Raw genomic sequence first — 72089 nt, forward strand, 5'->3', positions numbered from 1 at the left:
GACACCGGGTCGGTGCAGCTCGCAGTAAGCAGTGTGACCTCCGAGTGACCTCTCTGTGTAGATCAGCCACCGTGTCGTCATGCGGCTTCGCCATGAAACTGCCGGCGAGTGGGCAGATGAGCTTCACGGCATTCCTTTCGTGAAGGAATCCGCTGCTCAGACCTCAGAGGGACGCCGCCGCTCTGACCAGCCGACTCGGAGAACGGCCAGAAGCTGCTCTGCGGCCCACCGGAGTCGGGGGTCTGGTCCAGCGGCTCAGCTGGTTTTTTGGCTCTGCCACCTAGAAAACTATCCGTCCGTCTGTTATCCATCCCACTGTCGGTCCGTCTGTCCATCCGTCTGTCATCCGCACTCCTATATCCCTCTTATATAGCACCAGGGGCGCGGGAACTGCTCTCAGACTGGGGGGGGGGGGTCACACCATAATGGAGAACAAAACTTAGGGTACCACCAAATCTGGTTTTCTCAGTTATTTTTCATCCCTTGGCTTTTTCAACAAAAAAGAGAACATTTGTAAAAAAAGTGCGATATTCCGTCTAAAAGTTGTGGGGGCACCGCCCCCACGGCCCCAGAGTTGGGCCCCGGTTCCCGCGCCTATGAACCTTACTACCGTCAACATCGAGCGTCAATGCATCGCTCATACTCACCCTCACATTCAATCTCACACCAACCGCCGAATGTCGATGCTTGGCCGATGCTCACCCATCTCGGCTCACCGCGGTTGATCACTTCTTCTCGCTCTCTATCTCGACGTTGAGCTAAGCGGTACCTCCAGGTAGAAATATTACAGACCAGTGAGTCCCGTTTTTCTGTCCTAAAGACAAACGTTGACTTTATGTCACAACCAGACAGATAAATGATGACCAAGGAGTCCGGCTCAGTAGCTGAAATGGAGTCACTCATGGTCGAGTCTGATGGTAACGGGTAACCCTCATGCTGCTCCAACGTATGGCTCTTGCTCTAGTGGCTACCATATCTGTGATAATTGATCCGTGGGCGGCGAATTTCGTTCGGTCGTTGACCCTTATGTCTGGCACTGTCGCTGCGATCATGGCTCCTGATGCTGCGTAGGCCGAGACCTTATCGTGCATCATGCCGTGCGGAGGTGTGCGCCAGTTAAAGCGTCCCGTAGCGCCTCTCCTCCGCAGGTGTCCGGCGGGCGTGCAGTGAGGCGCCGCGCATGGACCGTCCAACTGTTCTGCCGTGGGTGAGCTGAGTCCAAATCCAACTCTTTCGGTTGGTGAGGATAATTTGGAAGAACTGAGGCTGTCTCGACTTCGTATTAATCACAGTGTAGTGTGTAAGGAAGCAGGCTGTCTGGATTCTTGGCCTGTAAACTGTACCAATCAAGAATGACGACGGCCTTCTAGTCATATGAAGTTATGATGCCAAGCGTGGCTCTATGAGTCCTGTATCAGCAGTATCGGCCCTTCTCGCTCGTCAGTAGCTGACAGGCTAAATGTGGATTCCGCCCGCGGCACAGCACCTATCATTTGATCGGCCGCGGCTGTGCAGCGACCCGGCTCGGAGGGCGCACCACCGCTACCATACGAGGACCGGTAGATAACCGTGCAGGGCAGTGCGGTGCCGTCCCTTGACCCTCCGAGCTGGGCCTTCATGAAGGACATACCTGCGTTAGACTAGAGATTGAACATGCCGAATACACGCCCGTCAGAAATGGACTGTAGAAAACTATTCAGGACATTCCAATCAGCCATAAAAGGAGCGTGGTATTTCAATGACAAATTCAACCGTAGTCTGGTCATTTTAAGCCATGGCTGGTCGTTCGGTATATTGAGATGCCACAATTACATGTCTAGCATTGCTGTTGAAAAATGTCATTAGCGTATAATCGCAATCGTCTAGAATGATTGAATGCTTATGCTGCCCCATTAGATACAGCATGCAGCCTATCAAATTAATAGATTCCGTAACGTGTATTCCAGGCAATTGGTGCAAAACAATCGGCATTTACCCAACCATTTGGTGCAGTACCACCAGCCGTCAGGCCTGCATTTCTTTTCAGTCAATGTGTGCATCACGCTCAAGCTCAGAAGTACCTACCACGGCAGTGGCATTCGCTCCATCAGATAGCTGAAGACGCCGGCGCTGCAGCCGGCACTCAGTCCAGTACCATCGGAGGTGAGTCGTTCAGACTCAATGGCTCTGCTCGAGTGGGATGATTAATGACTCGCAGCTGCGGCCACAATGCACCGATCGGCCGAGCCTAACAAACACCAGTGACGGCCGCTGCCGCCGCGAGAAGTGCACGTCACTCTGCCGGCTCCCGTGCAAGCTGCTACAATTGCTTGATTAATTTTCCCGGGGAGTCACGGTGGTTTGGTCATTTAATTTTAATTCACGCCACCCGACCGCCCCATCCGTGGCAGCCTTTGATCTTGGTGTCACGTGAATCATCCATTTATCACGGGGTGTGAAGTTGTTCGGGAGACCGGTGAGCACACAGACGCCAACACTGTGCTGTCCCGGGCACTCGGGTTTCGCTCGACGGAAGCGCAGCTGATGATGCCATGAGGTTGCAATCCGTCTCTATCAATCTTACCTGAAGAGTCGGGGAACATCATATAACCGGATGGTCGGCTGCGGTTTGACAAACTGCCAGACATGTTCCGCTGGGCTGAGAGACATGTTTGGCATGAAGCACGCGCTGCTGGTGCATCTCGAAATATGTCGGTGTTGACCTGGTGGGGGACTTCGGAAGTCTTCAAACAAACCACGAACTCTGGCGGGACGTCGCCCTCACCACTTTCTGCTGTTTCCGAGAACGCAGCTCAGCTCCGTAGAATACCTTTTTGTCAAGCTTTTAGAACAGACAGTGGATATCATCCGTTAACCTGCGATTGACTGAGGGGGGTTGGGTTGAAAACGGAGCTCTTGGGAGGGAGCGATTGCTGTGGTTTAATGTTTGGCGTCGAAATCGGCCGAACATGACGTCACTCTGACGTCATTTCTGGCGGACCTATTGTAGCTACGAAGTTCATAGTTTGACACAAGGTGGCAAATTGATGCAGTCGAAGGTACTGAAAGTTTGGCGTCGATATGTTTTAAGCGATTTAGAAGTTATTGCAGAAAAACGGGAGGGGGGCTATTAATAGCCCTCCCCCAGTTGGGCGCGGGCCTATCCCCTGCGGACTTTTCGCGATAATTCAAGAACTAATCATGCGATCGCCTTGAGGCCTGAAATTTACTTTAGTGTTTCTGCATTGATCTTAAATCGGCTGTTGAAATTCTCTTTGAATTTGCCGATTTCTTTTTAGTTACGACCGATTCAGTGGCGTCACCACACACCATTTTCGATGAAAAAGTGGCATAACTTATCAACTCTCTACAAGGCGTATTTTGTGAGATTTGCAAATAAAACTGGCAATGGTGTTTATCGTAACGCTTTACAAAATGCCACAGATAACATGAATCATGTGCTCTATGAAAATGGCTATCTTAGATTTATATAAAAACTAAAATTATTGCCTCAAAAAGTTTGCAAAAATAATAACCATTCACTTTCTTGCCGTTTACAAAATCTTTATACCATGCTGTACCTACCTCAATGACTTCACAGCGTTTGCTTCCTTTTATTTATCAGCTCCAAACTTGGCTTAAATATTTGTCATGCAAAACCTACATGGAAAGCTATAAAAACCGATTGTTAGGCCTAAATGGCAATTCAGCAATCAGCTGTATCTACTAGGGCTGATAATCCCGGGACTTTTTGGCAATCCCGGGATCCCGGGATTTTAGAAATGCAATCCCGGGATATCCCGGGATCCCGGGATTGAGCAGTTTTTATTTTAAACTGTCTACAAAGCAGAATTTTCTTGCAATATCGTATGTATATGGCGCATCCTTACCATCATAAACACAATACCAGGCATACACCTTCACCCCGAACAAATATAAGAGCATGAATGACATTGATCATTGTATTTCTTGTTTATATTTCGAGTCAGGATACAGTAGACGTGCCTACGGATTGTGGTCGTCTGACCAGCAGCATGTCCTGGTCACATTCACTTGTTACGGTAGTAGCACTTGAGGAAGCAAAGTGCATCAACGACTTCGTCGCCGAGACTCGACCGCACTTTTGTGACGATATTCCCGACAGTAGAAAACACTCGTTCCGATTCAACGCTCGTAGGAACTATGCCCTTCAGCCAGTTGTAGGACAGCGCTACCATGCCTGTCCTTCCTGAGATAGGTAAATTTTCCAATTCTTTCATTATGGCCTTCGTCATCATCAGAGAAGATTGCGAAAAGTTAATCCCAGACGGGCATGAACTGGTGCCTTGCTCTGGAGCTCTAACCTCATCTAGAGCTTGTTGAAGCATCGACTGAAGAGACGGCGCTGATTCAGGATCATCAGCGTCCATCACTTCTGTATCTACACCTACTTCGGTATCATGCATCTGTTCTCCCAATCTTTCCATCATGTGGACAACTAAGTCCTGTGCTTCCTTGCGAGAGGCACTAGGAAAAATATCTTTCCAGTCTCTGTCTGCCGACATTTTGTTATGGAGCGATTGTAGGACTTTAGCCGCACGTGACCGTCTGTCGGATGCGCTGTTTCAACGCATCAGACAGTTTACATGCAATCCTTCGCCGGACACGTTTTGCGGCGTCTCTCCGGATCGGGATGGTCCAGCAACACTCATACCACCATGCTTGCTCCTGAGGTGGACGTGAAGTCCTTTGGTGGAACCTCCAGATATTTTCAGTACCTTTTTACAAAGACGACACTTTGCTGTGTGGCCATGTTGACTTCTTAGATAATGTTCCCACACCGCACTGCCTTTAAATTCAGCAAAATCCGACATTTTGGCAAAGTTAGCTATAGCTTATCACAAAGGCACGTAATTAATAATTATTCACTAACGGTAACCATGCCCAGGGCGCCCGGCCAGCCTCATGGATCGTCCAGCCACGGGGCACTGACAGTAACTGAGCCACCAGACGTGCTCCCACAGTCACACAGAGAAGACGGCCGACCTCCTCCCACTCGATGGACTCGAATTCGATAGTCGGCATAGTATGTCATCGTGCAAAATGATCTGTTAAACCGAGTACGCGAGGGACGTCGCGGGGAGCGAGAGATGAGCCGAGAGAGAGCTCGTCTCTCGCCACATTGTGAAGGCTGAGACGGTGTGAAACAATGTCAATTAGGTATATATGTAACCAATACTTGTGCATAACGACTTTGCACGGCGTAAGTAAGATCTTTGGACATAAAACTGCACTGTAATGCGTTGTTACCCACTTACCTTTTTTACATACCTACTATCAGCTACACTTTATGAACGATGTTTCTGTACGGAAAATATCGGGATCCCGAAATCCCGATGCTTCTAATCCCGGGATTCGGGATTAATACAATCCCGGGATCCCGGGATCCCGATCCCGGGATTATCAGCCCTAGTATCTACCATTGCATTGCATTGGGTGCCTTCGCATGGTATCTTCGTCCTTTTGTTTATTGAGCTTACAGAATGCCTACATTTTACATACAACTAGGGGAAGTTGGGGGAACGCCGAATACTTTTTTTGTGACGCCCGTAGCACGCAAGGTAGACAACATAAGCTATTCTTGTTGGCGTCATTCGAGAGGCCAGTCTTTTGCCTTTCAAACATACCAGGCGCATTTGATGAATTCGCATACCGTTAAGCGCACAAACTAAAAATATCAAAGAAGTGACTTTTTCGGCGTTGCCCCGGACTGCGGGGAAAGCCGAAAATGGGAGAAATGATCTACGGGGAATGCCGACATTGATGTTTTGCCACTTTATCTCAAACTTTATCCAGAATTTATCAAAGCTGACACGCGTTTTAAGAGCTTGAGGACGCTTGGTGCACACTGGAAGTTATAATTGTGTGATATAATAAGAAAATGCCTGGTAAATAATTCCTTGTAGGTAACAGGCCGTTGTGTCGGTTGAAAGTGTAATTTGTGTGACTAAAAATTCGCGTTGCTATTCTACAGCAGTAAAGTCCACGTATCGTGCTTTAACGTGCGTAATTGCACGTTTTCGGCATTACCCCAGCCAGCCATACTTTTATTTATGGCTGCCGGTATTACGGTTGCCGGTCCCGTAGCTCAGTCGGTAGAGCGTTGGACTCCGCGTGGTGAGAGCACGCGTTCCCGGTTACAACAGTCCGGGTTCGAAGCGCGACAGGCGCTTGACGTTTATGGGCCTCCTGACAGGTATGGTTGCGGTTGGTGGCAGGCCGTAGCCAGGCGAAGTCAGTGAGGGGACCGGCCGTGCGCGGCCATGTGCGCACGTTAAACTTTGGACTCTAAATTCTGCCATAGAACCGGAATTGCGCGATCGGAGGGTAGAGGGCAGGGTCACCGCAACAAGCTTCGCTTAGCGGGGGCTCTGTCCTTGTGAATCCTTCCAATCAAAAGGTTCGGACTAAATTTATAAAAAAAAATTGCAGGCCCATAACTTTTCAACGTGCCGTATAAATTTCAAATAGGCAGCACACTTATGCGAAGACATGCTGAAGATTACTTGACCGAATTGGCCAGACAAACGGTAGCATAATGAGTAAGAAATGCAGCTTCAAAGGCACATGTAGTACAAGGAACGCGTACCTTGAAAACGCTCTTGGCGCCCTCACAGCCGAAGTATTCCGAATGACGACTCGTAGCAAACATGCGATAATTGTAGTCACTTAAGCTTCAGAGCATCACTGACAGGTGGCATCCATGTCTTACGGTTTTCGAAATATCTCGAATTTCGGCTTTGCCCCAACTCCGGCATTGCCCCAACTTCCCCTATGTAGCAAAGATTTTGCGCATATTTTGCTACCTTAGTATGCCATTTATGTAGTGAACACCGCAGACACAAGATTCCGCGGTCCTAACTGCCCCCCCCCTCCCCTCCTCCTTTACTGCAGCGTGGCTCGCGCGGACGCTGAAGCAGCTTAGTCAGTGGGGTCCGAAGGCACCGGACAGGCGCCATTCCTGTGCAATTAGCTAATCCTACTCGCCGAGAACGGTCGGCTCGCGACGCTGTTGTGCAACATCGACTGTACGGCGACCACCGCGACGGCCGCTGGGGGGGGGGGGGGGGCGTGGGCAGAGGCACCGATTTTGGTGACGTCAGCGTCGGAGTCGTGATACAGGCTGTATGCTACTGGGTGGTCGTAAATTGTCGGTGCTGGTCCTTGAGGAGTGCTGAGAGTGGGAGGTGGGGGAGATGTTCTAGTTACGGCCACCATCACTTGACGCTATACGAACGGAATGCTCACGTATCGTATTACTTTACTTCAATTCAACCCTTCTGAGTACGTCATTTTACTTTTTCTTTTGAGCCTTGACATTGCCTTTTTAAGTACCGGTTAGTTTAGATAGTGCCGACAACATTCATGACTAAATAATGTTAGCATTTCTGCGAAACATTGAACATGATTGATGTGGCTGTTTTTGCATTCTTGTAACGCCGATTAGCGTGTCACAAGGTTCACCCAAATTCCCTATGGTAGCACTGCCCATCAAAAGTATTCCCAATTGTTTGTATTCAATGTCTTTAAATCATAAGCTGCTTGTTGAGTCCGCCCGTGATGACAAAAACAGTGCGCACTTTCCAGGTGCCAATACACAGTCATTGACCGGAAACTCACGCTGCATGACCAGGTGGTGGTGTGCCAATGTCACCACTGAGGTCAGTCTGCGGAGTCCGGTCACTGGGGTAGGTCACTCTGTTGTCTCTGGTAACCGTGCCAGATAAGTGCTGATTTCAGTGACCGCAACAGTGCTGCTTCTGATCACTACATCGGGGCCGTCAATCTGCTGATTTCGGTCGCCAGGGTAAGGACAGTTTATTGGAGCTGGTGGCTGAGGCAGATCATGTCACCGCTATCGCTTGCGTACCTACTGGGCTGTGCTACTCTAACGACAGCCACTGTGTTCAGACGTCAGAACAGTTCGGAGCCAGTCAAAGGGACAGAGCTCTCCCAGTCCCGGCTGACGACTCAGTCCAACGTGCACTGCGGCGCAGCCTGCCAGCGTGCTGGCACCTCCTGCCAGGCGTTCCGCTTCTCCAATTCCTCCTGCACTCTGCTGTCTGAACCCTCCTCCGGCTACGAGGGCACCTTTGAACGCCTGCCGTCACCTCCACCGACCGGCTACACAGCCTGTGGGACCACCGCCTACCGTGTTCTCCCTCCTATGCTGCGGGTGTTGGCTGTAGCTGCGTGCGACGAGGACGGTGGTCGGATGGCCGTACCACTAGCGCTTCAACAGCGCCAGTGCATCCAGGATCTCCTACTGGCAGCCAGCATGGAGCCAGGGCTCGACCCCGCCACACTCACCCTCACCGACACAGCGTATGTGGGGATGACGGTCACCGGTTCTGGAGCTGACAGCGAGGTGACGGACCTGACCGGGGCGCCACTGGAGGTGCCCGCGGCCGCCTGGGCGCCGGGAGAGCCGGATGGAGCTCTGCTGTCGTCGCTTCCCATGTCGGTGGTGCTTTCCGACACCCTGTTCCGCGACTGGGCCATCGACTCGGACCTGCTGATGAACGTCTGTGAAGTCAGTCTGCTGGAGGAGCCCTGAACAAACCATCGACCAATATGGAGGCTGCACAATGCACATAGGTACCTATACCCATGGAGGTGGGGAGAACACATGTAATATCATTATCAAACGTTTTCAATTATTGCTATTTGGAGGTATTTTTAAGCGCACCTCTAACTATTTTACGCGAAGTAGCTTGTATTCGTCTGAGTAGTCATGCGGTCGAGTTTGTTTGTTTGTTTGTTTATTCAGTATATTGCCAACGGGATAAGGTCTCCCACTAATAGGCAAAGTCATCCGTATAAAACAATAAATACAAGTCGTAAACAGGATATAACACCACACGCATGATCACACTTTTCATCACCACGGACCTACTGTCATGAAAAAGGTCAACATGGGGACATCGAGCTATAAAATCATTGGCAAGTCGGGGCAGTCGGCAAAACATCCCGTTCTTGACCGAATTTACCCTGGCGACAGGTTCGAAGAAGCTGGCCCGGTAGCGAGTAGTTCTTGATGGCACACGAATGGAAAAACAACTTAAAAGGTACATGGAGTCACATCTACTTCTAATAATACTATACAGGGTGATCCAAAAAATTTGGAACCCCTAACTTAAAATGTCTATAAGTCCGAAAGTATTCACTTTATTGGCAAATTGCGATCTCCATTAGAAAGAGCATTAAATTCTCTATTAAATCACGTCAAATTAGTGCATGTTTGTTGTAAAGCATTGGCACACTATTAGTTTTTGGAATGAGCGTCAGAAAACTCAGTGAAACGAAATCGCCAAATTTAACAAGGCGCTGAAATCCGTTAGCACTCTATCTGTTGTCTTTTTGCGAATAACACCACTTCCAAATTCAATTTTATTTCATAAAAGTTAACACAGAAGAACACAGTAGAACAGATACACGCGTCCTAACTTCCGCTGTTCATCACAGCATGTGCTCAACGCGAGCTCCGGGGGCCGTCACGCAGGCCTGCAGTTGCTTGGGGACAGCTCCGACTGCGCGGGCCAGCAGTCTCTGGGACAACTGGTTTCAGCAGGCCGTCAGCCTTTCCTTTCCTTACAATAGCACGTGAATGACCTATTTTTATTGATGAACCTCCAACAAGCGACATGGTCAGAACAGCAAACCGTCAATCACTGATTTGCGCATAATGTTCAAAACCGTTTCACTGAGTTTCGTGACACAAATTTTATAGGCATATGTCTAGGCAACATTTATAATAATAAGTTAGTACAATCAGCTTGGTTTTATAGAGAATTGAACGCTCTTTCTAATGGTGTTTGCAATTTATCAATCAAGTGAAAATTTCCTGACTTACAGACATTTTAAGTTAGGGGTTCCAATTTTTTTGGATCACCCTGTATAACAGAGTAATGTCATGCTGTAGCCTGCGAGATGTGAGTGATGGCAGCTTAAACAGCGCTAGCAGTCCGTCATATGAGAGGTCAGACGACATCCTCCTGTTCGCAGTGCGGTGAACAAGCCATAACAGGAACTTATGTTGTACACGCTCTATCCTGTCCAGATGTGTTTTTGCCGCGCCTGACCAGATCTGGGATCCAAATTCTAAGACAGAACGGACGTTAGCAAAGTATGCGGCCATGACGGCCCCTTCGTTCAACTGCCCATTCTTTCCATGACAAAACTGAAACGATCGCATGAGCACACCCAAAGCACGGCGAGCCTTAGAAACGATGAAATCGACGTGTGCGTTGAAGGTCAGTTTGCTGTCTAAAAGCACACCAAGGTCGCGCATGAAACGTCACAAGTTAACCAATATTGTGTGTTTCTCTCGTCAAAACGCATTTATTGTTAAAAGATTATACGTTTCAAGTGCAGTAAAAATGTTGATTTTCATTTGTCCAGGTCATAAAGTGGCTGGAAGGGGCTAGGTTGTGCAAAAAATTCGATGCACATTATTGAGACAAACTCATATAGCAGCCTTTCATTGCCTCAGCACGCTTGCTACAGCAATCGCAACCAAAGTTAATGTGCAACAATCATGTATGCCATTTGTTGGGAGAGGGGATAGTTTATAGGATATCACTGCTACGTATAAAATGTAATATCAGGTTACTGCGGGCTACGTCATTTCCCGAATATTGTTATGCTCCGATTTGCTACGAAAGTGAGTGTAACAGGTTTTTTTTTTTTGAATGGATAAAATAAACGGCAACTGTAGCTTTTGGCTTTTTTAGGCCATTTTGAGGGTCGTGAGATAAGAGAATAAAGGGAGGCATTTGCCTGATTCGAATATCGGGCTGCATCGTCCTGTGGGACGAGCGTGTCCCGGGCCCGGTGGGACAGGCCTCCTACAGTCGCTCAAACGGTCACCACGGCTGGACAAAGTGGACATGCTCCTAATCATGAGGCGAGATGCTCCGGTCGCCTGATTGCGATGATGGTCCGTCCAGGACAGAGACCGTGCGATCAAATGTGAGAGTGGGCTCGAACTAAAGGTTTAAAGCTATACATGACTGCATTTCAAATCAATTTTCTTCTTAGTACTTACTCCTGGATTAGACTCAAAAGCTTCCAAGCGTCTGCTGTAATATATTTTGCTTGTTTTCACTTTGTGCCTGTGTTTGTGTGCTTGCTTATGGCTTGATGAACCCAGGGTGCAGACGCCACCAGTACCAGCCGAGAACTGTATTCAGTGAGCGGGGCGGCGGTGGCCCGGGCGGCCACAGCCCAGACTGCATACGATACCGGCGCCGGCTCAGCGGCGGCTCCAGGCTATAGAGCGGGGTGGGACCACAGCAGCCACCACGATACATCTCCCCCTCTTACACGTATGCTAATAAGATCTACTAGAGAATGCTAAGCTGTACTCAAAGCACAAAGCTGGTTTTCTTAAACCCCAAAAATCCGACCGCTGCGAGTTTTACGAGGGCTAACGTGTACAGGGTCGTCAGCGGGCTGCACTGATGGCGGAGCGGGTGCCAGCGGAGACGTCGCCGGCTCAGGCGACGGCGCAGCTGGCGGAAGCTGCTGTGGTGGTGGTGGCGTCACCACCGGGCGTGGTACTGCCACGGATGTCGGCGGCACCACCGGAGGTGGCACTGGTGCTGCCCGTTGCCCGGTTCCGTGCTGTGCCGGGACCTGTAACGGAACAGGAGGGATCAGCAGCAGGTGCCGTCGGTTGCGGCGATATTGGCAGCCGCCCAGCTCCACCAGATAGCTGCGTCTGGAGAGCCTTTGCGTGACGATGGCGGGCTCCGACCAGCTGCCCTTTTCTGTCTTGATCCGGACTCTGGCGCCGGGCTGCAGCGGAGGCAGGTTGCGGGCGCCTCGCCTCTGATTGGCGGTTGACTCCTGTTTCTTCTTTCTCCGCCCATCGCGAAGTTTGGCGTGCCGCCATGCCTTCTTGGCGGGCTGCTGAGCGACGGGGAGACGGGACTGAAGCTCACGTCCCATCAGGAGGCGGGCTGGGGAGTATCCTGTGGCTTCCACAGCCGTTGTTCGGTAGTTCAGGAGAGCGAGGTGAGGATCTTTTTGGCGAAGTATCCACTTTGCGGTCCTCACGGCCCGTTCAGCTGCTCCGTTGGATGATGGCGTGTGCGGGTCAGTGACGCGATGTGTGAAGCCGTAAGAAGCTGCGAAGTCGGCGAATGAGCTGGAGGTGAACTGCGTTCCTCCGTCTGTTGTCATCAGATCCGGTATCCCCAGTCTGGAGAACAGGCGCTTCAGCCGCTCGATGACTGCGGTGCTTGTGAGGCTGGGCAAGCGTTGAATTTCCAGATACCTGCTGAAGAGGTCCACAGTCACGAGCCAGTTGCTGTTGTTGAAGTGGAAAATATCTGCTGCGATGTGAGTCCACGGTCTTGACGGCGTTGGAGTCGTTACCAGTGGCTCAGCGTGCTGAGAGGGCGCGTGCACTTGGCAGAACGCGCAGTGCTCGATGTGGCGCTTCAAGTCGATGCTGATCTTGGGCCACCAGACGGATTCTGCTGCTCGCTGGCGGCACTTGTTGAGCCCGAAGTGACCGTCGTCGTGTAGACGGTTGAGCATCTCTTCACGCAGACTAGGCGGTATGATGATGCGGCGGCCGTACATCAGCAGTGTGCCGCTTGTCAGGTAGAGAACGCTGATTTCTCCACGCGCGGCGAAGTAGTCCAGCATGTCGGAGTGCTTTGCTCCCTCCTTCCAGCCAGAGAGAGTCTGCTGAACCACGCGCTGGAGGAGTTCATCTGCCTGTTGTGCCCTGCTGATCTCCACCAGACGCTGCGGTGTGGCGGGCAGGTCATCGAAGACCCTCTTGCAGAAGTTGTGGACGTCTTCCTGTAGCACAGCGCCGATCGCATCGTGCTTCTGGAGTGGATGACGCGAGAGGAAGTCAGGTACCAGGTGCTGCTTCCCTGGAATGAACACCGCTGTTGCGTTGTAACGCATCAGTCGCATGAGCATGCGCTGACACCTGATTGGCGCATCTACGAGATTTTTCGTGTTGATGAGCGGGATCAGTGGCTTGTGATCCAGTTGTAGGTCGAACGACGGCAGTCCAGACAGGAACATGTGCATCTTCTCGCACGTCCAAGTTGCAGCGAGTAGTTCCTTTTCAATCTGGGCCCACCTCGTCTCTGTGTCCGTCAGACTTCTGCTGCAGAATGCGACGGGCTTGAAGCTGGAACCATGCTTCTGAAGGATGCATCCTCCGATTCCGTAGCTGCTTGCGTCTGCGCTGACCACTGTCTCACGCGCTGGGTCGTAGAACGCCAGGACTGGAGCGGACGTGACGGCTGCTTTCACATCATCCAGTGCTTGCTGCTGCTGAGGCGTCCAGTTCCACGCAGCGTCCTTTTTCAGCAGATCGTTGAGGGGCCTTAGGCGCTCCTGGATGTGCGGGACGAACCTGCAGAGGTAGTTGACCACCCCTAGCAGAGACCGGAGCTCTGTGACGTTCTTTGGCTGCTGGAGCTGCTGTATCGCTTCAAGTTTCTCGTCGTCCACGCCGATGCCATTCTTGCTTATCTTCATGCCAAGAAACTTGACCTCGTCCCTTCGGAACTCACATTTCGTCTTGTTCAGCTTGAGGCCAGATTCGTGGATTCTTCTGATGACGGCTTCGAGACGTGCGTCATGGTTGCTTGCATCTCCAAAAACCAGCGTGTCGTCCATGTAGACGATGACTCCAGGCAGTCCATCCAGCATCTCTTGCATCTTTCGCTGGAAGCACTCCGGAGCCAGTGAGATTCCCATCGGCAGGCGCAGGAACCTCTTCCTGCCGAACGGTGTGATGAACGTAGTCATTTTGGAGCTTGCTTCGTCCAACGGGATCTGGTAGAAGCCAGAAGAAGCGTCCAGCTTGGAGAACAGTGTCGCACCGCCCAGCTTGGACGTCAGGTGCTCCAGGGTCGGGATCGGGAAGATCTCACGCTTTACGGCTTGGTTCAGCTTTTTGTAGTCAACTGTGATCCGGACACCACTGTTCTTCGGGACAGGGACGAGCGCGGATACCCAGTCTGTGGGTTCAGTCTCTGGTACGATGATGCCCTGCTCTTCCATTCTCTTCAGCTCCTCCTCCACTGGCTTCATCAGCGGCAGGGGGACGTGTCTTGCTGTGGAGAGAGCGACCGGGACGGCATCCTCGCGTAGCCGGATGCTGATCGGTGCCGTCTTCATGAGACCTGCTTCTCCGAAGACATCTTCATGCACCTCTCCTGTGAACTGGAGAACACCCAGACGCGAGCACGCCGACCGGGAGAGGAGGTTTTCTGCTGAGTCCACTACATAGAACACCTCCGACTCCGCTTTGCTTTTGAACATGATTGTCCCATGCAGCTTCCCTTTTACGGTTAGCACGCCACCGACGCTAGTGAGCGTGCTTGAGGCATGCTCAAGGGAGGGCAGGTTCAGTCGCTGGTAGGTTTTCAAAGACAGAATGCTAACGTCGGCACCAGAATCAACTTTGAACGTGACCTCTTGACCGCAGAGACTGACTGTGATTCTCCACGGCGCGCACGCTTTGTCGATTTCACCAACGAAAGCATCATGTGGCGCTAACGGCTCGCTTGATTCTGTACGCTCTATCTGCCTGACGCTAGGTGATCGGCAGACGGCTGCGAAGTGATCAATTTTCTGACAGTTGGAACAAACTTTTCCCTTAGCGGGACAGTCCCTCGGTGAAGCATGCCGCTCTCTCCCGCAATACCTGCATGTTGTTGCAGAGTCGATGTGACGCGCTTGCTGTCTTGGCTGCGTGACAGGTGACTGCTGCTGTCGCCCGTGCTGCTGGCGCCGTTGGTGCTGCTGCTGATGGCCACGCTGGCGCTGACGGGCATGCTGCGGCTGCTGGCGCGGCTGTCCGTACTGCGTCGGTGCTTGAACCCTGTTGACATCAAATGGACCGGAGCTGTCACGGCTGCTTACGATACCGGCGCCGGCTCAGCGGCGGCTCCAGGCTATAGAGCGGGGTGTGACCACAGCAGCCACCACGATACAGCCTGTTTGCTACGTAACGCTCAAGCACCCGATGGTACCTATCCGTTTATCCGATCTAACATCCTTCCCTCTTACCACCCCGATAACACCTACTCCCGGTAGTGCACCGATTCCCAGGGTAAATGAGCACTTCCCCACGCGCCAGGTGTTGGCAGGCCCCAATAGCGGGCTCCATCTCGCTCCAGTAGCGCCGCCCCGACCTAATTGTAGCCTATCGCCCACCTAATGACCAGTTGTGCCCGTGCCCCGTCCTCCCCCGCCGTCCTCCGCTGCCACCGCTAATTACTCTTGTCTTCCTATCCGTCGATAAATAAAATTTCCCACCTTCCGTCGATCAGATAATGGCGGTACCAGTTGTAAACAAATCATTGTTCATCGGTGGACATGGCCCACCGGTGCTGCCGCCTGGCGGCGGGGTGGTGAAGCTCGCGGGGCGGCCGGCGACGGGGCGGGCCGAGCGCGCCGCTGCAGTCGCCGAGAGTGGTGTGGGGAGGGCGATACGCCTCGCTCTTACGGACGCCGATACAGACACTGAGTGCAGTGCAGCACTGATTGCAGACAGACCTAGCTGAGACCAGTCTACCTGTGGGTTACACAGAGATCGAGGCAGAACTGCAGAAGAGAAGCGGTGAAGACACGTCTTGGCTGCCCCTGAAAGGTGAGTTTACGCGCCGTTTATACAGGCCCGGGTGTGTTGTATGACCCATGTCGGGATGTGGCACTGATGCATGTATTATGGAGACCTAGCAGCGTGTGTGATACATGTGAGGCATTACAGTGTGTGACAGCATTGTGCATTGTGCCTGAGCGCTGCGATTTGTTTCCGAGGTGGCGGTTCAGCTGTGAGCGGCACTGAATCAGTGGGATGTTCAGTGATGGTCCAACCCAGTTCTGTGGCTTTCCTCTTTCGTTGTCAGTGAAGATGCATCCCTTTGTTTTCTCTCGCTCCCTTTATCGTTGAACACACGTGAAACACCTCTGGCATATATTTTATTCCTGAAACTCCGGCCTCCCGTTTCAAATACCGCAATGCCGGGATTACCGACTCTCCAGACATTGGCAAAGTTACAGAACGAAGATGTTACGCGACCTATGTCTCCCAAATGGTGCCCTGGCTATGGGCTGCAATTGTGACATTCTAACACATCCAACCGAGCTTTGAGCTGTGTATATGTATAACCTTGACGAGCTCCCTAACGGGACACCGTCTCGTCTCTGGCGAACTGTGATAGAGCCCCGCTCGGATGCCGGAGGAATATCTCTGCACCGGCTCCATAATCTCATAGCCAGAACCCACCTCCACCGTAATCTCATAGGCGGAACACCTCCACTCCGGGTTGTAATCCCATAGCCTGAAAGTTACCAACTGGTTCGTCCTGTAACGCGATACCCTGCGTTTGTCCGGCCAGCCCGCAAAAGTGGACATTCCAGTACCGTGTAAGCCGCACGGGCCGACCGCGTCCGCTCTGCCGAGCGGAGGGCCTTCTCCCGTCCCGATGATGCATTGATATGTTTGGGCGGTCAGGGCGGGCTAGCCGCCTGTCGAACGGACCCATTACTAGCCGCGGGCTGTTTTGATCGACTGCATTGGGTGGTGATATGATGATTGTATTGTGCTGTTTGTGAGCACAGCTGGGATCGTGCACTCCGTGGCACGCTATGTGAAGATGTGGTTGATGCCCTCTTAGTTGTCGGATCGGTGCAACAATCTCAGCGGTACTAGACGGATCTTTGAGATAGGAAGATCTTGGTGTTGCTTGGAGGAAACACGCGTTGATGTGAAGGATGAGTGCGCTTGGAGATCTCGAATATTTAGCAAAGCAAAATGATTTAGCCGAGCCTTTGCAGCACTTGTTGCAGCATGCTGGCTATGCGCCATCAGACCAATGATTGGGTATTGGTTTTTGGGTCGGCTGTCTGATAAATTATTTCAGTTGTCTGCGTATTACATTTATTAATTTTGATAATTACGTAGTTATCCAGGGGCTAGTCCTGTTCATGTTCTTCCGGGTAGGAGTAGCTGCTTGAAATACCCGTTATTACGGTGCAGAAGTTGTGTAAGGCGCAGTTTTAGTTGGGTAATTAGGCACAGCAAGCTTCTTCAAGTGGAAATCATCGCCTTTTCCTGACCCAACTGTTAGACCTTTTGATCGCTATTTATATTATAAATATTTCATATAAAAGTGTATGCTTTGGCTTGCAGCAACATTAATAAAAACGACTTAGACGGTAACGAAATGACGAAAAAACGAAAAAAACTTCTAGTGGATAGCTTACTTGTCTTACTATGATTATCTCTTGCATTGTTAATCCCTTTTAAATTCATCATGAACTTTTTTGTTCCAGTATCTAAACGACAAATAAGTGCTCTGTCCTGTGGTCTTATACCACCCCATCACCGCTGTCCATTCCTTCCAGTGGCGAATTCCACGTCCAACCCAGCACAATGCCGCTGTTCTTGCAGTGCGCGGGGGAAGGTCAGGGCCATGTCCACTGTCGGCTCCTGCCCTTATTGTCCTGTCCATCTGCGACTGTTTTTGTCCCTAGTTACCCTCACTCAGCTGCTTCTGGTCCCAATATACCTTCTGTTCAGCTCGCAGCCTTGACCGGCCGTACCAGTGTGGTGTTTTTACAGAGCCTAGAACTACCGTCAATGGCGTTGTTGTGACATTCTCTGAGACCGTCATTGATTAACAAACGAAAGTGTTCGGAGCTACCTTTTGCAATGACATAGTCACATAGATAACATGAATCATGTTATCTAAGGTTCATGTTGTTGATTCTATGATCCATGCCTGATTCATGTCATCTATGGCAATGACAATAAATGACACACATATCTTCAAATGAAACATACTGCAACAGCAGCAATTGACAGTAACTCGCAACGACGCACCATTCTGCTGCTCACATTCAGGCACGGGGTGGCCAACATTGCTAATGGAGACACCGAAGCCGCCCTCGCCCGCCACCTGACATATCGGGTGGTCGGGACAGACCTGAGCCATGTTTACAATCGTGGAGCGATGAGTGTCCGGCCGGGTCGCGTGTCACAAATGGCGTGCACCTCTCTGCGCTTGGTGTACCTACAGCGACTGCTAAGCGCTGGTCTGTTAGAGCGCCAGGGGTGACTGGGGACATGCTCTCAGTAACGCGAGTCCAGGAAGGGCGGCCAGCGAGCCTCGACCTGCATAGGCAGCGGAACGGCGGGGGGAACGGCGGGGCGGGGGGGGGGGGGGCACTGGGGCACCGTGCCTTCCTTGATTTTGCCATTTTAACAAAAGTCCTATGGGCGTTGCATGAAAAGAATGGGACCAAAAGTCGGCGGTCCCCCCTTAATTGAAGGTGTTTCGCCACTACTGTCGACCTGTCCTGAGAGCCTTGGCCTGGCCTGAAAGCACATACCTAGCCTGATGAGCCATCCTACAACCTTGAGCCACCCCGAACCGAACCGTTGCGCGTTGTGAACTAGCGGCACCGGCTGTGGGCATGGATCAAACGCGGAAGCCATAGGACTTATTATGAATTGAGTAGAGGTTTCTCACAGTCATGGGCTATCAGTCGGAACCGTTCGTATCTTGATATCTTATCTGATGCAACTGTTTGCGCCTTCGCATCCTAACGGATAGAATGGTGGGATCTGGGTGGGATGATTTTTTTGAAGAACAATGTTTCGATTCTGATGCAACAATACAAGATTCATGCGTGTGAGTAGGTAGGCCTGCTAGGGTCTCATTTCGTCAAACGTTGGTTTAAAGCACGTATGCCTGCAGAAAGACAAGAAACGAATGAATTCTCGAAGGTATGTGCACACTGTTACACAGAGTTAAGGTCTTCTTAGGCTATAGAGTCAGCCTTTGCCAGTTACATAATATGACATATACGCGGTTGGCGTGGTGTCAACAGGTAAAAAAGTAAGCCTCATACGTCAAGCGGCGCGAAACTAAATAGTTATTGTGACTGCCATCTTTTGTGCCGAGGGGGCGTGCCTACTATCAATCACGTATAGGTACGATACCATGTCCGTTTTTATTCCGGCTCACACTAATCTCATTATGACGACAATGTGGTAAAATGAAGGTGAAAATACTTTGGCGATGAATAATACTTTGTGCCATAACACGTTTGACAGCTAGTAAAATTAATTGAAGTGATGTTGAAATAATTGATCATGGGGTGCTGTGATGAGAATTTGATGTGGTGAGAACCGCCGCGATTTCCTCAGTGCTCTACCGAATATCGCCAATATCTAGATTCACCATCCAGTGGTCAGACTAACGAGCACTCTGCCCCAGACACCAGAGAAGATCCCGCCACATGTTTTTTTTTCGAAAATCCGATTAGTAAATTATCAGAATGATTTTTAGCATTTATTACGGTGTGAAAGTATTCTTCATGGCCATATGGCCTGGTTAAATGCATGAAAGTTATAAAAATATGGTCTTTAACCATGAATGATTTCTTATCTAAATACAGCATGCAAGATTGGTATTGACAATTAAAATGTACCTATGCAATGAAATGATATAATCAAAAGGCAACATGTTATGTGTGTTTGGAAGCGTTTTCAAGCCGTAAACTAACTCACGTTACCTATCCGTGCACGCATGTGAACGTGGCTCAGCTCCTGTCCGTAGTTTTGTCTCTCCTGTTCTATGAGCCAGGCCCTTGGCCGGCTAATTGGGGTGGAAAATGGCCGTTTGATGTCTAGCGGCGGAGCCCATCGCCCATAATGTCTGATCATTAGCGGCTAGCGGCGGCCGGCGACCGCCAATTGCCGAACAGAACGCCGCATTTGAATACAGCTGGAGAACGCTAGCGACGTAACGCGCCGGCCGTCAAAAGTCATTAACGTTCCACAACTGCCGCCGAGAACCGATCCAATCAACGTGCTGAGGACCGATCGAGCGGGTCAGACGCCAGAGAGACGCACAAGAGACCAATCAGAGATATTGGAGACCAAAGGACTGGGGCAAGACTGAGCGACCGGACAGACCCATCATGACCTGACGGCCAGATCGTCTTGAGGCAACGTCAAGACTGAACGAACCGCCCTCCCTCTTGTGTGAGCTCGACAGACTGTTTGCCGAAGCGGTCACGGAGTTCGCTCGGCGATTTGATTCGTGCTCGTGGTGCCGCACGTCCGCCTATGCCGCCTCATGACGGAGCGTGTTTATCTAATAGTTGAATCCGCCCGTCGGGCGCTCCCACTGGGGAGATTTTATCGTCGGACGGCTGCATCGAGCAGTCTTTTGTGTCGTTATGTGCATGGGCAGCAGGCTGAGCAGCCTTTATCGCAGAGACGCGGACCCTTAATGAAGTGTACACATCTGGCCGGTGGGTGATGTGGTGGAGTGGCCACCAGATTGGTCCGTCTGCTGTCAAATAGGCTACAGATGCACTTCTTCGGCTCACAGGATACTTGCAGACAAGTTCTGGCTGAGAAGCTATATAGTGCAAACGCATCCCCTTCTCTGTCCTTAGAGCCACAAACGCGTGAGATTAAATATACGAAAGGGTTGCATGGCATCCGTCATTGGCTGTCCTTCGATCTACAAACGCACCCCTTCGCCTTTCCTTGGGGCTACAAACGCAAACTGTCAGTTGTCCCCCAAGAGGCACAAACAGGCCCTATCGACCATCCTTGGAGCTACAAATGCAACCTCTCACCTATCATAGAGCTACAAACGCACTCATCTGTCTCTAGCGCCACAGACGCACCCGGCACCACCCGAGCCCTGCACTGCGGCAGGTCACAGACCTCAGCGGCGTGGGGTGCCGTCTGCCGCCGCCTCGTGGCCTCGTTAACTGCCCACCGGCAGGGTGGAGAGAGGGCCGGCCAGCGGGGGTCCGACAGGACGTGGGCTCGGGAGAGGGCAGAGGACAGACTGGGAGAGGAGGGGAGTAGGCTGGGACTTGTGTGTAGAGCTGTTGGGTTCGTCTTTCGAACACTAGTGCAGAGCTGCTGGGTCGTCTCTAAGGCTTGTTGCTTTATCGTTGAATAGCGTGCTCGCTGATGCTATATCATCAACGCAAGTCATCGACTTTCACATTCGTCTAAGCATTTTCTCTGTGACCTCTGCCTTCCCAAGGAAGCGAACCAGGTCAATTGATATGATTGATTCTCGGGTCTTGCAACAGTGAATGCCTCCACTGTGATCATTCTACAGAACATCAATAATGTGTCGAGAAAGGGCATTGTTTTCTGGCCGCTATGCTGGTCGCCTGCTGGGTACCCGATGATTCAAACGTGGGAGCAGATGTGTACGATTGTTTTGAACATCAATGAGAGTTTTTCTCCATTTGAAACAGGTACAATATGCTTTGAAGAAGTTTCATGGCATAGGCACTTCATTCATAATGCTTGCGATGTCCAAAAAGTGCAGAGTAACTGGAAGATTGGTCATTTTTATTTCCTTTAATTACCATGAGAGCGGTGTTATTTAACCCGCGCCCCGTTGGGCTCTGCCGAGCAACGCGCCCGGTTGGGGGGGGGGGGGGCATTTTGGCCCCCCTAAGATCTCGAGAACCACGCAACATAGCGACAAGCGGTAAACGGCGTTGGATAGCCCCAACGGGGAACTACCTTGTGACCCAATTTTATTGACCTAGGTCAAACCGATGACGTCACAGGTCAGGTCAAAGGTCCAATTTTCACCGTTTACAGGCACTTCAAGAAATGCGTTGTAAAATCGTGTAAAATGCATTTCATTGAAAATCATCGATGGTGAAATGTTCTTCAAACACATATTTTGCTATTTGAGGTCACTGATACCAGGTCAGGTCACAGAGGTCAGGTCACGGGGGGTCACAATATGAAAGTGTCGTGTGATACATGTTTTATGGTCCATTTTACATGACAAATGCGATTATATGGGTCAGGCAGCCTTTGGGGCCAGCTTAGATCACGTTTTGGTCAAGGTCAGGTCAAGGTCAGGTCAAGGTCAGGTCAAATTAGGTCAAATTTCAAAGTTAATATTTTTGCATAAAATGGGTATCGAATCGATGCAGCTCGTCACGGGGAGTTCAATGGTGGTCTTTGTTTTGCCGTACGTGGTCTAGAATTGCTAAAAATTGAGTTCAAAAATTTGACGTCATCATTTTTGAACAGTTTTTTCGCTATAACTTGGCCAAAAAACGAGATATCGATCTGAAATTTGGTATGTATATAGAAGAGCGCTGGGACTATCACATATATTCCGGTTTTTTTCGAAATTCGGAAAATTTTTGGATTTTTTCAAAGTTTTTCTAAAAAAATCAATTTTTTGAATTTTTTTTTGGTCAAAAACCAAAAATTTTGAAAATCCGAGATAGCAGTTTTGTAGCGCCGCTTTTTGTCTACTAGACCATATAAAGAACTTTGAAATTGCTTGATAACTGTAGATTTGGTGAGCGTTTCAAGATTGCATGTTTTTTGCTCACTTTTGCTCGAACATGACCTCAGTTTGACCTCAATAACTCCTGACCTAAGGTGACCTAAGACTTGAAATTTGGTGTGAAGGTGTCAAATTGATGCCCGGGAAGGTACTGAAAATTTGGCGGCGCTGCGCGCCGCCGTTTTCTTACTATTCAGGAAAAACCACAGGGGGGGCCAAAATGGCCCCCCCCCCAACGGGGCGAGGGTTAAAAGATAAGTTTCTCTTTTGGTAGCATTAGAGAATAATCACTAAGTACTGAACGAAGAATAAAATACAGAAAGGGCGGCTTGGCTCAGATACAGTGACTGAGCTGTAAATCGTGTGTAGGGCATGTATGAAAGGTTCCATCGAACCCGATTAGAAATCAAGTGCTCTTCACCTTTCAGACTGGACTTTTTCTTTATGCTTCCTCTTTACACATAACAAAGAGGTAAAGAGGGAAGTTCAAGAAAAACAAAGTCGGGCAAGATGATAGAAGAACAGAGTGACAGTGACGAGAGAGAGAGAGAGAGAGAGAGAGAGAGAGAGAGAGAGAGAGAGAGAGAGAGAGAGAGAGAGAGAGAGAGAGAGAGAGAGAGAGAGAGAGAGAGAGAGAGGGAGAGAGAAGACAAGAAGAGAGAAAGAGAAAGAGTTTATCCAGAAAGAAAAAAAAACAAAAAGGGAACCACACAGACGCAGATATGCCAGCGGGGAGAGACGGCGGGCCGGTGGGCTCCCCGCAGCGCCGAGGGACGGTATGTTGCACCGCAGGCCGTTTTTGTGGTGTCGGGTGCGCGCAGGAACGCCAAGAGGAGTCTTTACCGCGCGTCGGGCGGCAGAGGGGCGGGTATGGGGCGGGTGCGGGGCGGGGAGGGTCAGCGGCCGCGCCCTCAGCCACTTGGCCTCCGCCGCCGCCGCCGCGCTGCTCAGTCCAAACACGACTCGACTGTTTGCTCAATCAGGGGCGGGAAGGAGATACGATGAGTGGCCGACGCGGCGAGCATGACGCGGCCGATTTCCATCACGACTGGACGCCGGCTCGGAGCGCCATTTGCATAGCGCGCCGCTGGTGGCAGCCGCCGCCGACCGCTCGAGAGCCGCTCAAGAGCCCGGACGAGCCGGCGGGTAGTGGTGCCGGCCGATGTCCGCTGACACACCGGCACCAGAGGCATGAGGCACCAGCGGCACCAACCGTTTACCATCCACCTTCCACCATCTGAGTTCAGCTACCTACCGTCCACCGTCTACTGTCCACCGTCCACCGTCCACCGTCTACGGACCGCCCTCCTCAGGAAATTCCGCCTACTGCTCACTCCCCTCCCCCTTCCCACCACCACCACCACCTACCACGCAGCCTTCGAACGCAGCTCGCAACTTTCGATGAGTCGGCTATTCCCTGACATCCCACCAAAAACGCGCAGCGTGTATCACGCTTCTACTCAGCCCACGGATTCGAACCACCACCCACCCTCGCTGTGCCTGGCCGCGGCTCGAGAAAGTAGCTCGCGTCTAACTCATACCAGTCCCCGTCGCTCTCTCCGGACGCCGAAATGCTTCTAGCTACCATAAAACACTGACGCCAGACATAGTTGGGCTGATTTATTTGTTCATAGAGGCATGCAGACAATCGTGAATACAAACGAGGGTCGTCACCGTGTCCCCGCTCGGTGGAAGAGACAGGGCCGCTTTGTGCGTCAGCAGGGAGTCGGTACCGGCTACGTGAGCTCGCGCGTGGGAGGGGGCGTTCCGGACTCGGCTCTGCGCTCACCACTCTGCCCGTCATGATGAGGTCAAATTTGAGGAGTGGGAGCCAGGCATGCGCTGAGCTGAGATCTTAATGAGGCTAATGAAGTGTGGTCTGCGGGTAGTGCAGCGTTCGCTGCAGTGTGACCGGTGACCGGCGCTGTGGGCCGTGAAAGGAGCCAGTTGGACCGGGCGCGGGCGGCGGAGACTGCAGCTACCCACAGAACAATAACTGGCGACTGCAGCGGACCGCGCTGCCTAGCACCAAACCGGAGAGCGTGCATCCGCCCGATGCGCTCCCTTCCGATGCTGATTGGTCCACGGTCGACGTCGATTGCACGGCAATGCAAGTCAGCATGTGAAATAGACGGGCGAATTCCTGTCCCGATGTGGTGGGAGGCTGTCCCGTGCACAGCGACAGGCTCTGAGACTCGGGCGGGTCGACCGTTCACCCCGCGGGGCAGTGGTATGCCGGATGAAAATGATTGTGAAGAGCTATCTAAATATAGACCAAGTCCTGGATTAGATATTTGTCACCTCGTACCTTGGCCCAGATGGAGCAAAGTGGTGCGATTGTGCCTTATCATTTAGCCAACTACCTAACGCCTGAACTTCCTGAAAGTTTCAGTGAGCCTTCCGATGAATAGTAACAAAGGCAGGCAAGGCAGCGCCGTGAGGGCAGCCGTGCAGCAATATTTATGTTTCCGTGTGCAGTAAATGAGCCCGGCAACATCCCCTCCGACACATTTTTGTGACGTCAATATCATCACTTAGATGCACTTCTCGTGAATCAGCGGCCGAATCGTGTTTTAATTACTCGGCCTCTCGAGGGCTGGTCAAGCGATCCCCAAATGGTGGATCGTAGTTATCTTTTGATTGGTCAAGTCCTGTTCTGATGACTGCTGCTACCCTATCTATGTAATTATGCCCATTTACCTGTGTAATTAATGACGTATTTATGATTAGGCTACTGCAAATACAATAGTTCCGCGATTCATCACTTGTGGGCCGAAGTCAAACCTGCAAAGCGAAGGTATAACCGTGTTATCAGGACAGTCGACCTGAACTAGAACCGGACGCCCTTGGGACTTCTCCATGAAGTTTTAGACATTGCCAAATATGTCTGATAGCAATGCATTCAGACATTCCTGAGGGCGAGTCATCAATGGAGTCTGCCTCATCCGCGACATTCTTCAGAAGCCATCCGCTTGGAAGGACTTTGCTTTGTGGTTGAATGGCAATGGGATTAATGTATGCATCACTCGTCACTGCATTATATTGCTCAACGTACTAAATATCTTACATAGCAGGCGATATTACCAATGTAGCAAATCGATTGCCGGCTGCGTCGGTCACTTCAAAGCGAGAGTCGTTTGCAAATATGGTTTGTACCCGTTCTGCGAGTATTCACGCCATAGCGGAGATGCACGAGATATGATTCAGTGGTCAGACGGGCTAAATGCATGCGAGTTATGCTTCTGCAGCAGGGGTACACTCGACCCCGAGAGCAAATATAGCCTCGTAAGTACAATGTGGCTCTATGTAATGTCTATTGAACATATCAATGCGCCTATCATTTTGCTTGCTTCCCTTACTCCCGACATATGTTCCTAGCGTCTCTAAAAATGCGGAACTTAACATTTTACCATTCAGCCTGGCTCTACAACTTCTCCATTATAAGCAGCTAAATGGCGCTGAAAGACTCTCCCAGCGGCAGCTCTGTGAAAGGAATCGACTGATCCACTGACAGGATATTATTTGTGCCTCCATATGTCTACATCGACGCCTGCATAATGATTGCAATGAGTCCTCTCATTCTCCCAATAAACATGAAAGAGCCGATAGCAGCCGGCGCGATAAATTCCGATACGTTTGTTTATGATGACTGTCTGAAGCTCAGCGATACATACCTATGTTTATACCGGGGTCGTGTATGAGTTTGGAGTGGCCACTGACCTTAGAGAAGGGGCTGAGTTGTGTTCCATTCCAAATGGGTTATCGCAATACGAAGTCAGTCAGACGAGGCTGTGCTTTATTCTGAGGCTGTATAAAAGTAGTCCTTGTAAATTTTAAGTTGTCTCTAAAGCCACCAAAAAAGGAGGAGAAATACTGTTAAAATGCGAGATCAACATAAATGAATACTATTCAAAATGATTCAAACAAACTTGAACTTATATTATTTGCTCACCCACACCCGCGGTCTCCTCTGTACACCTAACTGACCGTGACAACGTACCCACTTCAGGGTCACGCACAGATCTGTCATCGTGTCAGGTCTGTCTGTCACCATTTCAGCCCTGTCTGTCAACATGTCAGTCCTGTCTGTCACCATGTCAGCCCTGTCTGTCACGCCAATACCGCGATCGCCGCTGTCCGTCGGCCGCACGTGGAGCCGTCAGAGCGGCGCGCGCCCCTCTCGGCGGCCGGCTGACCGCACTCGGCGGTGACGCCGCTCGAACACGGCGTGCGTCCCATTACAGGTCGCTCACACGCTCCGTGTCAGATGGTTGGGCCGATACGACCCTCCGTCACCGGCCGCCAATGATGGCATGTGTCACAGGGCGGCACCGGACGGCCCCCAGTCGCGCCGCCGCCCTGCAATCTATGGAAATGGCCGCTGCCGCCGTGTGAACCGCCCCGGCTCCGACCACACACGGAAGCGCGTGTTTGGTCAGCGGGCTGGCGCAACACAGCAAACCGTGCTGACGAAACGGTAATTAAAAATGGCAAGGGCCGGTGAGCATATTCAAAAACATGCTCGGTGGACAAAGCGGGAGCATGCATTAAACATGTGACTAAGCCACGCGGAGTGCGGCGGGGTTGATCTCGCGCCGGTGCGGGCGAGCCCGGTCTGAGGCGGCACCACTGAGCGGAGTTCCATGTACCGGCACTGACACCATCGGTCTCAGTTTGCCGCCGAGGGGTGTGACATGGAACCACTACCTGTAGCGGTCTGAGAGGGCGACACCGTTTGATAGACCTGTGGAATGTCAGGTCGACCCTAAAGTAGCTGTGGTACTGACACACTGTGGTGAAGTAGCTGTACACTGACATTGTTCTGCAGACTAAATTTGTCAGTGTGTTTTTGGGTGACTGGATAGTGGATACTTATTCTGTTTTTTGCACCTGCAAGTTTAACCTACAATGTTTTTTTTTCTTCTCCAAAACAGCGCGAGAAGAAACGCTCCACGGCAACGTGCCTTAGCATGTTTCTTTGAAACTACATTTTGGTATGTGAGCTAGTGAGAATTGAAATGTAGAGCATGTGTGCAGTATGTCCATGTCCTTCTATGTGGTCTGTTCAATTATGGATGATCTGCATAATGTCGACCTGTGAACTGGCATACCTAACAAAGGTCAAATTAGCATGATAAAATGGGATACCGGAAACAGAGACATGGTAGTAGCCAAAGTGATTTATGGTTCTGAAACGGGACAGCACATGCATTGCCATAACGAGGTAATCAAATGATCCTCTTTAACCCTATTCCTGGCGGGCTCCGCCGGGACAAGAAACTGGCGGGGGGGGGGGGCCGATTCGGCCCCCCCTTCAGATCTCAAAAACTACACATCGCAGCGACAAACGATAAACGGCATCGGATACGCACGGTCAAGATCTACAATTTTTACTAAGGTCATTTTCAGGTCAGGTCAAAGATGACGTCACAGGGGTCGAAAAAGTCAAAATGGCGGCGCTAGATATGGAGAGAGTTTTTCTCGAATAACTTTCGAATTAGTCAAGATAGGAACAAACTAAGAGGATCATCGTGATCCTCTCGTCAATCCGCATCGAATGATATATATGTTGACCTCGAAAGGTCAAGGTCAAAGGTTGACCTCAGGTCACGTGACCTCGAGGTCATCATGTATATCATTCGATGCGTCTTGACGAGCTGAACACAATGAGACCATCCACGCGTCTGTATCTTGTTCCTGTACGGAGTTATTGGCCAAAAACCTTTGGTGACCTTTGATGACGTCACATGACCTCACAGCTGCCCAACAGCAAAACAGACCTCAAGGTAGTGAAGGTTGATCGTATATGAAGTCATGTATGGTATATGGGGCCATTCCGACCCGTTTTAGTGGTAAAAACAGGGAGTTGATTTTTCCCCCATTGACTTATAATGGGGAGGTCGCGAAACTGACCTGACCTTAGGTCACCGATATCAAAATTCCGAGATATACAAATTGCACATACTGGTACCCTAACTAAAGCCTGAAGAGAAGAAATTGATCGGTCAAAAACTCTAGCTCTGGCGTGATTGCAAACTTTTCTGAGGTAGGGTCATCAAACCGCCTCTGGTGACCTGACCTGAGGTCAGATCAACTCAAAATTTTCAGACATGTTGCGTAGAAGCCTTTTAGGAAAAGTCAGAAAATTTGAGCTTCCTAGCTCAACGCGTTTGGGAGAAATAACCAAAAAACCTCAGGGAGGGGGGCTCCTGAGGCCCCCCCCCCGCCAGGAATAGGGTTAAATCAAAACGCATGACAAACGATTAAAAAAGTTGCAATTGTTCTATTATCTTACATTTGAATATCTAAAATGGTTTGTTGGCTAGAGTAGCACACTATTCACATGATTGTGCAATAAAGGACTATACAAAAGTTTGTGAAGTCACTTAGGCACTTAAAATTCATCACTAGCTTAGATGCTGTCATATTCTCAAACCGCATCCTCACCCTTCCTCCACCGCTTCATTACATCCCCATAACATCGTACGTTACATCGCACACTCCACGTTACATCGTACACTCATCACGTTCTGTGTGCCCCGTGTGTCGATCCATCAGCAGACGGAGCGGTTCTCTGTCTGTTGGCCTGGTTTCCAGCCACCCTCAGCCGGCGGCGGCGACCACTCTGACCACTCGGAGAACGCCCGACGGGCGGCAAACGGCCGGCCTGTCACAGCGTCGGCCGTAAATCAGAGCTGTGACGAGGACCGGTGACCGGTCGGAGCCGCCTCTGTCAGCCGCCAGCCGCCGACGGGAGCAAAAAACACGACCGCCTCGCTGACGATTGTCAACCACATTAAAAACTAATAACGAATATTAGTCCCTTTAATTAGAGGGAGTTTTTCTCAAAGGGGAACAAATTCCTGCTGTATCTGATCGACCGTCCGCACATTGTTAATTCTGAGCTCTTTAAATTAATGTCAATCTCCGGCGACGGATAGCAAATGACCGGGCATGTGCAGTCGGCGTACCACAGCGAGGACAAATGGTCAAACTGGCCAGACGGACAGTCCAATTTGCGGAGTTCGCATCACCATCACGTTACCTTATTCTGAAGCTGCTCAGTGCAAGCGTTACCTGAAACGGATGCTAAACAATAATCGCCTACAGAATGGCTTACAAGCTCGGCGGAGACAGGCGGCATCCACTGGGCGCTACGGCCGGGGACAGCCGGACGCGGCGTCTGTCGGGTCTGCCGGCGGTCGGCCCGGCCGTCCCGGTCTGCAGCCCGCCGTCCGCTGCAGCCGGCGCACCTTGCTCCGCAGAGTGACACCATCCCCAGCGCGCTGTCATAGCTCTTCGGCGTCCGAGAGCGCCGCCATTGCAGTCGCATTCCAGGCCGGTGAAATATGAACCATTTTCATGCAAATTCGGCTCGTTTATTTTTGGCGCGCCAATCAGCGTCGGCCGGGTTTTATGATGCAGATCGGCCACATTTCATGGTGCAGAGCGGCGCGGCGGCGGCGGCGGCAGCGGGCGCCGGCGCGGGCATACAGATGGTACGCTTACGCTGCAGCCGCCGACGATTTACGCCGGCCGCTCGGATGTGAACGCAGAGGGGGTCCAATGGCGGCCGAGGCGGCCGAGGAGGCGCGACGCACGGCCTGGAATGGCCCGGCGGCGCCGTGGTGAGTTCGGCCTGCCCTGGGGCGGCCGCAGCCACCGACTGGGCTGGGCCGGGCGGGACGGTAGGCGGCGGGGCGAGCGGAGGATGCCCATGTGCCCACTCACTGAGCGGTGCGGTCTGTGAGGGGATGCATCAGAGGGAGACGGAACGGGGACGGGAGAGGACGAGATTAATTAGATGATTAAGGAAGACCGGCGTACGGGGATAGGAGAGGGTTGATTGTAGCTGTACACAGGGATACAGAGTGCAGTTTGAATGGGATGCGGTATCTCGCTTACGCCAAGGTTTCAACATGCAGTAGAAGACTGCATCTGCACACAGGAGCATAACCGGAGACTACAATCGTTCACGCTGTCTAGCACCGGTTTGAGAGGAAACGACTTTGATTTTGAAACCAAGCACAAAACCATCAAAATAGGCTTTATATACTTTGTGAATATTGGTGGCTGGCGCAGTGCTGAGATCATGACACAAACTCTGTTGCATTATAGTATCAGATAACACTTGGCACTTGACCAGGTGTCAAATCTCACCACACAGGGTCCAGAGCTATCCGCACAGCCCAGCCAGCATTCCACAGCCGAGTAAAGAAGCCTGCCCGTCCGGTTCCCTCGGATTAGGCGTCACCGAAGCACGCGCTGGACTGGGGAGGGTCCCACCTCTGGCTCGGGGACAGGGCCTAACTGACCTGTTCCTGCTTGTGAGCAGACAGCTTGATAAACTCAGCGTGACCTGACCACCAGTGACTAATTCGACGTGACACTTGCATCGCACTTTCCAACACTTGAAGGTGTTTGTGCTTCCAATGCAAACATTTTCTCCTGTCTATCTTTCAGGGGTCGCAGGTGGCTCTATGACTCACCTCTGTGTATTGAGGTCACTGCTTGGCTGTCTCCGCCGCCTGGCTCGCTCTTCTGCTGCTGCAGAGCCAGTGTTTGGGTGCCTACATACTGACGTGCGCCGGTCGTCTTTCTCGCCGGCTGTCCGGCCGGTGTTTGCGGCCAAATATCTATGCTGTCTGACAGTGTCCGCGGTGGCAGCGGTTCTAACCGCCCCCGCTCGCGGTGGCTGAGGCGTTAACCACATCTGTCCGTGGTGGGAGTGAGCAGAAGACATTGACAAACCACACGAGACAGACTGCAGACCAGAGAGATCAGACAGAGCAGATGAAATTACGAAATGACGAAAACCTCGAACGATTGCTCAATCCGAGCAAGTACTCGTCTGTCATATGAATGTGTCACGGTCCCTCTAGGCTCTAACTCATGCTAAGGTGTATTAGAAGAGTCAGAGGGAGGGAAGGAGGGGTAGCTCTGGCGTCTGACGGCAGCGGACGCCGCGTCATCCGCCCCACCATCCCGCTCGGCTGATCTCAGCGAGGATCGTCTGCCGAGGTCTGTCAGACGAGCCATTGTCCGCCCGACTGGATGGACACTTATATTGCCACTTCCTCTCATGCTGATCAATCGGGGCTTAGCGATTTATCTTTTCTGGAGACATTTACTGGTTCTGCAAGGCCACTGGCGATATCTTGCACGTCAGGCCGTGCCAATTAGGATTGGTGAGAGTTGCCATGCAGATGGCACATACGATTGGATTGAACGGATGTGGTTTTACCGCAAAAATGTTCAAGCGATAAAGTTAGTTTTTCTCCCGCCTAAGATCAATCTGTTTGATTGGTCGGTTTTCTTCGCCATATGTTGCCACGTAACACTGTTGCGCAGATTCTATCCGTCAATTCACTTATTTTCATGGCTAGCAAGCCTCATTATTGTTTGATTATTTGCCGTGATAAAGCTCGTCTAATTGGTTGACGCTGGAGTTTTCCATATTTCACTCATAATCGTTTGTGGTTAAGAAGCTGTGAGCGATGATATATTCTGGATTCTTCTGGACGCCATTATTTCGTCGCTATGACTGCCCGCTGTATCAGCTTGCTCCAACCCTTCAGCGCTGCTTCCTCTGATTCAGTCCTTCTTTACATTGAATCAAATCATCTCAATCACTCAGTCGCCTCCGAATCAACCCTTCACCCCAGTGCAATAAGTCAATCTCTCCCGCTGAATGAGGCCATCTTCCCGCCAAATCCACTCCCCGCCGCTGCATCCTATTTTCTAGTAACCTTGTCTGCAGCCATCTGTCAGTCTCGGTGACACCCCGTCGCCCTCATTGAATCAAATCGTGATCCGGTCGCGCTGACCGAACCTGGCAGCAGCAGCCTTCTTTGACATGACCGACGCCCTGACATGACGCGCTCCACCCAGGCCAGACGCTCGCACACGCGAGCCACGACAGGGCTGCGCGACCAGCTGCGGCGCGCCGGGTCTGCCGCGCCCGCGCCGACATCGCCGCGCCCGCGCCGGCCCTGTACCGATCCCCGATTGTCGCGGCGTGTTTGGACTTTGAAGTTGTCCGCCTGACGGCGGCGGCTACACGAGTTTTTGCTCGGCCGATGAGCTCGCTTTTTGCAGCCGGTCTGTGACGGGCGCACACGTGCTGGATTGAAGATGACCAGAGGATGTCTCACCTCGCTTGGCCGTCATCAGAGTGTCTGTCGCGTCTGGTGACCTCGTGACCTCCTCAGCACTCTCAGCTGAGCCGGCAGAGTGCTCCGGGAGTGCCGAGCTCCGAGAGTGCCTGCCGAGCCTGCAGCAGCGGCCGCGCGCAGGTCGCCACTCGGGCGGAGCGCTGCCGTGCCGACTGGCGGGACCGAGAGGTACCCGTTCGATCGATCGCTTCATTTGCTCGGCGCGCACCGGCAGGAGCCGTCCGACAGGCGAACGGGCCGTGTGCAGCTGATAAGGAGCGACTAGTCAGGGCTGGCGAACGCTGACCGGTGTCAGGAGGCGCCCCGGCAGACGCCAAATATGTGCCCGGCGCGCTAATGGACCTCTTCTGCCCGTCACCTCACACACCTCCGCCGCTGACGGTGCAGACCGGCAGATGAGCGGGAAAATGCACGCCTTTTTCACACATAAAGAAATGCATTTGAGTATAATGCAGCTTACCAAACTAACCAAATAATGATAGAAAAATGCTTAGGGGTAGAATCATACTCAGAATATTTCGATGAATTTTATCCACCATTCGTAAGTATGTTTTCAGCCATTTTTTAGGTTCTGGCTAGTGAATCAGTCTACCTTCCTCAGGTCTATGGCTCGGTGTGTTCGTCCGTCGCTCGGTCTGTCTGTGTGACTCCCGGTCCGTCAGTCATATGCTATTTCGGTCGGTTGGTCTGTCCGTCCATCGCTCGGCGCGTCGGTCCGTGTCTCTCGGGCGCCGCGCCCCTGTGTACACGGTCCGTGTCGGAGGCGGCACCGTGGGCGCTGCACAACGCTGTCCAAACAGGACCCGTGCGCCGTCACGCCGCCCGCCGAGGCACCGTTTTAGCACCCGCACGCCACCGCGCACCCGCCGTGCCGGCATCGCGGACCATCGCGCCGAGACGGCTGACCTGTGTCCACACAGCACGCAGCGGACTAACCCGGCGGCGGCTGGTCACACACCGACGGCCTCGAACCGAACCCGGCTACCTGTCAGTCTCCGGCTGCTTCTCCTCGCCGTGTTTATCTTGCTGGATGCGTCGTCCGCTGTCAGTTTTCTCACAGCGATTGAAGTGGTCTTTTCACCTCCAATCTCGTCTCTTCGTTTCTTTCTATATTTTTCCGCTCTCTTTCTTTCTTTCTCTCTCTCTCTCTCTCTCTCTCTCTCTCTCTCTCTCTCTCTCTCTCTCTCTCTCTCTCTCTCTCTCTCTCTCCCTCTCTCTCCTCCGTATGCGCAGCCTGTTCTCAGAGATCCACTTCTCCGGTCCCTGGCTCGGAGCAGTGATCGCTTCTCCTAGTCCTCAACAAGTGCCTAGCCCTGAGGCGATCAGCAACGCTCACCAACGCTCACCGCCATTCACCAACGCTCACCAACGCTCACCGGCTCTCACCAACGCTCACCGGCAGGCCGACCACCAAGGTGACGGGGCGGTTTTCAATGCCGCACGTAAGATTCGAAGTCGGCATTATCACGGTCGAACGTGTCTTTGAGACGGGTGTCTTTTCATCCGCATCTATTCACCCAAACGACGCTATTCACACGGCCTGCGCGGATGCCAACTCTCCAGTCAATGACCGCGGGCGATGGCGGACCTCTGAGGCGACCGGCCGGTCCGCGGACCCTCCGCTGGTCCCGCCGCCGGTCCCACGGGACACCGCGCTCCATTGAGTGCCGTGAGAGGCTGACTGATCGACATAGGGTTGGCCGGGACGGCGGGGTGTCATTGTTGGTGGCGGCGTCCCCAGCCACTCCTTCGTCCTTATACAACACAGACGCTAGTGTCCCAGAGCGACCTTGGCCCCAGGCTGAGCGAGTGAGAGAAATGCGCCAGTCGACTGAACTCAGGACCACAGGGGTCCGTTGTTCGACGCGCGTGGGTTTGACAGGCACCAGAGTTAGTTCGACCCTCGAGTCGGGCGCGGCTAGCCGCATACTGATACCGGCCCATGACGGTATTCTGCACGCGTTGAGGCGCGCTTTGTCCTGTCAAAGCGCGGCGTAACATGTTCGGCACACAGCCCTCTCAATTCCGATGAGGGAGCGTCACTCAGCAGCCGTATCACATTAGCTGTTCAAACCGTCTCTGTCGGGTTCGTTCGGTCACCCCAGCAGCGCTGTGCGCTCCAGCAGACGGTGACGTCACGGTGGAGGATTGCTGAGCGCACCATTCACGTGCGGCTTTGACGACCATAACTTGGAATGAGCTTATAGCGCGTCAGGTGGCACCCTGAGGAGTGGAGAGGAGGCGACCGCGGCGAACTCGGCTGAAGCACGATTAAGTGACACCGCAATCAACTGCAGTGGTGAAGCTGAGGGTTGTGGCAACCCACAGCGGATCAACGTCTGTCTGAAGCTCAGCATGACTCTGAGTTTGGGCCCTGAAGTCGGTATGACGCCCCCAACTACAAGGCAACATTCGGCCCCGCCCTTGTAGCAGAATTCCTATCCGGCTAGAGTCCAAACAGGAATGAATGCCTGTCTTTGTGGCGTGGATGAGGCACTGACCACAGTCTCAGTATGTCATGTCTGAGAATGTCGTAACAACAGTGACTGTCTGTTGAAGATAGCTGGTTTGGGGGCGTGATGTGTTGTTTCTGGGCGTGGTTTGGTGTGTGGGTGCGGTTTCGTTGTGCGGTGGGCGGACGGTCAGAATGGTCAGAGATGACTGGCAGGCGTGGGTGGCTGGCAGCATGGATTACGTCATCATGACAGTTCATAGACAGCTCAAATAGTGTTGGGTGGCTCGTGAGAGCAGTGACATCATGACACAATAATGCGATGCTTTTTCTGTTCAAGGTGAAGTGATTCAATTAAAGTAATCAAATAAAGTAATGGAACGCCGAACATCATACATGTCCTTGTAGTGTAGCTCATACCCAATGTTGCTCAATACCCTCATACCCTACTCATCATGTCCGCTGCTTTTCCTCCTTGTGCAAGCATGGCATGGGAAGTTTTTCCTCAAGCTCCATCTACCTGAATCTCGTGACACACTTCACACCTGATCCACACATCCGAGCGAGTCAAACAGCCGAGGAGGCATCTCCGGCCCGCGACCGGAGAATTCTCGCCTTACGATGATGCTGAGGATCTCAACACGCCGCCGGAGACGTTTATTAGCTGTGCTCCGGTGGTCCCCGGCCCTCGCTGGCTCACGGGTGGGCACGTAACGGTGGAAGCTGAGCTAATTAAGCTCACCGGCGCGGCCTCTATGGACAAATAACGGCTGTAAAGCGATAAAAGGCGGCGGCTCAGCACCTGATGTTGGCCTCTCCCACCATCAATTGTAAATCTGTCACCTCGAGTCGAACTGGCCCGCGATGTTCCGTGTGGAGCGACGCAGCTATCGACGAAAATGTTACCGCTCTATGTGGGAAGCCGCAGACTTTGGTATTTCCGAATCCGCATCTTGTGAGGAGAGATACGCATATTGACACTTTCTTTTTGAAGGTGTGTGGGGCTGCTTTTATTTCGGCCATGCTCAGCAGTCCGGCGTGCGCTATGGACATCGTTCGCAGGATGAATTCTGCCGTCATTGTCCAGAAAACCTTTGGTAAAAAAAGTGGCGTACTGAAATTGTTTTATGCATGGCTGACCCCGTCTATAAATGTCTACTGTCTCTAAATGTCTCCAGTCATTCGTAGCAGCTCTCTTCTTTCTTGCAAAACTTCGCTGAGCGCACATATGCATCTTTTCTGATGAGCTTTCCATTCCATTTACATTCCATTTACAAAACACGATGGCAGCGTAAAATAAAGTATCTTCGGCGATTTCCAAACCACTCTGCTCCTCTCCCCACCAAGCGCCTGACATCTGCCCACCCCTTCCGCCCCCACAATCATCCACCGTGACCCGGGCCAGTCACGTGGACCGTCTCGGTCTCCGGCGGAGCTCGGCGGGTTGGCTGGGGCCGATGGCCCGCGTGCACAGGTCCGGTCAGCGCACCTGGGACTGGGGCGTGACAGGGCCGCCGCCGACCGCCCCCGACTCGGCTCCGACAATGAGTCACGGACGTTGTCAGTTTCACACCTCGATTTGCTCCGTCAGGCCTTAATTGCAGGCAGTGACGGTGGCGGGCCGCGGGCTGCTGCTCGATTGCCGCCGCCCACCGCCCTCCGCCGGCTCCCTGTCGCTGCCCGCTGGGGCGGCGCCGGGCGCAGCACGACATACCAGCGCAAAAAGGACGCGGCTATAGCGGCGCGGTCGGCCAGAGCAGCGCGGCAATAGCGGCGCGGTGCGGCGTGCGCGGCGCGGCATTCACTGGCGCGTCGCGCCGCTCGGCTGCGCCCTGCCGCTGGCGCCCGGGAAACCCGACTGCAGTGCACATCTCTTGAGAGGGATTGCACGGCGCAGAGCCGCGGCTAGATTCCCATCCATGGGTGGTGGCCCGATTAGGGAGCCGTAAATAACGCCAGCTCAAAACGAGAAGACAATCAAAAGCGTGGCAGATCGATTATACAAATCAGGAGCGCAGGTGGCATTTACGAGATGAGCTTGAGCTCCAGCGATTTGTTGTATCCTGTATCGCATCCGTTATCGAGTCAGGTATCGTACGGTCGTCCGTGTCGATGGAAATCAGGACGATCAGCCGCTGTCACATGATGAAAGATCTTGCTGTCGGTCAGCTGAGGACACTTTTACTGGCTAGCCACCACCAGAAGACACTCGCAATGCAGCGCTAACCGGAAAAGGTTTCTCCGACTCGTTACCGTTTTTATAGTCTACCAGCCGCATTTGCCGGCGGATTTGTTCTTGTTATTGGTCGGCTGGATGCGCCGACTCTCCTCTCTCTCTCTCTCTCTCTCTCTCTCTCTCTCTCTCTCTCTCTCTCTCTCTCTCTCTCTCTCTCTCTCTCTCTCTCTCTCTCTCTCTCTCTCTCTCTCTCTCTCTCTCTTTCTCTCTCCTTCTCGGCAGCGCGGTGCCCCGTCGCTCTGTAATGCCCCGACAAATGGAGGCGCATTAATCGGCTCGGCCGCTCAGCACTGGGCCGGTCCGAGCGCGCCTCTGCTCACCTTCTGTCGTCCCTGCCCATCGGAGGTGCCTCGCGCGCCGGGCGGCAGCCGCCCGCTCCTGGCAGCCCCAGCAGCCAGCCGCGGGCCGACGCTGAGCCTCGCCTCGGCTAAATAAATCAGACACTTTACGCAACAAGAAAACCAATTGAAATGCATCTCACAGCGGCGGTACAGTAGCTGACAGAGGCGCTCTGGCGGCCGGCCGCGGTGACAGAGAGTGTACCGGTGAGCAGGCGGCCGGTCGGACGGCGCGCGCGTCTCCGGCGCTGCGCTAACGGATCTGTATGCCCGTGTGGACCCAGATAGTGCGATAGACGGTTCGTGACACGGCGGCGCGCACTGGCCGGGCCCAGACACGCCCGGCACGCGCGCTGATCGCTCTCAGAATGCAGAGCGCCGCAGACGGCCGGCCGCTGCCGCTTCCCGAATGCCGTTCAGGTCCCCGCGACCCGGAGAACTCCGGTATGGATCGGAACGCGCTCTACGGCGGAGCTCACGCTCACTGAGTGATGTGGAAGAGCCATGCGACTGTGCCTTTCACCGCGGCTTTCTCAGCCTCGAACTGTGAGTGGTTGTCGACTGTCGAGGAGACAGCAGGTTTCCCTTAGCTTCCTTACTCAATGAACTTCACTGCGATAAATCTCACAAACACGCAGCGCCACAAAAATTCTACATTCAATCAGCGTCGGTGCTGTTGTTTGGGGAGCATTTACCATCCGTGTTACGTATATTTGACTTATAATGAGAATGTCCGAACCTCTGCTCTACATGATACAAGATAAGAACGTGGCCAAACTGGTTTCTCTAATCGCTCCACCATGTTCACGCGGAGCTGCGCAGTGCTCAGTCTCCAGCGCATCTCTACCAGTACCTGAGTTTCCAGCTCACTCCCCACGCCCCTCCTCGTGCTATACCTCCTCCTACCAGCCGCCCAGCCGCGCCGCCTTCGAGCAGCCGGTGAGCTCCCCGCCGCGGCACCGCCTGATAAATAAACATGCTCGCTGCTCACTAACGAATAGCGACCCGGTCGGCGGCGTGCAACACTGGCCGATCGGGGTGCCGGGGAGCCGGCCGCCGGGCCGGGCGGACGCGCCGGTCGTTAGGGGCGGGAGAGGGCGGGCGCCGGCAGCCGCTCCGTGGAGAGGGGAGGAGCGCAGGGTGAGTCATTGAGGAGTCAGAGGGCGGGAGACTCGGTAATAACCCTTAGCAGCGTGGTAGCCCCGGGAAGTGAGGGAAATTGCAGGAAGGCTGGAGCTAAGAGATTCATTAGGACGTGGGAAAAACGGGCCACAGTTGGGCTTAGAATAAGCTATGGAGTGGGCGGAATTGTAATGTATTACGAGGCATCGTAATTTGATTCTTCATTCAGCTGCTGATGAACATGCTGTCAATCAACCAGCATTGATTTGACCTTGTGTGATCCGCTTGTTCTGCACATGCTAGTTAATTGCAAGCAGTTTGGTTGAACTTCATCCCATCCTGGCAAGAAACTTGACCTTCCTCCCGGATTTCGAAGCTGGAGGCCTACTACGCGTATCTTCCTGCTCTTCTTTTCCTCGTTTGATATGCCTTATTTTTCTACTGATGCTTCTTTTTTTCTGTTCGGTTCACTCTTATCTTGCACGGCCCCGTCCATACGAACGGACAGGACTCATCAACCACACCTCGCCATTTTTCACACCACACGGTATGTTCACCATCCAGTAAAAACAGGCAATCATCTTATATGACATGTGTATTGTGTGCTTATTAGCCCGGCTAGAGCCCAACACCAAACAATCTTTCCGTTCCACCCGATGTTCCTGTGCACATCCCATAACTTGCCCACTCTTCTTGTGGTCCGTTCAGACACCACGTGGTCCATTTGGACACTACGTGGTCCGCGGACCGGCGGAACCACCGGCGGTGACGGTGCACATTGGCCGCCGCCGCGCCGCAGCTCGCCACTCAATGGCCAACGGAAATGGCACTGCGGGCTGACCTGCAATGAACACTTCATTAATCAATCGGCATCGTGGCTGGCCGGCCGCGCGCCGCGTAATGGCTGCCGAGCCGGTGATAGCCGGGCCGGCCCACTAAATTATAGACCGTTTCAATTTATGTGTCAGAGCCGGGCGCGTGGGCCGGTGGGGTGGGGCGGGGCGGAGGCGGGGCGGGGTGGGGGCGAGGAGGGCGTCAGTGTTGTTGGGAAGGTGTGTGAGAAAGTTTACAGAATGGGACATTAATGATGGAGGCAATGCATTGTTAAACAAAGACTGTGAACGATTGACGTTTGAGTTGTAAGTAATTTGATCTGTGAAAACACTCACTTTTGCCTAATCCTCAATATTTTGGTTTACTGGATCACCGGACCCAATGTGGCATAAGAAAAGCGCATTCATTGGGTAATGTGGGGGGGGGGGGAGGCTGAGTACGGATTGCCGTGCTGTACCATTAATTGACATTTATGCCCTCTAGCATCATTAAAATTTTATTTGAACGAAATTCTATATTTCAAATATTGGAAAGTGATTTCCTGCGAAAGTCAAGCGCCCGAGAGTTTTTCACTCAATTTCCAACTCCAGCTCAGCCATTCAAGCCGACGTATTCATTATTCCACCGAAAGTGACGAAAGGTGCCACCCCGCAGCTTCCGTCATCAATCTCCTGTGAAGCTGGACAGGCGGCGGGACCGACTCCGACACTCTCCCGCCCGCCTCCTCCCGGCTGCGTCGCCGACCAGACAGTAAAGAGACTCATCCCTCACTCCTCCGCGTGGCGGCCAGCACCACTCGGCAAATTACAGTTCCTTTGTTCTTGGTGCCGCCCCTGCGGTCAGCGCCGGCCGGCCGGCTGGGCCGCTGCCGTCCGCGCGGCCTCGGCAGACGAGCCGGCAGCGCGTCCGCTGTGGTATTTGGGGCTAATGCGTGCACTACCGTGCACGAGTTGCACGTCTCGGGTACGGCCCTACCCGCCGTGCTCGGCCGTGGCCGGGCGGCGGAGGGTGGCACCGGCGGTGCCCACGGTCGGCTATGTAAGCTGTCATGTAGCCCACGCCCCTGCCCGCCCACCAGGCAATTAGGGCCGCTCCGGCCGGCCGGCCAGCTCCATAATATCCTGGCTCAGGCCCGCAGCGACCGGCCCGGACGCAGCTCAGTGAGAGCGGGAGTGTGGGCAGGGGCGGGACGGGGCGGGCAGGGGCGGGCCACAGCTCATCGGCAGGTGAGACGACTCCAACAACCAGCGAGACGTGCTCAGAAAAGTTGATATTTTAGAACGTCCGAAACCAGTCTCGGCGAATTGTTACTTCACTTCTTTGATTTCACTCTAACCTTTGACTGAAAGTGACACCGTACACGTACACCTTTCCAAATATCTGGTGACAATCGATGACAATTAGCGGGCTCCTGTGGTGTCTTGTGACCTAGCTGATTATCAGTACCACGCCTGATGCCATCTGATGACACATCGTGACATCAGATACAGGTCGATGTCAGATGACAACATCCGCTCGCAGTCAGTGTGACATCCGGCGCCGCCCGTTGTTTGTCCGAGCCTTCCGTAACGCTCGGCGACTGTCCGTGACATCAGGTAATGAATGTGACGCACTGCCGCTCATCGTCTCGCGCTCCTCTCAGATCTGATGGTCCTCTCAGCTCCCCGGCGCCGCCTCAGCGGCGAAAAACAAGACACCCGGTCGCCTCATGCGCGCGCCGATAACTGGCTATCGCGCCTGTCATCGGGCCGTTTTTCCTAGCTTTGTCGCCCGGTTCGGTTTCATCTGTCCAATTATAACACGTGTATTACATGTGTTTTCATTAGCCGTCGATTTTGTAGCGGCGGCAATCCGCGTGTGTCGGTGCCCAGATCCGCAAGGCGATTGCTGTTGCACGCTCTAAAAATCGTCAGGACGCGAGCGGCTGCAATAATAGATTGTGAAGCGGCTGCAAAACAATGAGGTAGTTGCACGGTCTAGTTTTTACAGTATTCTTGGCATGTTTGTAATGATAGATTGCATGCCGCGAAAGGGTTCACTGCTGTCTACCTTGGTGTAGGTTAGGTTTCTTTGCCATTTTAGTGCAAACGATAGCTGATTTAACAGCTGAATTTGACATCGTGACCATGCCATGCTGACGGTAGACATTGTGCGGCGGCATCACCAAGTCGAAACAGGTGTACTTTGCACTGGTGCACAACCATTTTTATTGGTGCTGCGTTTTTCTGCGGTTCAGAGACGTGCAAATTGCGACTATTTTATGCACACAACAGCTAAATACCTTTCAATCATCCATCCTGATTAGCTGCAAACCACCGTAAGACGCTGTGACACCTGTTATTGTATGATCCACCAAACAACGCTCGCCTGCTATCGTTTCCCAGGCTGGCAGCGTACGTGAAAAACGTCTGAGAAATTCCGTCCCGTCATCGACATCGAGTCCCGGACCGGCCGCCGGACCAGCCGGGCCGGGCCGGACCGGACCAGGCCGGGCCGATCCGGGGGATTACTGGGATGCCGGTGTGTCGACGAGCGTCCGACTGCCTTCCCGGGAGCGGGCAGCGGCCTCCACATGCCGCCAGCGTCCCCCTGTCCTGATCGATCGGCGTATTTGTGCCGGCCGCTCGCAGCGAGAGAAAAACGTCCGCAGACGGCATCATCATGCATTGTTTGTTCTGTTCGCAAACTTAGTCACTCTAATGCCACTGTTTGTCGAAAACACGTGTCACGAACGATTGGATTAGACTCTGAATTAGTATTTTAAGCCTCCGTGGGAAGGCTATCGCTGGCTGTTTGCGGGTTATAAGACTCGGAACTGACGTACGCGTCGACTCATTCAAGGACAAGTGTCTCCGGAGCGCCGGCGAGGGAAGGGGAGGGGTGCAGGGTAGGTCGCCCTGCCCGCATCTCCCGCCCCGGTTGTGCAGTGGTGCACGCCCTCTTTTACAGTCGCTGAAGCTGAATGAGTTCATTTCGTCCTATCTGATGTCTGTCCTTGGTCCTAAGGCGGGCGCACACTACTAACCACTCAGTTTACGATGTTGTTGCCATTATAAAAGTTCTGCAGCAGCTTTCTTCGAGTACTTTATGTTGTATTAATAAAAACTGCCTTGTTGCTGTTAAGATATGGGCTGAAACTATATACGGGCACCAGTGATAATTAAATGGTTTAACTGCACCGTAAATGATGTTATGGGAAGTAATTCAATATTGGAGATGTACTGCTCCGACATTTAATTTCAATATTTTTTATCTGACTGAAATTTGGCTGAACATGGAGGCTGAAATCAATGCTGCGCACCAGCTCAATAACAATAAGAGCTAGAGTATTGTACTCAACTATGAAACGGCCTATTGTAAACAATAAAGAGCAAAAAGAAAAGAAAGAAAAAGAAAAAAGTTGAAAGGAGCATTTCTGGCAACAGATCATTATGCAATATGCAATAAGACCATGTCCCGTTGTATGGAACGGAAAAAGACGCCGATGAAAGTTCACACGAGCACTGAAAGTCAAATCAAGTGACGCAGTCCATTATTCTGTAGAAGCTCAATTTACAGCTGGCGAACTCCATAAATACCTCATGATGCTCAAATCAGGCGTCAACTTTCACCAGTCGCCCGTGTCTGGGCCGACTCAGAACCCAGCCGGTACCAGCTGTACGGTCGCCGGTTCGCCAGACTAAAACACAGCCATTCTGCCAGGTGCTGGAGAGACTTGCCCTCGCAGTTCGCCAGACTAAAACACAGCCGGGCAGACTAAAACACAGCCGCTCTGCCAGGTGCCGCAGACTTGCCCTTGCAGTTCGCCAGACTAAAACACAGCCTGAGCCGGCCAGACTAAAACAGCCGGCCAGACTAAAACACAGCCGCTCTGCCAGGTGCCGCAGACTTGCCCTCGCAGTTCGCCAGACTAAAATACGGCCAGGTGCCGCAGCCGTGTCCCCGCAGTCTCCACGGTAGTTGGGTGGTCGCAGTCCAACAATGGCCGCAGAACTACATCAAGATCGGCAGATAAAACGAATGGCCAGACCCGTGTCCATAAAAGTAAACTGTCCGCTGAGCGTTGAGAATGGCTTGTGTTTAAAATGCTGAGAATGTCAAAGCCAGTGCTTGAAAACAGCGATGTGTACACAGCAGTAAAAGAGGAATAGGCTTAGGTTGGCATTTAACTGCAAAGGACACGGAGTGTATGCCTGTGCACACTGTACACGGCTGACGACGGTACACAAGACCCTTACCTCGTCAATTTATTCCTTGCTCATTTACGACGGCCCAGTCGCGCTGAGTGCTGACCAAAGGAGTCGACAGTGCTTACAGTATACCGTCACTCTGCTTTGACGTAGACCCTTATCAGCGGTATAGTTAAGACTATGAATAATACTAAACGATGACTGGACTGCGTGGTAGAAAAAAAAATCATTTTAACAACCGACACCTCTTTCGTAGAACAGCACTTTCACGGGATCAAGAAAAAATCCACCCACTAAGCTGGCTGAAATGCCTATCATGGTTCCTTGAGTCGTTTGCAAGTGAAGTAGCTTTAGATCTAGCCTCAACGGAACGATCCTTTGCCCTGATCGTTACCTCCGCTCCCCTGAGCGTTCCGCGCGCCTGACCTAGCTCGCGGCAGCCTCCAGGACCCCTGCCAGTCGGCGGCGCCGCGCGGCCGGCCGTTTCGAATTCGCGTCGGCGGCGGCGATGGTCTCAGCTGCCGGCCGCGCAGTCGGCGGTCGGTCCGCAGACCGCCCGGGCCGCGCCGAGTCGCTGACCCCGCAGGTGGCGCCTCTGGCGGCGGCGGCGCGCACTAGCGCCGGCGGAGCGGCCGCCGGCTCGAGATGGCCGCCCGCCGCTGAGCCGCCGCCCGCGCCCCGGCCGGCACCAAATTGGCGGCTCATTTGCATGAGCGATGTGCGCCCGGGCGGGCTGTCACTCGCGACAAACGCGGTCGTTTAGCGTCGAGCTGCCGGTCGGGCTGGGGTGCTCGGCTGTCGGTGCGGCGCGCTGCGGCCTGGCTCGTGGGAGGACGTGCCGCCGGGCGCCGAGCGCTGGTGCCAAGTGGCGCGTCTGATTCGGTATTCACGCGCCGTGTTGGCCGCGGCAGCTGTCGCGCTCGAGCTCCCAGCTGATCAGTGATGAGGGTCGCGCCGGGGTGTCGGATCCCGGCGGATCCCGGCAAACCTCACCGCATCATAACGGACACAGCATGCACCGCGAATCCTGCGTGCCATATGCCACCTGGACTTCCAATTATGTCGCGACTAGCGTATCTACTATAACTAACACCTTGACGGGGACATCTCCAAGGAAACCGCGAGCCGGCGATCGGCAGATAGTCTGCGGACTGGTTTCTGCAGATCCGTTAGTGGTAAGCCCTGCAGCTGCTGCTGCGGGCAGCCGGCGGTGGCGGCGTTCTCGGCTTAATGGGACGACCCGTGATGGAGACTGTCATGTGTTACCGTGCCCGCTAACCCGGGTACAGGTGCAGTTAGTTATTATTTGTAGGTCAATTAGACTATGAATGGTACGCGGCGCGACCATCAGTCGATTTCTGATTGCAGGTCGACTTAAGTATGCCATTTGATATCATAATGTGCATTAGAAGCATCGTTATGTGAACGCTCATTAAAAATATCAATACGTTGAGTTATAAATTTTTCTAGTAGGACCACTGCTAAGCTGGCGCTTTCAATCGTTATTGGTGTGAGGTTATTGCTAAGCTAAGACCATTATGACATAGTTGTCTGTTGGTTGGCACAAATTAATTGCCATTCCGCCGTTATTTTCGACGGAATAATGGTGAATATTATAAACGCGAAAAAAACATTGGATCAAAGACGGTGTAGGCATAATTGTAGATACCTACATATAACTGAAAATAGCGATTAATTGATTTCAGTTTTTTTTTTTCTAAGCTGAGTGCTGTGAGCGATGCATCATTCATTTCGTTAACGGTCAAGTGCTAATTAAAACTAATAAGTACGAGTAAGGACATGACACAATGTATTGAATGTGAATGAAAGTGCTTAGAGACATAAAAATAGCCAGCTAAGCACAATATGCCTCCATCATTTACAGCAGACGGACCCCATCTCCAACTTCCCTCACTGTCACTTGTCACTCCTCTGTTTTCCTAGCATGCTGTTTATCCTTGTCGCACTCATCTCTTACACAAGCTGATCCCCAGCCTTGACCGCTGCCAGCGTCTTTCCTACAGGGACATACGGCACCTCGCCGAGTTTGTCCTCGGCGCGCCATCACTGTCACAGCTGACAGCCAGCTGACGACCGACCTCGAGCTTTGTCGGGTGTTAGTCGCTGGAGAGAGTCCCCCGCCCCGACACGCCTGTTATTGGTGTCACAAGACTCGCGGGTGTCAAGGGTGTCACAGAGGCCAAACTTAGCCTGGCACGGGGAGACGGCCCTTCATACGGGGGTGTTGCCAGAGTTTAACGGTCAGAGTTTAAGCGTGCACGAGTCAATGGATTATCATAAACCAGCAACCGTAATTGTCTCGTGGTTGCACTGAAAAACGAAAAAATGCTAAAAGCTTACCGTAAAGGTATAGGTACGTTTTCATATACGCTTAGCTATTATACGTTTAGCTTTTTGAGAAAGTGTGCTAAAATCGCTATAAAATTAAAACCGTTTGATATGTTGCTGTCATTTTTGCTTAGGTTTGGGGGGAATCGAGCGGTGAATTGCCTGAGCAAAAATGACAACAAAAATATCAAACGGTTTTCATTTTATAGCGATTTTAACATACCATGCCTCAACTAGCCTCACGGTCTCCAATAGCCCCACCTACGGTACCTTAGTACTCAGCGATGTCTCTACCTAGTGATGTAGATGATGAGTCGTTTGTATGTGTCTATCTTTTTTATCTTATTCACATATCTATTCAGATGCCACTTTTTGGAGGAGTAAACAAAAGTAAGTTTGGTATACGCTTGCCAGGAGACCAACACAGTGACCTAAAGACATTGACACCGGGAAATTACATCCTTGGACTGTTTGCGTCTGTTTACCGTAAACGATGCTCCATGTCCACGGGAGAAGACATATTTTCGCACTTAGTTCGAAACAAGGGACTATAGAAATTTAGTCCTTATGGAGCCATAAGCCCCCTGATTGTGCGAGAAATCCTCACCTGTCAGGGCCCAGGTGAAGCCATCTCAGTCGCCCGTCTCCACTAATGTCAAAGACGGACGCGGCGTCTATCGGAGCGCCCGAGCCGGACCCTCCTTCAGGCGAGCCCCCCGCGGGGAGCAGTGCTAACCCCCGCTGGCCGGACGGTCACACGGGGCCACACACGACGCGTCCTGGCGCCGCCAGGTATTTAACCGGGCGCAGGCATGCGGCCGGCGCGGCGCCCAGTCCCCATTCCGGCGGTACAATCACAATGGTAAGCCGCAGGTGCCGAGGTGTTATCGGCGGCACCGCCGCGGCGCTCATAGAAGAGCCGCTCGCCGGAAGACGCTTAGCTGATCCCCTGCACCCCTCCACCGTCCCTCGATTTAACCAGGACCGGGGTCCGGTCGGGCGCGGAGGCGGCAAATTCCATCGACCCGTCCCTCCCACGGCCCAGCCGGGTTAAGACGCTGCCGGCTGGAAACCCACGCTGTCTCGGTGATTGCGAGGGTCCGGGCCCGTTTTATGGACCTCGTTGGTTAGTACCGCCTGTTCTGTTCGGGATGGAATGGGGTATACTATAAATAGCGCTCCCGTGTGAACGGTGAGCACTGCGGAGGAGGGCACACCGGTGACGTTGGGATAATCTTTGACCATTCTGTCAATTCTGCACGCTTTGAACGTTGTCATGCTGTAGCTTCCGTCCAATAGCCGTGCTTTTCGTCCTGTCTTGAGTGGCGTTTGTGTATTACAGAAGCAACATTTTTTTATACGCTCCTTGTTTAATTAAGGGGTGCCATACCGTTTTAATAAATATGATGAATGCTCAATGAATATTGAATATTGTGGACGAGGTGCTGTGACCCTCACAAACAAGCCAAATTTATATACCTGCACAATTGGGGATCACGAGTTGTGTATTATCTCCCACGCAACAGTCATAAAACTGTTATATGCTTCTGCATTCTGCCGGGCTGTCTCCATTCGCAGCTCCCGAACTCATTCTCAGAACAGTTGCTTTTAGCACTATTAGGTACTGCTTCTGGTGTTAATTAGTGCCTGCGTTGACAGGACAACGTTTCACTAAGTGCACTGCCTCTCAGATGTCAATAATTAGAAGCCTCGTGACCGGATCTCTGGGCAATAGATCATGCACCCATATTCGGTACTGAACAATAGCTCAATACGCTGAATCCTTGTGTTTGTAAGCTGCAGTCAGCTGATGCCCTCTGTGTCTAATCCTAATTCCCTTTTTATTTTGTTTGGTATATTTTTACTTCATTTAGAATAATTAGGTACCAAAATATAAGTAAATGAAGTAGGTAATTCAAATGAGTTCCATGATAAAAGCCAAATGTTACCACCATCACACATTCCATGCATTTTTTTTTTTTTAGTGGCCCTAACTTACGTTACCGGCCTCGCGAGGAGGGCGGCGACCTAACTACGCCGCGCAAAACAAACCGGCCGTCCTAACTAAGACCGGTGGCCACTTTTACAGCAAGACAACATGGGAAAACCCATATCCATGTACTATGCCATGAATATGGGGAAAAAAAACCATGAATTTACGTTAAGACACACATCGAACGCTCATCCATGATTCTTCCTCCGTGGTGTTTGTTTACGTGTTGGCTGTGATGTAATCTGCTTGGTTGTATCTTCGGTCACCTACATCACTACATCCTCTGTTAAACTGGTCGCTCAGTAAGCATGTCTGTTTGCTCTGGTCCGGGGTACCGCTCGCCCACCTTGTCCGTGTGTCAGTGCCTGTGTGTTCTGTCCTCATCGTCAGCGGTTATCGCGCGCTGCTGTGACTGGGTGTCGTGTCGATGCCGCGTTCGGCGGCCGGCCGGCCCGTCGCCTCTCGGTCTGCCGTCTCCGGCCGGCCGGTCGTCACCACTGACGTCACTCTGACGTAATCAATTAGCCACCAATGGGACGGCTCGCCGGCACGGTAATTCACCCGTCGGCCGCCACTGATTGAGCGCTGTGTGACGTTTTGCAGGTGCATGGGCGAGGAGTCTCCGCCCCGCGCCGCCGGCAGCCGCCCGCCCAGCCGCCCGGCCGCCGCCGCCGCCGCCGCCGCCGCCGCCGCTGCCGGGACAGTCGGGCCGCAGCCGCCGCGCCGCGAGGAGGCGCACACAGACGCGCCGCGCCGCGCCCATGCCTGTGTGACGGCCGCCATGCACAAGCTGGAGGTGCTCGGTGTGCGCGTGGCGCCGACGCGCACGGCGCAGGCGCTCTGTGTGATCGCCGCCGGAGTGGCGTTCGTGCTGGGCACCGTGTTGGGAGTGCTGATCCCTCTGTACGTGCTGCCGCCGCTCTACGCCGAGACGGACTCGGGAGTGACGCCTCCGACAACGGCTCCCTCAGCCGCTGGACTTTTGACGGCGCTCGGCCGACGGCCGCCGCTGGTCACCCCGAGACCCGCCGAGCTGCCGGTGGAGCTTGTGGACTCCATCAGCTACCTGGGTACCGCAGTGAGTGAGGACAGTGAGAGTGTGTTGTCGAGTTTGGTGAGCACAGAGAGCTCACCTGCGGCGGGCCTTCAGAGGACCTCTGCCCGGCCAGCGGTGGTAGTCAACGCTAGTGTTGAAGATGAGGAGTCCGACGTCGCTGAGCTCACGGACGGCATCTTCTGGAGCGATGCCGTGGAGGTGGCGCTTCCCCGAGGAGTGGCCAGTGAGGAGGTCACCGAGTGGAGGGCGTTCTGCCGGCGCGCCGCTCTCATCAAAGTGGAGGAGGGTTGCGGCCGCATGCAGAACCGTCTGCTGACGTTCGAGAACGGTACGCAGTCCTGCTGCCGCTACCGTCAGAACTTTGACCAGATCCAGGGCGAGATCTTCAGCTTCCTGCTGAGTCGGGAGCTCGGGATCCGAAACCTGCCGCCGACCTCTCTGCTGCTGGTGCAGCCGGCCGAGCGGCAGTGGTCGGCGGTGCGCGCTCAGCTCAGCCTGGCACAGTGGGCCGAGCAGCGGCCCGTGGTGCTCACGAGGTTCAGGGAGAACCTGACGCCAGCGTTCATCCCAGAGCAGCTGCGGGGCACCGACCGGCGCCTGCACCCGGCCGACCTGCGGCTCTCTGGGCTGAACATGGAGCAGAACCGCGACACGGTGCTGGAGCTGGCGCAGTGGTCCGACCTGATCTTGTTCGACTACCTCACCGCCAACCTGGACCGCATCGTCAACAACCTCTACAACCAGCAGTGGAACCCGTCCATGATGGACTCGCCCGCGCACAACCTGGCGCGTGACCCGTCCACCGGCCTGTTGATGTTCCTCGACAACGAGTCGGGTCTGCTACACGGCTACCGCCTACTCGACAAATACGAGCCGTATCATCGCACCATGCTCGACGCTACGTGCGTGTTCCGGCGAGACACGGTAGAGGCCATAAGGCGACTCCACCGCGCCGGCGACGTGGGCACCGCACTGCGGCGCATCTTCCGCGAGACGCATCCGGAGCTCGTCGACTTTCTGCCGACGTTGCCCGAGAAAAGCATCAAGATCCTCAAGAAGCGAATAGACAATGTTCACGAGGTGATTGAGCGCTGCGAACGGACGTACGCCAGTTAGTGCGCCGGGCGGACACGTGCACTGGGTGTGCGCTACGGACACGCAGTGCCGGTGTGCCAGTCATTGTTATTATCTCATCGGTCGCGGCGCGCGAGGGGACAGTGCTTTAACACCGACCAAGTCCGAGCGCGACCGCCACCATCGGGTGGGACTGCTGGTTCGCCGCGATCGGCTCAGCAGTCAGCGGCGGCCGGCTAAACCATTTTGTCCCACCCTCCTCATCTTGTGATAATTGAGCGCCGCGAGGAGACCTGTGATTACGACGGCTGGCGCCGCCCTCGCGGCAGTGGCGGCGCTCCCGCGGCCATCGCCGCGCGGCAGCCAGGTGCACCGCGCGCCGCGCGCTGCAGAGGCGCACTGCGCAGGCGCGGACAGCCGAGCGCCGGTGACTTACGGGACGCCGCCGCATTCCAGTGCCCGTGGAAAGAATGCGTGCCCACGGAGGGCGGTGGGGGCCACACGGTGGGTGTGCGGCCAGGGCGGAACCGCCGCCACCGGCCGCCGCGCGCGCTCAGTAAAACGACCCGCCGGTCGCCTTTATGGACCATCGACGCACCTAGCCAGCCAGTGAACGGGCCTCCATAATTGTGCGGGTCCGCCCGGCAGAGTAAACAAAGCACTAAGCGCCGCGCTCCCAGCTGTTAAGATAGGATCGGTGCACTCTCAACAGCGACCTGTCCGGACGCAGCCTGCGACTCTAGTTGGGCCGGGAGGCGCGCTGTTCTGGGACCAAGGATGTGTTGGACGGAGAATAGTGCCGACAGAACTGCCACACATTGTAACCGGGCGGGGATTGGCCGCAATATTGAATGTGTGAACTGTTGTATTTCTCCCCCGTTTTACGCTCCGTGGTTACAATCCAAGACGTTTTCTTTCCCAGCCAGACGCTTAGCAGCCCCGTTGTATCCATTCGGATTCGTTCACCTATTGCCATTTTCGTTTCTGCTTGCCTGCTCCCGGCCACACTGTTCCATTCCATCGCTCCGTCTGCCTTTCTTCGCGGCCTTTCCCTGCCTGGGTCCGTCCCAATTCGTGTTCCGCACCTGGCCGCGCGCTGGTCCCCTGCCCTCTCTGGCGACCCATCTCCCTCCGTGGGCCCGTGCGCCGCTCGCTGTGGCCTCCATCCTGAGCGGCGGCCACTCGCAGGCACGTAGGGAGAGTCGGCGGCTGACCCGTCTCGGCGGGCCGGCAGCGGCGCTCAGCGGGGACGCCGCGCGCTGCGCCGGCCCGGCCGCAGGAGGCCTGTTTTTCTGGCGATCCGCGCCGCGATGGCCGCTGGCGCGCCGCGGCGAGCCTGGCGCACATGGCAGCGCGCCGCCGACCGACGCCGTGCGCCGTCACTCGCAGTCGCGCGGCTGAACGCACGCGTACTTTTACTTTTGTTAAACGAGATGGTTTATCGTGTGTTTGGGGCGGACGCCGCGTCTGGAGATATGTGCTCCGTCCGTCCGCCTTTCCGGCGCAGAGTCGGTGAGATGCTGTGATACATGGTATTTGGATAGAATAGCATGCCTTTTTGTATGTATATGTGTCGACTGTTTGTTACATGAATATATATTAGGGTTGGAACGAATGAGTTTGGTTGATATGAGGGAGATAACAAGTCACATCAGATACCAGTTGTCGATCATGAAACGATCGGCCAAGGGAATACAAAACGATAATTAGTGCTAAGATCAAATAGGGGAGAGCGGGGAGAGTTGTATCATGTCCAAGTTGTATCAGGGCGAATTGTGCCAAACTTATCCAATGGATGGCGCTCGCGACACGACCAGCCGACGAGGTTTTCCGGGCGCCATCTTTCCCTGTTCTGTCTTGTGGCTGAGTGGACGTGTCTCGAGGTGAGAGCCGATTTTATGTTTTTTTAATGTCATTCTAAAAAAATAAGTTGCAAGAAAATGTGTGTTTTGGGCATTTAGATGTGCACGAATTTGAAAGATCTGCATAGCGGTGGTGAGGGTAGGTTCTAAGGCTGCGTGAGTGAAAACGGATTTCTCCAGCTGTCCGCTGTTTTTTTAGCACGAGGATGTTTTTCCAAGATGGCGGCTAGGTACATGTTGTATCAGAGCCGGGTGGGGTATGTTGTAACATGTATGTATGTATGCATGTATGGGTATGTTGTTTTTGATCGCGAAAGCTAAGCCCTGGCTCGCGTTTGTAGGTAGCTAGTCAATGCTCGTTCCATTTCGGCACAATGTGTTGGCTTCTTTGCTCTTAACGGGCCACTTTTGCGTCTAGTCTGTTGATGTTTCGTTCGGATTGCATTGACCTAAGTTTGGTCTAATAAAGTGAAGCCTTTGAGCATACCTATACATTGTGTTAACCCCATTTAATGTTGCTGTTATGTTCAAAACCAGTAGCAAGCACACTCCCTGAAACGTGAAATAGTAATACAAATTACCCCACCATGTGATACAACTCACCCAAGCCATGGGGCAAGTTGTATCAAAAACATTGTTCTATTCGGCAGACCGTAGAAGAAAAACTGGTAGAGGTAGCGGAAAAGTTACTTTGCACAAAAAAGCAGAAGAATCAAGGAAGGGGATAGTATGGAAATAATGAGTTTATCACGGATAGTTACGAGGTTATGGGTCTCGGAGTAAAAACTGATACAACCCACCCCACTCTCCCCTATCAATTCATATCTTTTCATAATCTTTAGCAATTTCTGGAAAACAATTCCCTTGTAAACACAAATAAAAATGAACACATTTATCTTTTCAACATCAGGTACAGGGATCATAGTAGTAGCACGGAATATATAGTCTACGACAGAAAGTGTAGTAGCTAGGTGTGAGAATACCCAAGCCTTGTCTCGAAAAGGCACTCTGAACAGACAAGTACAGAGCTGAAGATACACATCTCGGGGACTTCAGAAGAGGGATTCAGAAGGCGCCAAATAACAGTCCTATCGAGTGACTGGGCCATCTCGTAAGTCGTCTCTTCTGTATCTAGCAACTTTTCGATGGAAACACGTCCGCAGTAACAGGCTATAGGGCGGCTTGAATAGAATACACCTGAACGTGTTTGCCATAAAATGCTTGGAAGAAAACCATCTCTTCCTTGACTCGTTTTTCCGCCTGTAGATTAAACCACCATGAATGGTAACACAGTATAGTTGAAATCGAAAATGTTTGCTGTTTTGTAAAAAAAAAAGTCACTCTCCTAACCCATTACCCAAAGAAGGAATGCGATGCCTGAAGCTTCCCTTTAAGGCCACCGCACACTAGCCATTCGGCCGGTTCATTCGGCCGTTACAGCAGCGATTTTCTCGCGCGAGTCTTTATATCGGCCGAAACAACGAACCAACGACGGTGCATTCGGCCCATATTATTCAGGCATTCGGCCCAAGCGATGTTCACGCGACGACCGAAAAAAAGTTCGACCGGTTGAACTTTTCTCGCCGAAGCAGTCATTTAGCGGCCGAAAATCAACAGCCGCCATATTGTTTTCATACAACCTTGACAAGTGTTGTTTACATTCCAATCATTTTCGTTGTGAGGGGCTCGCGTGGTGTGGAGTTGTTTGCGATGGAAATGAAGTAAGTATTCGAATGAATATCTGTGTTGTGTATTTTGTCAATTGCATATGTGATTCAGATTGAAATGTTGTTTAAATATTGGTTTCAACTTTCAACCATCTCTGCTCCACTATTCATTTCAATTTCATTTCCATTTCCCCATTTTCTCCATTTGCCATGATTATACATAGTCAGTGGGCATAAATTTGTCTACTTCTCAATGCCACAGTAGGTATTCTTGGAAAATGGCCATTTATTATCCATATAAGCAAATATGTTCTGCTTTTGCCAGTTAACTTGAAATGCTGGACACAATTGTTCTAGGTTTCAAGGAGCTATTCTTGTATTATTTAATCAAAATTCAAACCTTGCAAGTCAAAGTCATTGAAAGTACCTGTAATGTACTTATATAATGTTCTTACCATGCAATCTGGGTTTTCATTTATCATTTCATTCACATTGCCTCCAACAGGCTACTGTCGCACTAATGTGTCACATATTAGATATGATAGGTACTTCATTGCATGCTTGGTGAAAGTGTTTAGCACAACTCTTGCTTATGGTACAAGAAGTGCCATAATTCAAAATCTGAGTTGTCAAAGTATAATAGAAATTCCATTTTTCAGAGTATTTTTTCCTTTTTCTGTGTTTCTGCCAGATCAAGATGTTGGTTGTGTCGGTATCGGTAACCCTGGCGTCACCGGTAGCGTTTTCGTTCAAGGTTAAGGTTTCCTGCATTAGGCAGCATTAGGCCACCGTGCCAAGCCGTAGCATACTGTGACGTCACTGGGCAAGAGAACGTAGGTACCACGCTATCAGTATCGACTGAGACTCAGATAGACTCAGAACGACTCAGGCAGACTCAAACTGACTCAGACCGACTCAACCGACTCAAATAGATTCCGACCGACTCAAATAGATTCCGATCGACTCAGATCGACTCAGAACGACCCAAACTGACTCAGACCGACTCAACCGACTCAAATCGATTCCGATCGACTCAGACCGACTCCAAACGACTCAACCGACTCAAATAGATTCCGATCGATTCCGATCGACTCAGACAGACTCAGAACGACTCAGGCAGACTCAGAACGACTCAGGCAGACTCAAACTGACTCGACCGACTCAGAACGACTCAAACTGACTCAGACCGACTCAACCGACTCAAATCGATTCCGATCGACTCAGACCGACTCAGAACGACTCAGGCGGACTCAAACCGACTCAAATCGATTCCGAGCGACTCAGGCAGACTCAGAATGACTCAGGCAGACTCAGACAGATTCAGAACGACTCAGGCAGACTCAAACCGACTCAGGCAGACTCAAACTGACTCGACCGACTCAGACCGACTCAACCGACTCAAATAGATTCCGATCGACTCAGATCTACTCAGAACGACCCAAACTGACTCAGACCGACTCAACCGACTCAAATCGATTCCGATCGACTCAGACCGACTCCAAACGACTCAACCGACTCAAATAGATTCCGATCGATTCCGATCGACTCAGACAGACTCAGAACGACTCAGGCAGACTCAAACTGACTCGACCGACTCAGAACGACTCAAACTGACTCAGACCGACTCAACCGACTCAAATCGATTCCGATCGACTCAGACCGACTCAGAACGACTCAGGCGGACTCAAACCGACTCAAATCGATTCCGAGCGACTCAGGCAGACTCAGAATGACTCAGGCAGACTCAGACAGACTCAGAACGACTCAGGCAGACTCAAACCGACTCAGGTAGACTCAAACTGACTCGACCGACTCAGAACGACTCAAACTGACTCAGACCGACTCAAACTGACTCAGACCGACTCAACCGACTCAAATCGATTCCGATCGACTCAGACCGACTCAGAACGACTCAGGCGGACTCAAACCGACTCAAATCGATTCTGAGCGACTCAGGCAGACTCAGAATGACTCAGGCAGACTCAAACAGACTCAGAACGACTCAGGCAGACTCAAACCGACTAAAATCGATTCCGAGCGACTCAGAAAGACTCAGAACGACTCAGGCAGACTCAAACCGACTCAGGCAGACTCGGGCCGATTCAGATAGACTCAGGCAGACTCAAACCGACTCAGGCAGACTCAGACTGATTCAGCTCGATTCCGAGCGACTCAGAAAGACTCAGAACGACTCAGACAGACTCAGGCGGATTCAAACCGACTCAACCGACTCAAATAGAGTCAGTTTGAGTCTGCTAGAGTCGGTTTGAGTTTGCCTGAGTCGTTCTGAGTCTGTCTGCGTCGATCGGAATCGATTTGAGACGGTTGAGTCGGTCCGAGTCAGTTTGAGTCGTTCTGAGTCGGTCTGAGTCGATCGGAATCGGTTTGAGTCGGTTGAGTCGGTCTGAGTCAGTTTGAGTCGTTCTGAGTCGGTCGAGTCAGTTTGAGTCTGCCTGAGTCGTTCTGAGTCTGTCTGAGTCGATCGGAATCGATTTGAGTCGGTTGAGTCGGTCTGAGTCGGGTGAGTCGATCGGAATCTATTTGAGTCGGTTGAGTCGTTCCGAGTCGGTCTGAGTCGATCTGAATCGATTTGAGTCGGTCGAGTCGGTCTGAGTCAGTTTGAGTCGTTCTGAGTCGGTCTGAGTCGATCGGAATCTATTTGAGTCGGTTGAGTCGGTCTGAGTTAGTTTGAGTCTGCCTGAGTCGTTCTGAGTCTATCTGAGTCTCAGTCGATACTGATAGCGTGGTACAGTCCACAGCAGAAGTAATGTGGGGTTTCAGTCATGGGTATGTTCTGCTTCTGAAGCTTAGGAACGATTAGCCAGACTACAATGAAACTTTGAATGTAGCTTATATGTATCGTCACCCTTGCAGCTGCAACTTTAGCTATTGACATCTTCTTTTCAATCACTTCGCATTAAACAATCGCCAGTCAAAGCCAACCGTTGAGTTTGGTAAAACCCTGCATTACTTTAGCGGTGGGCTGTACGTTCTCTTACCCAGTGACGTCACAGCATGCTTCGGCTTGGCACGGTGGCCTAATGCTGCCTAATACAGGAAACCTTAACCTTGAACGAAAACGCCACCGGTGACGCCAGGGTTACCGATACCGTTGTGTCAAACGTAGGGCCATGAAAAAAAGTCTGGAGGCTTTATGGGATGCACACAAACACTTGCATGCAATATTTGCATTGAAAGAGTTGTGAGATCAGCATGCTGAATGTGTTTTTTTTTTTGTGTTTTTGTCTGCTCTGTACAGGAGCTCATCTTATAAAATGTAATGGCACTGAACAAATATAAAAATAGCCACCTGTCCTTTCTGTAGTAGCTATTCACCATTCAATACTGTTTTGTGTATAATTTATTCCCCAGAGATCTTTCACAATAGTGATAGTTTTCTTCTCTGCCGGGTCAATGAACCAGGTAGATGTGTCCACTCCAACCAGTGCAGATCCACCTTTGTGTACAGTTGTACACATTTCAGTGTGATGAGCGGACCTTTGATAGCTGTTCCACCAACCCGCCTTTAGATGGCGCGCGCGTCTCCCAGCAGGCAGCAGAGGCGACATCTACTGTCGGCTCAGCTGGTGTGGAGGGTGCACCGAGTGTCATTACCAATATACCTATAAACACGCCATTGCAGTGGCCTCACTCGAGGTGGGCTGGACCCAAGAGGATGGATGACTCGGGCTAAAACGATGACGCGGGTCGTGGGCCCAGCAGCACAACAGGTGGCGTTCAAAATTAACAAAGTCCCTATGTTTTCAGTTGGGTCGGAGAAGTGGATCTCATTCAAGCGGTCCACAACAAGCCAGTTTCATGAAACACGAGTCTTCCTGGACGATGAGGCACCAGCTGAACCGCAAACGGCCGGCGCACCAGCTCTGTCCCCGGGGCCGGCGCCCCGGCAAGCAGCACCAGCTCCAAGGCCGGCGCTCGGGCCAGCCCCGTCTCTGGAGCGGTCGGTGCCGGCATCACCAGTGTCCGCAAGGAGCAGCCGTGCCCAGTCGAAACGCTCGCAGCACTTCAAAGTGTACAACAGGTGGCTAACCCATTGAATGATGCCGACCTGGCTTTCGGTCAGTGTGTAAAAGCGGTTCGAAAAAAGCCATCGCTCCCGGAACTTCCGCTCACTGGCGCGCGACGTCTCCTCCGTCGGCTCCGGCAGGTACACTGCACCGCGGACGTTCACGATCGCGCAACAGATGTACACCAACGCGCGCGTGGTCGACTCCGCGAGCCGGTAGCTCGGCGCCAGAGCGGAAAATTCAGCCCCCGACGCCAGATAGTGGAATGTAATCGCCAGCCGCAGCGGTGCGCTCACCGGCTGGAGGAAGGTGGTGGTCGAGCGGGTGATCTGGCCCTCGATCTGTGCTAGTAGGCGGCTGAAAGCTCCCTAGCTCAGTCGGAAATACTGAACCTGTGTCGCTGGGGGTCGTTGAGCCGAAGCTCCTGCTCTCGGTTGGCGTGCTCGCCCAGCTCGTCTCGGCGCTGCAGCACGTCGCTGACCCCATGCGCCGGACCAAGGGTCTGCGTCTCTCCTGCACCCTCTGGAGTGCCAGCTTGAAGTACAGTATCGCGATGGCTAGTTGAAGTGTGTACGGGTTGTTTGGTGGCTCAGCATGCAGATAACTAAATCTTTTGGCCCCAGAGCATCAATACAATGCACATTAATGTTGCTAAGTTTGGTTAATCGCTTGCGATATGCTCAGACCATTTAGACCTCAATAGTCGGTGTACTTTGCTCAATGTTTGTTTTTAACAGCCAATTTGTTTTCATTATCAAGCAAGCTACCTACTCAAACTGCAATTAACCTATAATTTTGTTTCTTTTTTGAACGATGCACTAAATATATGAAGCTGGATTCTATTTGGTCTTTTCCAATATTCATTATAAAACATTCATTACTTGCGCTCTTGGAATTCGGTTACAACAGTTTAGGCGATATTTCAACGACGATATTTCTGCTCTAAGCGATTCGGCCATTCGGCCGATATAGACACTTGCGCGAGAAAATCGCCGTTGTAACGACCGAATGAACCGGCCGAATGGATAGTGTGCGGTGGCCTTTAGTGTATGTTCTTAGCCAGTGCATACAAAGAAATGAAACCTTGTATAATCTCGTCTTGCATATCTATGAGAATAAACATGCGTCTGTTTTGGAGAGGTCCACATTTTGCCAGGAGGTCCACCTCTTAGCCCCATTGGAGCTGAGGGAGGAAGGGGATGCAATTGGCGTCCTTATGAGACTGATGTCCATCAACACTGAGTCAGCTTTATCTCGAGCATGCCCTCACAACACCAAGAACGACCATCTGGCTGCGGGTTGCTTGGAACATGTCTATGATGATCCATTTTTCACTGAAAGGGTAAGATGACCCGTGTGTTTATCGGTGGCCGGTAAAGTCCTTTAGCTTTATGCATTATTAAATTTTTAAGTCAATAAATGCATGTTCTGAAGGCTGAGATCTCAATGACGAAAATCTCCGAAACCTATGAACTACACACCACATATACATATAGTATTTTTGTCAGGTGGTTTTCAGCCATGCAAGTCGCACTATCCTAGTGTCCATCGTAGGTGGTGTTACATACGAGCTACCACAATATTCGTGTCCATTGGGACTTAGTGTTACTTGTGGACTGACCGTTGCAGTCATCGAATTCAGTGGAATGGTGTGTTAGTGTTGTGTGAGCCATAGCAGTCTCCAAGTTCAGTGGGATACGGTACTTATGCTGTCTTTGTCTTTATGAAGTTCTAGTGCTACTGGTGTGTGAGTCGCTGCAGTGTCAGTGCCCATCTGGATGTGGTGTTACCTAAAAGGACCTGTGCTACATGTAGTTAGTCACCCAAGGCTGCTACAATTACTGTTGTGAGAGTCAGTGGCCAGTGCATGGTTGCCAGTCGCCGTACCCGATTTATCTGGTGCTACTGTTGTGTGAGTCGATGCAGTCACCGTATTCAGTTAGGTATATTTGGTGTTACTGTTGTGTGAGTCGACGCAGTCACCGTATTCAGTTATATCTGGTGCTACTGTTGTGTGAGTCGGTGCAGTCACCGTATTCATTAACCCGCGCCCTGGTGTGGGTCTGAGCCACCTTCGCCCTGGTGGGGGGGCCAAAATGACCCCCCCCCGTCTAACTCGAAAACGAAGAGGGCTAGGAAGACGCAGAAAAAAGCAAACGAAAGCCCATAACAAGTACGTTCGAAAGTATTTCGGTCATTTTTTTCGCTAAGGTCAATATTGAGGTCGCTAGAGGTCATCATAGGTCAAATTTCAGTGTTTTCGGTGTTGCCGGACATATTCCGCTGTAGCTCGGAAACTAGAAGAGCTAGAGAGCCGCGGAAAAAAGCAATCGATAGCTCTTTTCAAGCTCTTTCGCCAAGGTTCGTCAGATTTGACCTCAGCTCAACGGTTTGGCCTACAGAGGTCATGCAAGGTCAACTTGGCAAATTTCGTTGAAAATGTTTTTAACTATAGCATGCATTCACGAGAAAATAGAGAAACGATTCATGCACCATCGTGCTTGGCTCGTCGAGACGCGTCGAATGATATATAGTTTGACCTCGAAAGGTCATTTTGAAAATTTGACCTCAGGTCAAGGTCATGACCTTACCGAAATAGGTCATGCTGCATATCATTCGATCCGCATTGACGAGACAAACACGATAAACGTCGAACGGAGTCTCTATCTCTATTCAATAACAAGTAAGTGCAGAAAAACCGCTGGTGACCTCTGGTGACCAGGGAGATGACCTAGCGTGACCTCAGCGAGGTCACAAGCAAATGGTTTCACATGGGCTGTGATTTGCTGACCCAAGACACTTCAATAACGAAATATAGGAACAATCACGCCCGATTTAGCTGAAAAACAACTACTTTTCGATTCTCCCATTGACTTATAATGGGGAGCAGCGATGACCTGACCTGACCTTAGGTCACATTTATAAAAAATCCGAGATAGCCATTTTGTAGAGCTGGGTGACATCTTCAAGTACTGTAAATTTTACATCGATCGGATAAAAGCTGTGCCTTTGAGAGAGCTTTGAACTTTTTTAGAGGTGGTGTCAGTTTTGGTGACCTTGTGACCTGACCTGACCTGACCCGAACCCCCCAAAAAAGGACATGATGTAAAAATGTTGAATAAACAGCTATACAAAGTTTCAGGGCGCTAACTCAAGTGGTTTCTGAGTTATCGCTGAAAAACCACAGGGGGGGGGGGGCCAAAATGGCCCCCCCACCAGGGCGAAGGTTAACCCGCGCGGGGCTGGGGGGGTAAATTTTACCCCCCCTCGCGAATTTTTGCGATATCTCAAAAACGGCGGCGCGCAGCGCCGCCAAACTTTCAGTACCTTTTCTCACATCAATTTGACACGTTCCCTGAAAATTTGAGCGAAATCCGTCGGAAAATTTTTGAGAAATTGACGTTTTAGTGACGTCATGTTCGTCATTTTCGCCTCAAAAACGGCAAAAGTTCAAACGCCGCTAACATCTTCATTTTTAAAGGAATCAAGACGTAACAAAAAAGGTTATACGTAATTTCACTTTGTCTTTCAAATGGCTATCTCGGTTTTTTGAAAATTTTGGATTTTGGCCAAATTTTTTTTTCTTCAAAAAACTGACTTTTTTGGGAAAATCATTATAAAATCCAAAATTTTGAGTCTATCGAAAAAACCGGAATATATGTCAGAGAAGTGGTCTATGTGCACCTACATACCAAATTTTAGAAGAATCGGTTCAAAAATGTGGGAGTTATTCAAAATTTTATGACGTCACGACACACAAAATTTTTGAAAAATGGCTTTTTGGGAAGTTCTAGACCTCGAACGGAAACAAAAATAGCACCATTCGATTCGCCGTAAAAAACTGCATCAGATAGACACCTTTTTAGGCCTTAACAACCAACTTCAAAATTTGACCTCACTTGACCTGACCTTGACCTGACCTCGACCTGAAATTCATCCAGAGGTGGTCCATATCACTTATTGAGTGTGCCTATTGAATTCTATGAGTAAAATGACCCATAAAACATGTGTCGCACATGCCCTTTTCTATATTTTGTTTTTTGGTGACCTGACCTGACCTGACCTGACCTTGACCTTGACCTCTGAATGATATTGTATGCAACGAATATTGTCTTGGTATAGCCTAAGAACACGTTTTGGGCGATCAGTCTCAGTCCATGACTCCATTCTTCGGCAACTACGGTGCAAGGCCGATACTGTAGAAACTTGCAATTTGTACCCTTGACCTGACCTTGACCTTGACCTCAAACTTTAAATTAAGTACATGTTTTTAGTAGTTCGTGATGAGAGCTTTCGATTGGCGTTTGAATTTTCCAAATCGGACCGTTAGTTTGGGAGATAACAGGGGGGTAAAATTTACCCCCCCCCCAGCCCCGCGCGTTCGGCTGGAGACCCCAGCCCCGCGCGGGTTAAGGTATATCTGGTGCTACTGTTGTGTGAGTCGATGCAGTCACCGTATTTAGTTATTTCTGTTTGTTGTGTGAGTCGATGCAGTCACCGTGTTCAGTTATCCTAATGTTGCGGTGCTACTGTTGCGTGAGTCGATGCAGTCACCGTATCCGGTTATATCTGGTGCTATCGTTATGTGAGTCGATGCAGTTACCATATTTAGTATGTCTGGTGCTAGTGTTGTGTGAGTCGATGCAGTCACCGTATTTAGTTAGGTATATCTGGTGCTACTGTTGTGTGAGTCGATGCAGTCACCGTGTTCAGTTATGCTACTGTTGCTGTGCTACTGTTGCGTGAGTCGATGCAGTCACCGTATTTACTTACATCTGGTGCTACTGTAGTGTGGAGTCGATGCAGTCACCTTATTAACCCTCGCCCGTAAACGGTGTTTTGCCACCTTCGCCCATGCAGGGGGGGGGGGGGGTTGATGCGACCCCCCTGGCGTTTGAAAACGGAGCGTCGTAGAGCTTAGCGGAAAAGACCAACGGATTGCTCTCAACGAGATCTCGCGATTGGTGGTATATTGTTTGGTCCTAGGTCAACATTTGACCTACTTATTACCGGTCAAAGGTCAAATTTTCGGAGAAATCTAACTTTTTCAGATTTCCGCGCCGATTGCGGCAAAACGGTGAGAGATATCGACTTGAAACCTTCACTATCGTGATCCTTGATCAATTCTCTATCGTTTGGTGTGTATTTCGATGTCATGCGTGTGACGTCACTGACCTGACCCTGACCCAAAATGAACTACAAGAAACAACCGACGATGCCTGAAATGGATAGCAAATTCAAACTCAGGGCATCAAAATACCCCGAAAAGGCATACAAGTGCAAGAAGTCATTACAGGTCAACCGAGGTCACTGACCTTACCTTGACCTTTAGTAGTCTTCAAAATGTCAACGGACATTGTGCCAATGTCAAATCAGCCAGTTGTGATTCTAAAACAAGCCATCAGTGTGTCAGGTCAATCGGCATTTATACCAATGTGTAGCAATCTCCAACTTAGCGTAAATCTGGCCGGAGGTTGTTCCCTTTATGACGTCATAACTCCGTGACCTGACATGACCTTGACAAAAAACCAAAAGTTGCGCAAAGGATGCCCCAGAGGGTACTGAAGATTTGAGCAGGCTATCTGAAACGGTTCGGCGTGTAGCTAAGAAAAACCTCAGGGGGGGGGGGGTGCACCAACCCCCCCCCTACATGGACGAGGGTTAAGCCACATGTGGTGCTACTGTTGTGTGAGTCAGTGCAGTCATCGTATGTAATAACATCTGGTGCTATTGTTGGGTATGTCGTTGCAGTCACCGTTTTCAGGGGTGGGTATGTGGTGCTACTGTTGAGTGAGCAGTAGTAGTGTTACGGGCGGCTGTGACCGCCCGTTGTGGCGTGCCTGGCGCTCCCGCGACAGTAGTCTTTATGTCCGCCGGGCTTGTGTGCTACTTGTGTAATTAAGCTTGTTCGGTCTCGGCATTTATTGATATATGGTTTTAGGTGAGATTTATGTGCGTTTTAGGTGGGTTACTGCCATTTTATTTTGTGTCTGTCCAAAGTGCTACACTTTTTCTCGGTTTGATGTGATACGGTACCGCAGACTTGAGGGGTCTCCGAATACAGTGTAAGCACATATTGGAGTGTTGCTGTCGCTGAAGTCGTTCTTATCAAAACGGCCTGTTATTATGCTAGGCTGCTTTTTCTGTAATGTATTGAGGTTTCCATAACACAGACGAACTCTGTCATAATGTTCTTTTATGACAGATGCTAGAAAAGCCATCGCTTAACATGAACGCAGAACGATACAAGTATCTCAGGGACATCCGATAGAAACGAAAAAAAAAATCGATAGTGAGCTTCCGCGAGTTACATGGATTTAAAATCCCCTTGCTAGTGGACAGCTCCGGTATAAGAGAAGCGGGGGAGTGGAAAGCTCTTTCTTTTACAAAAGTGGATATCTTATCCAATGTAAATGTCCAAATTTCTCCACTCTCGGTAATTTGCAACCCTCTGTCGCCAGATGTCGGCCATGGGCGTTTCCCGGCTCAGGGCCGAGCTGAGCGCTGCGGTGGCCGTCGAGCCCGGTTTGTCTCAAATGGGTTTTCGCTGTCATCGGCCGCGGATCTGGCCAATGTCACCGGTGGTCGATTGATATCCTCAGTCACGTCCTCTCGAAACATACCAGCGCGCCCGCCAGCCGCAGAGTTGAAACAGCGCCGACCCGCGCCGCTATAACATTCCTCTGCAAATGCTGGCCGAATGAACGCTCCGAGCTCATATTCTGCATACATTACGCTACCCGGAAGGCAGGCATGTGGAACCGAGCTATGAGCACAGAGCTTGTAGAGGTGACCCAAGACGGAATGATGGCTAGGTGGATGAAATGTTTTGATGCTCACACAAATAACTGGCATGCTATCATTTCTGGCATGAAAAGCAGCGCAAGTTTGCCTTTGTCGCCATTGTCATATCAGATCACAGACCTAAAAGTAAAACATAAATCACTTTATAGCTTGACATAGTTAGCGTGTTTTTTCCACATTTGACTTGGCCTATCAAACCCAATAAAATCTTATTGTTTGCTCAATGGATGCACTCAACTATAAAAGCAATGATAAAAATATGGATACTTTCCATACTGCTGCCCTAACCCCATATTTCACCAAAGTTTGGAGCACTTTGGCAAATCATCTAGCCCTTGGAAACCACAACGACGGAACCCACACTTCGCTCACTGTCATCACTCACTCTCTCGTCACTTGAAGACGCACATCAGTACCAGATGCGACAGAAGAGCCACGGGCTGCGGCTGTCAATAGCCTGCGGATAGTACATAGACTCTCACATACAGAGTCAACTATTCTCAGCCTCTGTATGCGAATAGTAGTTGCGTTGGTCGACTGGTCGCGGCCCGTACCGAGCCGGTCCCGCGCCGTCTCGGGCGGGTGACCCTCGGGCGGCGGCGGCCGCGGCGGTCCGTCGTTCATAGCGTCACGCTCATCAGCGGTTTACTGCTGGAGTCGTAAACCGGCACTCTGCCGCGGTCCAATTACCTCGGCCGTGCGCCACACTGTGCCACTGATGCCGCACGGTCAGACCAAGATGGCCGCCGCCGGAGACGCCGCTGGGGACCGACGCTGCTGATGACACCCGACGGAAGAGATGGCGCTGATACGCCACACCCCGGATGTGACGTCAGCTGTGAGACTGCTGGGAGCTTCCGGTCATTCAGAGCTGAGTCAGCTGCTGCTGGGGAAATGTCGACTGCCTATTTCTCTGGTAAGCGCAAGAAGACCTACATCATCGTCCAAGCCAAGCTAGGAATTGAAGATTTGTCAAAACTAAACGGTGATGTGGGAAGCTTTTGAGCATTTATTTTATAAGGTGTATTGATCAATTGCCGAAAAAAATCCACAGGTTACAAATGAGTACGTGTATGTTTTTACTGAAAACTCTTACAAGCGGAAAAAAATATGAATCGGTACGATGCATGCAGAAGAGTGAGATCCGGCATACCAGCAGCTGGGCCGCCTTAGATCCGGTTAACAGGGCAAAGCTCGGATGGGGAGTCACGTATTCTCCAGACATGATGGCTGGGTGGGGCATAGGATTATCTTACAAAGATCCATGCCACGTCTTCTCTTTATGTCTGGAAGCTCCACCATGCTAGCTTGTTAAATCCGTGTTCGGTGCTCGGTTCCGCAAATAGAACAAACGCTGCAAGGGCAGGATGAATTAAGGTGCTCCATTATTTGTCTGTTCATAAGCGGTGTTAAGTATGATATATGCATCATCGTATTATGTCCAGTAGCAGGTAACAAGTCATAATTGATGGTACCGAGCTAAAACAAAGACCTGCTGGAGAGCTTGGTGAAGCAGTGGGCATGATATTTCGTCGAATAGTTGGGACCGGATAAAGCACAACTGGTAAAGGGGAAAGGGGGGAGGGAGTGGAGGAGGAGAGAGAGAGAGAGAGAGAGAGAGAGAGAGAGAGAGAGAGAGAGAGAGAGAGAGAGAGAGAGAGAGAGAGAGAGAGAGAGAGAGAGAGAGAGAGAGAGAGAGAGAGAGAGAGAGAGAGAGAGAGAGAGAGAGAGAGAGAGAGAGAGAGAGAATGAACAGGAGGTGGGAGAGCTAGATGGATGGAAAGGAGAGCAACGTAATTCAGACAAGAGACGCCTAATAATGTTTCCGTATCGCTACGTCTCCTGCCTTGGGTTTGGGCCTTCCGTACCTGCACTGACCACCGCCATAGTACTTCCGCGAGCGGTGGCGTTCGTTCAGCTATTTACTGGTGTTCCATTGTTCCCGTCCATGCTAATTAGGACCGATAATGAAGGAAATAACTACACGTGTCAATTGGCGTCGCTCGTGTCCAGCATCCCAACGACATACTCGGATACTTTGCGGTTCGAGACAGCACCAGGTTAGATGAGGCCTTTCTTAAACAACACCAGACCAAGATCGAGATTCGAGACTAAGGCGAGGCAGCACCGGGCTAGACAGATGTGCTATAGCCGTAATACGCTAAAGTAAGACCTTACCGGAACCAAAATTATAAAAAAAAATTAACCATAGGTATGGATATTTAGTTGGCAAGCTAGCATGCATACACGTATGCTGTTGAGGGCAAGAAGTGCAATGGCTCAGCGGATGACCTTTGTGCAGTGTGCATGACATGGTGTTTGTTAACTCCATCTCCAACTGAACGCCTCTCATTTTAAACACTGCACTGGGCAAATGTTTAACACTGCATACCTTTCTGTTACTTACCAGCCTCGTCCCGTACTTGTTGTCAACACAACGGTCTTCGGACAAAATGGCAGCGCCTTGCGACCGCCCAAGATGACCCAAGGTGGCTTGGATCGGTGACTAGGTGGTGCCAAGCCTCTGAGGCCAAATGGCTTCACTGGTTACCTGCTGGATTGCTGGGTGGAGTAGCCTAAGACGTTACAGGCACACCTTTGCAGATACATGCGAATTCAAATGGTAATTAGCGACTGGTCAACGACTTTTGAGTGACCGTGGACTGACAAGAATTTTGGCGCCACCCTGAGTATTCTTGTCTACTAATGTCGCTGTTATATTTGATTTTTTTCCAGCCAGTGACGGCGAAAAATTCCCAGATACAACAGGTCTTTGAAAGGTCAATAGTCTGATCCTTATATGAATAAAAGGTAAAGCATGCAATTTGATATAGCTGCATGCTTATCAATGGCTTGCATATAAATGAATATAAATGTCACATGAATATTGGTGCATTATTATGTATTATGAGACAGGCCGCATTTATGTTTATTCAGCCAGCCTACCAGCCACTTATTCAGGATGTTTTATCGTAACCATATTGGTATAAGACGCCGTTTTGCCTTCAGCCATTGCGATGCAAGGCATGCGCTCTCCAAGAATCATAGCCTGTATAACTAATTACCATTTCACTTCTCTTCATTGCTTTCCATGCATCAGCATCGGCGTTTGACGCCATTATGTCTTTGAAATTCCCGCTCTCTGGCGTGTGCGCCCCAAACAATTGAATTGCAGACCTATATTCAGGAGAACCTCCACCCAACATGGGCGTCAAGCTGCTTCGAAACGATGATAGTTGAGCTGGGGCACGCGGAAGTGATCATGAATCGATACATAGGTATGTGTGTCTGGTTTGTCACGTGTCTTGACACTCGCTCCTTTCAAGGCGATAGACTACAGCTCTGACCTTCCTTGGCGTCGGCTGTGCATTGCACATGTGATAAACATGTAATATGCATGTGACACAAACGAAGGAATGTGTCATACTGTCGTGAAGTAACAAAAAGCTAAAATACATTTACGCATACCCGAGGGGTTTTGCTTACGAAATTGTGGACCTTTGACTGCTACCGAAGAGTTCAAAAGCCTGAAGAATAACCGATTTCTGTTTAAATCGCCATGTTCTTACCGTGTGTCCATCTTCATGTCCCGTTACCAATTTTCACCTATAGACTTCGGGGTCCCGTCCTTAATCTCATAATCTCTACGTTCCAAGCCATAAGTTTCCCTTTGTAGGCGAGAATGTTCTCATTTGTGCCCGAACGACACTGAGGAAGGTTTATGTGTTTTGTACGTGCCCTTTTTAGCGTCGGGAGGACGGTCGCTGGGTCGGACAGGTTGATGGTCGGGTGAGGCAGTTAGGACCGGGTGACTGAGACTGTGGGATTGTTGGCCCGCTCCGAGCGAGTGTGGAAAGTTGGACCCACCGAGTGACCGTGGACAGTTGGACCGAGTGAGATTGAATTGTGTGACCCGCCAAGTAAGTGTGGACAATGGAACCCACCGATCAACTAACTGCTGGCTGCTAGCCGCGTCTCAGCCTACTCAGCTGCAGACTCCGCATTCCGCAAGACTGAAATGAATGACCCCACTCTTTATGTCCACCATTTTCATCCTTCCCATCCTTACTCAATCGTCCATTTATTCACTCACTCATTTACTCATAGATTCATACACTCTACCATCCACATGTTTCTCATTCCTCCTATCTCTCCGTTACTTACTGTCCCTTTTTTGTCTTCCCATTTCTCCTTGTCCCTGATAAATCTTACTCGCCTGACCTCACACACACGCACGCCTTTTGCCTCACAACACGCGCTGGACATCGAGGGAAGCCGGCCCTGGATCTGGACAACTATCACTATTGGCTGAGTGCTGTCAATGCATTACTGAATCATTGAGCCATGTTGCGCGGGGCGCGGTGCGTGTTCCAAAGAGCGAGTCAGGGCCAGGTGCCGTCAGATTGCGCCCCGACTGGAGGCTTTGGTCACGACCGTGTCTGTAGCGGTGGAGGGCAGTCCGCCCTGTAGCGCAGTCTCCAGGTCAACCGTTGTCAAAAAGGCATCAGGTCCAGCTTGGGGCTGAGAGGCAGAAAATGATCGTGTGGGATTTTGGAGACATCGGTCCTGTCCCATCAGTAACGCACGTGATGTACCGTCCTTGTAACGCCATTCCGTCTCCATCCTGTCTCCGTCCCATTTCCATCCCGCCTCCATCCGTTTGCCCCTGTTGCCCCATCTGTTCCGTCTGTCCCATTTAAGCCCGTCCCGTCCCGTCTCCGTTCCGTCTCCGTCCCGTCTGTCCCGTCTGTCCCGTCTCTGTCCTGTCTGTTTCGTCTATCCCGTCTGTCCCGTCCCGTCCCGTCTCTGCCCCGTTTCCGTTTCGTCTGTCAGCCTGCCCCGTCTGCCCCGTCTATCCCGTCTGTTTCTTCCGTCTGTCCCGTCTATCCCGTCTGTTTCTTCCGTCTGTCCCGTCTATCCCGTCTGTTTCTTCCGTCTGTCCCGTCTATCCCGTCTGTTTCTGTCCCGTCCCGTCCCGTCCCGTCACCCACACCACCCTGTCCGCCTGCTCGGAACCAGTGACATCACAATGGGTCTCGCTGGGCGCCGGCCGAACGAATCAAGGCCGCTGGAGACCCGTCCCGGCTCAGGTATTTGGCCTTGAGCCCATAGGAAATTCCTGCTGTCGCTTAGCGCCTCTGAGCGACTCGTAAGAGTTTGCAGATATTGTATGTAGCTTTGGTGGTATATCCTCGCAAACCGACTATCTGTCATGGAAAAGAATGTTAATGGCCAGTCAGAGTGGCGGTATTTGATGCATGATGACAGTGCATCGGATCCATGTTTTTACATAGATAAAATGGTGAAGTGATTACGTGGAGCGTTGTGCACGTGGCATTTCACTGTTTTTTAGCACTCTGCGTGCAGGATAATATCTGCGATGTCCGGTTGCTAGTTTTAGTTGACAGTCAGATTCAGCACGTGGTCACCGCCGATTCTGAGAGTGGTTCTGCGACAGAGTGAAACAGCTCGTGGCCGAACCGGATCGGTCATTTCATGGTACAGCGGACATGGGATTACGAGCGATTACCGACGCGGCTCGTGTCTGTCACAGTCCGGCCCGGGAGAGGCTCCTCTCTCCCTCTCTACCCCGTCGAGTCACTCTCCCCCTCTCCCCACCGACCCGCGATCGTACCAAATGTACGGCTCGATAACCATCTCCCGCGAGCGTCAGTCATCATCCAAACAGCGCGGCCGCTTATCAGGCGGTGAGCGTGCAAACACCACGTCACTTGGACGCGACGCTCGTCGCGTTCCCGACCAGCAATCCTGATCACAATCAGTCCTCTTGACCCCTTCTAAATAAGCCGCTTACCCGACCGCGGCCTGATCGTCCGGCTGGATTCCTGGCGGCTTTCTGCCTCGGCTCGCGGCCCGTCAGAGGGCCCCACGTTTCGTTCCTGCACGCTCGCCGGTCGACCGTGGCCGCTGTGCCTGCACGCCCGCGCAGCCTGTCACCAACAATCAGCGTCAGGCCGCCGACGTTTGCCAATAGCGAGACGTACACAATGTGATTGTGCAATGCGGCACGGCGGCTGCAGGTAGCGAGCGAGGGCTTGTCGGCGTGGGAAGGGGCGGATCGAAGGACGAAGTGAACGGAGCTAGAGTGTATAGAAATAACGACGGAACCATCCACAGACCTATACCCATGCTGGGATGGGTGGAGGGGACTGGTGACCGGAGGTACTGTCAGGGAGTGACAGAAAACAACGAGGAGGCAGGACCGTAATAAGTGCCTGGAATACTCAGGAGTGGGAGGACAGCCGCCCGTTTTATCTCTTGGACCCCAAATAGTGTTTTAGACGTATTCTGAGCTACGGTGGTGAAGTGTGAGAATAGGTGGCTAATAACAGTGGCGGCGGAACACCTTCAATTAAGGGGAGGGGGCACCGCCGACTTTTGTTCCCATTCTTTCCATGGAACACCCACAGGGCTTATGTTAAAATGCCAAAATCTAAGGGAGACACGGTGCCCCGGTGCCCCCTCCCCCCGTTCCACCGCCTATGGCTAATAATTCTGTTTTGCATAATTCGATATAAAGTACGAGTTCTAGCAATAAGGACAACCCTCGAATTCTCGTAAAAGGGAACCAAAACCTTGAAAAAAGGGTTGACATAACTGGCCATAACAACGTTTCAGCCTTGAAAAGCTTAGATTTTTACCTTCGCTGTAAACAATGAGGACAATCATCGAATCCCAATTTCAGCTTTTGGTCTCCTCCCAATCATCAAGTTTAATAGTTATCCATTTGGGTGATAATCATCTTGCCAATCGTGAGTACATGACAAACAGTACGCCTGTGCCCTCTGTAGCAAAATACCATCGAAGTGCAAGGTGTTTCGAAGTCATTCACGCCCTTTCCCTCCGTGTTTCAAAAGAGATAACACATTTTCACTGTTCTTAGTAATCCGGAATGGACACAATGCATTAATGGATTTTCCTAATGAAATTCGATTATATCGCTTGATCTAAATGTCCAATACCAAATCGTTTGCTTTCAATAGACTCAGTCGAGCAGTGTTAATGAATTTTCGGTTGTTTGAATGCACGATAATGCATGTCATCGATAAAAATTGAATGTTTCTGTGATTGATACAAAAGAAGCGCAGTGTTGCTTCAGTCGTGACTAATTTAAAGTGGGCGAAAACTCAGGCTGTTGCCTGATACCTACTGAAAGGGCTACTGTAGCTGCTTGATGACCTTTCATATCTCGTTTGCTCAAAGTGTCAAGGAACTAAGAAAAAATGAGATCTTCAAAACGATTTTGGTGACGATGGCAAAGCACAAGTCGAAACACCAAATGCATCAAAGCCAGTCAAAAAGGAAAAACATCAGCCACGCCACTTGGTAAGTTTCCGCCAACTTTGGTGACGCGTGAGGGATAAAAACTCTTCTTTTTTACTGAAGCTGCTGACATATCGAGTCTAATTAGTTACACAAACTGCATCTCTTTGCAAGAGTTTAAGAGAAATGAAGTACTGTCAGATAAAAATGATTCCATCACTCCTCCACTATTTCGTTATAAACAGCATAACATT

The 72089-nt window shown here is 51.6% G+C and overlaps 1 protein-coding gene across 1 annotated transcript; it reads left to right on the forward strand.

Moving 5' to 3' along the window:
• Positions 1-15486: 15486 nt before the first annotated feature.
• Positions 15487-51801, forward strand: LOC122367104 (extracellular serine/threonine protein kinase four-jointed-like). The gene is made up of 2 exons (XM_043339916.1): positions 15487-15652; positions 48663-51801. Exon 2 carries the CDS (start codon positions 48667-48669, stop codon positions 50230-50232), a length of 1566 nt encoding a protein of 521 aa, XP_043195851.1. The 5' UTR covers positions 15487-15652; positions 48663-48666; the 3' UTR covers positions 50233-51801.
• The last annotated feature ends 20288 nt before the right edge of the window (positions 51802-72089 follow it).

This window comes from Amphibalanus amphitrite, unplaced genomic scaffold, assembly GCF_019059575.1.
Source record: "Amphibalanus amphitrite isolate SeventyFive unplaced genomic scaffold, NRLGWU_Aamphi_draft 000850F_arrow, whole genome shotgun sequence".
Classification (NCBI taxonomy): domain Eukaryota; kingdom Metazoa; phylum Arthropoda; class Thecostraca; order Balanomorpha; family Balanidae; genus Amphibalanus; species Amphibalanus amphitrite.

Coding starts and splice junctions, on each gene's coding strand:
- LOC122367104 (XM_043339916.1), top strand. CDS start 48,667: ATGGGCGAGGAGTCTCCGCCCCGCGCCGCCGGCAGCCGCCCGCCCAGC.